At 34.7% G+C, this 72,089-nt stretch overlaps 3 protein-coding genes across 3 annotated transcripts in view; 2 read left to right on the top strand and 1 right to left on the bottom strand.

Moving 5' to 3' along the window:
- The window catches only part of LOC128236251 (toll-like receptor 4), a 2,664-nt gene extending 23 nt beyond the window's left edge, over window positions 1–2,641 (top strand). Inside the window, exon 1 of the mRNA XM_052951134.1 lies at window positions 1–2,641. This exon is cut by the window's left edge and continues 23 nt beyond it. Within this exon, the coding sequence (XP_052807094.1) occupies window positions 30–2,318 (2,289 nt within the window). The 5' untranslated portion in view covers window positions 1–29 and the 3' untranslated portion in view covers window positions 2,319–2,641.
- A 10,672-nt stretch (window positions 2,642–13,313) lies between these two features.
- LOC128236261 (uncharacterized) lies at window positions 13,314–16,893 on the top strand. The gene is made up of 5 exons (XM_052951146.1): window positions 13,314–13,560; window positions 14,549–14,626; window positions 14,907–15,275; window positions 15,659–15,799; window positions 16,362–16,893. Exons 2-5 carry the CDS (start codon window positions 14,596–14,598, stop codon window positions 16,481–16,483), a joined length of 663 nt encoding a protein of 220 aa, XP_052807106.1. The 5' UTR covers window positions 13,314–13,560; window positions 14,549–14,595; the 3' UTR covers window positions 16,484–16,893.
- A 26,510-nt stretch (window positions 16,894–43,403) lies between these two features.
- On the bottom strand, window positions 43,404–56,513 carry LOC128236252 (toll-like receptor 13). Its single transcript, XM_052951135.1, has 2 exons — window positions 44,270–56,513; window positions 43,404–44,050 (listed from the first exon to the last, which is right to left on the bottom strand). Exon 1 carries the CDS (start codon window positions 56,428–56,430, stop codon window positions 54,148–54,150), a length of 2,283 nt encoding a protein of 760 aa, XP_052807095.1. The 5' UTR covers window positions 56,431–56,513; the 3' UTR covers window positions 43,404–44,050; window positions 44,270–54,147.
- Between the last annotated feature and the right edge of the window lie 15,576 nt (window positions 56,514–72,089).

Below are 72,089 nucleotides of genomic sequence, written 5' to 3'. Positions count from 1 at the left end.
TTGTATTTTCGCGACATAAAATCTTTACAATGATCTTTACAACATTGGTAGGTTGCTTGATAGCAGTTGTGAGTTCTGAAGAGTGTTGGAGACAAAGGGATGTTTTGTTGTGCGATGATAACATGCCGAATGAGGTTCAGGCTGGAATCACTATTGTTAAGATCTTCAACGTGGATTTAAACGCTTACCTACAGACAGATATATTTCAACACAGGTCATGGAGAACTGTGGAACACCTCGTACTTAAACCTGATATGGACAGCAGTGGCGGTAACTCTTTAGATGTTGAAACTCGACCATCGTTTGTACTGCCCTCAACATTTTCCGACTATTTGTACAACTTAGTTGAACTCTCGGTGACGAGTGAAAACCTTATCGGACTTCATAAAGGGGCGTTCCATAATCTGACAAAGCTTGAAGTTCTTGACTTTGCTGGCAACGTTGGAATAACGCTGACAAATTTTACAGCAGCATTGCTTGGAAATAACATGGACAATTTGAAAATACTTAACATATCACAGATATCCGTACGGTCACCGTTAATCAGAACGTTTGGGGGTGAGTTTTTCGATTGCTTTCGCAGCAGCCACTTGGAGGAGCTAGATTTGAGCAAAACAGACAGTTTAATGATTCCGGGTGAAATTGCCGATGCGCTCCCGTTTCTGAAAAGTATAAATCTTGGAGACAGTGGATACCTTGCTGCCAATTTCATGGCGGCTATGTACTTAAATCCAAACGGACGTTCATTCAAATTTCTAAGAAAACTTAACATTAACAATGCATTATTCCCTGACTCATTAACAGACGCGAAGTTGCTACTTCCAGCAGACAGTGATATATCGGCGACCGCGCAACTCAATCTCACACACTTGTGGGCTCGTAACTGTGTGTTGGACGAATTTGAGTCCATTCCGTTTGCCGTTTCGTTGGAAAATAGAGCAATACTTTACATGAAGTATGAAGCTACAAACATCAGCCGACCTATAGTTGCCTTGCCTGTAGACAGTATGGGTGCTATACCTTTGAAGGTCCTAGATATTTCGCAAAACGGAATTATATCTATGGACTTGAACTTAACTGCAATGTCAAGGTACATGGAAGACATTGATCTTTCAAATAACAAGCTATATTTAATGGATACTAGCAAAATAAAACATATTTTCAAAAACACCCCCAACATTTACAGAATCAATCTTTCAAATAACCGTTTATCGAAACTACCTGATGACATATTCAGTACAAATACTAATTTGGAATATTTGGATTTATCTCACAATAGACTTTCTACATTAGATTTTAAATTTTCTCATCTTATAAAATTGAAAGTTTTGAATGTTAGTTTTAACGAAATCCATTACTTTGAACACAATATGCTTTCAAGATTATATTTTTATCGACAATCAGTTTTATTGTATAGTGAAGAATTTTCAATGCAGTTGAGTGGAAATCCTTTTGTATGTTCTTGCGAATCAAAAGAATTCCTCAGATGGATACTTGATCCAGGCTTTTCAAACTACATACAACCTCAAAACTTTAAATGCCTTCAAAGCCAATCTCAAACTTCCATTAGTATTGACGAAAATGCTTCAGCAGATGCGGAGTTTGAATGCAAATTGACATTGATCATTGGTGTATGTTCTGCAGTGTCAGGAACACTTATCATTATCTTAGGCATTGCAACATTACTGATGTGTAGACGGTACCGTTCAAAGCGAAAAGAAAGAAAGCTCGCTCTCTTTATTGCTAAAAGAAATGATAGGACAGCTGATGAACAAACTCCGATATTTCTATCATATTGCAGTGAAAATGATGATTTCGTTTCAAATGTAATATATCCAACTTTGAACAGTTCTCTACAGAAGATTCTTAAAACTGATAAAACATGTATTGCTACTGGAGATCTCGATTTTCGGCCCGGCATCCACGTAGCTGAGGAAATTGTTACGTGCATTTCAAATTGCTCTGTCCTAGTAGCATGTGTGTCAAAAGCCTTCTGTAAAAAGACATGGTGTAAAAATGAAGTGTTTACAGCTATTCACGAACAAAGACCTGTGGTACTCATTTTACTAGAGGAGGTAGAACTGTCATTGATGCCTAAGGTTTTGAGAAAGCATTTTTTGACCACAACACGTGTTACATGGACTAGACACGATATAACGCCAAAACCCGACGTACAAACCATTTGTCGAGGAATCGTACAATTGATGGCGAAAGAACAAGACGACAGCAACGTTATCGTGGGTAACAATGGATGTTTAATGTCAGAAGACGGACATCCGTCTGGATATCACAACGAGAATGCAGAGACAATTCTGTAAATTGTATTAACTTGCTCTTCAATCTCAAACTATGACCGTTGATATTGTTATAGCATTGGTGTTTTGAACTGTAAATACAATACATAAATAGTAAAACTATCATTCTTGTATATCATGTAATCTCCCACTTAATTCACTCAACGAATCTGGTCTGACACTTTAAACTTGTCACATGACACCGTAGGAAACAATTGGGAAACTTATACTTCAAAAACGGCTGTGTTTTAATGCTTTGATTTAAATACATGTAGTGTATTGTTTAAGTTTGTTTTCTATTAGCCTAGATTTGTATGATTATTGATTGTTGATAACAAAATGTTAAAATAAAAGCTAACATTGTTTAACATAAGGATTCATTCAATATCAAAACTTTTTTTCGTATTCTTCTGTAATGATTAAAACTCCGTTAGCTTGAATTTGGCAGTCAAGAACATTCTTTGGTTGTCACCTTTCTCAGCCCAAGTTTTCCTTTTTCATTTTTAGTATTATGTTCAAATTTCAAAAAGAAACCTCTCAACTGTGAAGTGCAAGGGTGATCATATTTATGATCAAATTATATGTACATTCAGTCATTACCTGTGGCTTTTTGCTTCTTACTAACATGCCTGCTCCAGCACCAGATTACTGTAAACATTGTATTTAATGAACTTATCCCCCCTAAACATAAAGTAAATGAAGGGAATTCTTAAGTTATTTGTTCAGAAGTTCATTATAGAGACTTCTATAGCATGCACAGTGACTACTACAGCATAACCATTGAATTCAGGAACGTAAACAGTGACTTCTACAACATAAAATTCTACATAAACATCATTATTGAATTTCACAACATAAAACAAGGACTTTGATAACATAAACAGTGACTTTGTCAACATTAACAGTGACTTCGTCAACAATAGCAGTGACTGCTACAACACAAGCAATGACAGTCACTTCTACAAACGTAACAGTGGGAAATATTAGGGTTATCTAAAAGCTGCATTTTGGATTAAACCGATATCTTTTAATGTCATTTAACAGTGATATTTCAGTATTACATTAACACATATTCCAACTTTTTTTAATGATAATAATTTATAAAGGAAACTGTGTAATGTGTTTTTATGAAGCAGGCAGGTTAGCACTTTAAACCTCCCCGAAACATTCATAACCTATAAAACAAATCATTGAAAACAACAGCAATAAAAAAACTACCATCCGTAAGTGTTAGGCCCATTGGTTTAGGATTTCATTAGCTTTGTTGGTGTTTGGGATATCATCCGTTAGTGGTAGACCAAGTTGTTAAGGCTTTCCTTGTGATCTTTCATTTAGAATTTTGGATATCATCCGTTGGTGGTAGGCTCATAGGTTTAGGTTTTCACTACCTTTGCGAAGGTTTTGCTTCTGTTGGAAGTAGGCCTACAAATTGAGGCTTTCAATTTCTAATTGAGGGGATTAGGATCACCCGTTTGTAGTAGACCGATGTGTTTAGGCTTGCATTATCTCCGTTATAATTTGGGATATCATAGGTAGGCTCATAGATCAGGGCTTTCATTATACATGTACTTGTTAGGGTTTGGAATACCACTAGTCGGTGGTAGGCTCAGAGGATTAAAGTTTTGCATATCATACGTCGGTAGTCGTCCCATATATTTAATTTTTCACTATGATGTGTGTTGAGGTGAAAGATACCACCCGTCTGTTGTAGGCCCATACTTTTAGGTTTCTACTATGATCTGTCCTTGGGATAGCATCATTCGATGGAAGGCCCTCAGGTTTAGGCTTTTACTCTCTTTTTTCTTTGTTGGGGTATGGGATATCATTTTTGTTAGAAGGCCAAGTTTTTAGTGCGAATGTCACACTTTAAACATGCACTGTTTTACCGTTAAGATTTAGTCGAATTTTAACAAAACTACTTATTGGATAAATGATTATTGATTATTAAGATATGGTTGAAAGTTGTCCGGTTCGATTAAGTTTGCTTCGCAGGTTTTGTCGTCCTTGGAGCCTCAGTGTTAATCTAGCCAGAGTCAAACTAGAGTGGTTGTGAACTACTACTACTTGTTGACGTAAAACGAGTACACATAATTTATATTACTGGTGAAATGATTTTGCTATAACTTCCTATCAGTTGATCGTTTTAATATGCCTTGTTCATCACCGTAATAATAAAATAAGTTATAACAATATACATGCATAAAGTACTTATTATGAGCTGGAGGCCTTACATTACAATTTAAGTATGTGTTATTTTATGATGAAATAAAATATTCAAACAAAAATTGGTTCAGATCCAACCAATTTTACATCGTGACATATATCAATAGTAATGAAATTAAATTCAGAGATTTCTAGCACTATATCGTAACGTCAAAAGGTCAGGCATATGTAAAGATAACATAATAAGGGTTGTTCAATGAATTATCGGAGGGGTCGTGGCCCTTATACCAGCTCGCTAATATTAGTTGATATGTCTTAATTATTTTATGTGAACGGTAAGTTTTAAAATGTATATGAACGTCAAAGTATGTTAGTTAACGAGTTTAGTACAGCCAATTATTTTCAGACATTGACGTTTTATATAAAATATGGTCACTGTATATTTCATTCTACGAGGGACCAATATTTGCCCAAACACTTCCCACTGCGAAAATACATGAACAGTCATGTTAATACACAGGAAGTTAGCTATTGCCCTTTGTCATTATAGATGTTGTAATAATAAATTACCAATTAAAAAGGAAAAGTTAATGCTATTCAATACAATCATAGAATGTGGTACATGTGTGTTTGAGTTGAAGCACTTTTGTGCTGATAGAAATAAATACCTTTCCCCCATTTTCTCAAATGTCAAATTACTCTGAACTTCCAATATTGAAATTGTCCATTTTTGTGAGCAACCTTATTCAGTTAAATAACTAGAAATCATTATCTTTAATTCAGTTGTGTCTATAGCTGTCTAATCTATAAAATACGTTGTTCTTGTTTGCTAGTTGTTTTATGTTTTTGTTTTTCATGTTTCAAGATGATGCTGTTTTTATGAAACTGAAAACTGAAAACTGAAACATGACTGGAGTGAATATCTGCCGTCAAGTACACACTTATGGAATGCTTTAACTGATCTCTTCAAACATTGTATCTACTGATGAGGTTTCAACTTACTATTTCCTTTCATTATTTCAGAAAAAACAAGCTCAGAAGCCAAAAGTTTATACATAAGCCTCCACAAATAACACAGTGCATATATACTATATAAAATTAGGTGTGCTTATCAAGAGTTGTTAGGTACCGCCTTGGAACGATTAGTAAAATACATTTACTGGAGTTTTAACCACTTTGCGTGCACTACATCACCCTTATCCCAACACTGCTGGAAAAGTAAAAGATACAGTACAAGATTTTTTTCCAAACTGTCCTCTTACAGACGTCAGAAGCCGACTCGCTAGGACGAACACCAATTTTACCCTCGGGCTTTGCCTCGGACAAAATTGGTGTTTGTCCTAGCGAAACGGTTTCTTACGTCTGTAAGAGAACACTTTCGAAGAAAAAACGAGTAACTGTATCTGACTTATACAAAGAAAAGTGCATTGCATATATTAGTGAGCCAATAAATGCATAAATAAATACATACAGATATATCAATAGATAAATAGAAATAGTTTTTCGAAAGATAAACATTAGATTATTATCATCGCCTTTCCAAATACAATGTATCGGCAGGTGGGATTAATAGAAATTCTCGTGCACGATCCGCTTACAACCGTAAGAAGACACTTTTTCAATAGCTCCGCTAGGGGTATAGTCGTAAAAAGTAAAACTGCAAAAGGTAAATCTTATGAAAGTATACATTAACTTCAGGAAATTTAATAATAAAACAAATGATAGTAAACTATTACGTGAACCCCAAGTACTTCAATGATTAGAGATTCCTACTCTATGCAGACGAAGAAATACAACTCAGAGTACCTAATGCAAACTTTTCAAAGATACGATGCAGTTATTGTTTGAAACTATGAGTGTCAAACACAGTCTGCCTTAGCAAATAAAAGGTTTAAAACTCTGTGATCATCGAGATTCATAAAAAAGAATCATTGTATGAAAACAAACAAAGAAAAAACATTATTGAATAAAAAGACCAGAAATGAACGTCACACACTGGGGCACCCCTAGCCAGCAGAAAAAAAGCGGTTTTAAAGAGAACGTGAATCTACAAAATTTTCATAAATCAAAGCCCTGAAAGTCTAGTTATGTAAGGACGCCATATTCAACCTTATATTTTGTAGGAGGAATTCATGATGAAAAAAAAATGAAAGCTAGTACTTTTTAAAGTATTGCCGTTAATTCAAGGAATTTATTGAGTCTATCTGCCAAACAAGCTGCTGAAAAAAAAATACGAATTTTCCTTAAAACATCACCATAAAAATCGGGATGAGCAATACAACATTGTATACACCGATGTCTACACATGATGTTCCTATTAAACATCCTGTGAAAATTAGGAGTATTGATAATGTTCGTCTTTTGGTAGTTTGTCTTTCCGTTTGCTTGATTTTAAAATCGGAGAGCACAGTAGGCCTGCCATGATATTCGAGATTTATATGTTACAAATACTAATCGACATAACGATAATTTCATGAGACGTGCGAACGATCAGCGGCTAAATCGACTGACGGAAAAGACAGTAAGAATATCAGGCCGATCATAAAAAAAAACACCCATACCGAGGACAGATAAGTATTAAGATATTTTAGTTAAGCGAAAATTTTAATACTGGACGAAGGTTTGTCAAACAGACGAACACAATTTTGAAGTTATATCACAGACAGACGCAGGCAGGTGTACGGGCGGGTAGATTGTCTGACGATTGCATATAGTTCTAATATTAACAAAGCTTTTGTACACTTACGAATATTTGCGTCGAAAAACACAGTAAAGTAAAATCCACTCCTGATGCCGAAATGTCTGAATTATAATATACATTTTATACAGAAAAACGTGAATGAAATACCTAGAAACTTCTCAACAGATGCGTTCGTATGACAACGTGTTCGACTGTGACACCGATTGTCTATGAGATATATAGTTTATTTACACGTATGATAAAAGAAATATGTCCATAATAGTAAAATTAACTCAGGACTGAAAATCAAAATCAATAAAATACAGATAACACCATATTGTCTGCTCGATATTTGCATGAGTTAAGAATATATGTAAAAAGGTGTACAAATGACAAAAGAAATACTTAATTTTCTATGTCAATCAATGGTGGGAACTTCTATTGAATATTATAAAGATTTGCCGAGCTTAATTTTGACATTGTGTGGAAGTTTAATGTCAATTGAATGGACGGTTTCTGACTAAATAAGCAAAAGACCAAACAAGCCGAAGACCCAAAATATCTAATTGAATCAGGGGCCAAAATAATATTGAGGATCACATGTAGATTTCTGTAATGACCCTAATCAACTATGTGAAGTAACAAGTCCATTGAATTAACACCAGCGTATTTTTAGTTTACTACCGCTTCGAAAATTACCTTGCTCTATGAAGTAAAGTCACAATGTATGGCATATACGTGTGACACACGAAAACATTAAGACGCCAACGAAAAAATATACGGACAAAAAAGGGATGCAATATGACAGCGGGCGGTTGCAGTCTGTGTGTCCTTCAATCTAAGTCGATAGTTTTTGATTTGGTTTGAACGGAAAGTGAAATTATTTATATGAATGTCTTCCTTTTGAAATGTCGAATTGTTTTGAGAGATTTTCTTTTGGCTATATTTGTGATTTGGAGAGTTATGACATTACATTTAGAAATATGCAGTATTGTTCTGAGCATGTTTCATAACAGTAGAATCAATTTTAGTCCGTTACATTACCATAAAATCACCCTAAGCCCTATACATGGCCATACAATCGTCATATGTCTATTTCATGGCCATACAATCGTCATATGTCTATAACATGGCCATTCAATCGTCATATGTCTATAACATGGCCATACAATCGTCATCTGTCTATAACATGGCCATACAATCGTCATATGTCTATTAGATGGCTATACAATCGTCCTAAGCCCTTTACATGGCCATACAATCGTCCTAAGCCCTTTACATGGTCATACAATCGTCCTAAGACTTTTACATGGCCATACAATCGTCCTAAGACTTTTACATGGACATACAATCGTCCTAAGACTTTAACATGGCCATACAATTGCCTATAGCCCTTTACATGGCCATACAAACGTCATATGTCGATTACATTGCCATACAATCGTCCAAAGCCTTTTACATTGCCATACAATTGCCCAACGCCCTTTACATGGCCATACAATCGTCCTAAGACTTTTACATGGCCATACAATTTCCCAAAGCCCTTTACATGGCCATACAAACGTCCTAAGACTTTTACATGGCCATACAATCGTCCTAAGACTTTTACATGGCCATACAATCGTCCTCAGACTTTTACATGGCCATACAATTGTCCTAAGCCCTTTACATGGCCATACAATCGTCCTAAGACTTTTACATGGCCATACAATTGCCTATAGCCCTTTACATGGCCATACAAACGTCATATGTCGATTACATTGCCATACAATCGTCCAAAGCCTTTTACATGGCCATACAATCGTCCTAAGACTTTTACATGGCCATACAATTGCCCAAAGCCCTTTACATGGCCATACAAACGTCCTAAGACTTTTACATGACCATACAATTGCCCAAAGCCCTTTACATGGCCATACAATCGTCCTAAGACTTTTACATGGCCATACAATTGCCCAAAGCCCTTTACATGGCCATACAAACGTCCTAAGACTTTTACATGGCCATACAATCGTCCTAAAACTTTTACATGGCCATACAATTGCCCAAAGCCCTTTACATGGCCATACAATCGTCTTAAGACTTTTACATGGCCATACAATCGTCCTCAGACTTTTACATGGCCATACAATTGTCCTAAGCCCTTTACATGGCCATACAATCGTCCTAAGACTTTTACATGGCCATACAATTACCCAAAGCCCTTTACATGGCCATACAATCGTCCTAAGACTTTTACATGGCCATACAATTTCCCAAAGCCCTTTACATGGCCATACAAACGTCATATGTCGATTACATTGCCATACAATCGTCCTAAGACTTTTACATGGCCATACAATCGTCCTAAGACTTTTACATCGCCATACAATTGTCCTAAGCCCTTTACATGGCCATACAATCGTCCTAAGACTTTTACATCGCCATACAATTGCCCAAAGCCCTTTACATGGCCATACAAACGTCATATGTCGATTACATTGCCATACAATCGTCCAAAGCCTTTTACATGGTCATACAGTCGTCATATGTCTATTACATGGCCATACAATTGTCCTAAGCCCTTTACATTGCCATACAATCGTCCAAAGCCTTTTACATGGACATACAATCGTCCAAAGCCTTTAACATGGTCGTACAATCGTCATATGTTTATTACATTGCCATACAATCGTCCTAAGCCTTTTACACGGCCATACAATCGTCATATGTTTATTTCATGGCCATACAATCGTCATATGTCTATAGCATGGCCAAACAATCGTCATATGTCTATTACATGGCCATACAATCGTCATATGTCTATTACATGGCCATACAATCCTCATATGTTTATTACATGGCCATAAAATCGCCATATGACTATTACATGGCCATTCAATCGTCCTAAGCCTTTGACATGGCCATACAATCGTCCTAAGCCTTTTACATGGCTATACAATCTTACTAAACCTTTTACATGGCCAAACAATCGCCCTAAGCCCTTTACATGGCCATGCGATCGTCCTAAGCCCTTTACATGGCCATACAATCGTTCTAAGCCTTTTACATGGCCATGCAATCGCCCTAAGCCTTTTACATGGCCATACAATCGTCCTAAGCCCTTGACATGGCCATACAATCGCCCTAAGCCTTTGACTTGGCCATACAATCGTCCTAAGCCCTTTACATGGCCATACAATCGTCCTAAGCCTTTGACATGGCCATACAATCGCCCTAAGCCCTTTACATGGCCATACCATCGTCCTAAGCCATTGACATGGCCATACAATCGTCCTTAGCCTTTGACATGGCCATACAATCGTCCTAAGCTTTTGACATGGCCATACAATCGTCCTAAGCCTTTTACATGGCCATACAATCGTCCTAAGCCTTTGACATGGCCATACAATCGTCCTTAGCCTTTTACATGGCCATACAATCGTCCTAAGCCTTTGACATGGCCATACAATCGTCCTTAGCCTTTGACATGGCCATACAATCGTCCTAAGCCTTTGACATGGCCATACAATCGTCCTAAGCCCTTTACATGGCCACAAAATCGTCCTTAGCCTTTGACATGGCCATACAATCGTCCTAAGCCTTTTACATGGCCATACAATCGTCCTAAGCCTTTGACATGGCCATACAATCGCCATATGTCTATTACATGGCCATACAGTCGTCCTAAGCCTTTTACATGGTCATACAATCGTCCTACGCATTTTGCATGGCCTTACAATCGTCATATGTCTATTACATGGCCATACAATCGCCCTAAGCCCTTTACATGGCCATACAATCGTCCTAAGCCTTTTACATGGCCATACAATCGTCCTAAGCTCTTTACATGGCCATACGATCGTCCTTAGCCTTTTATATGGCAATACAATCGCCCTAAGCCCACAAAATCACAAAATCGTCTTAAGTCTGTTTTATAACCATATAATCGTTCTAAGTCTGTAACATATCCGTCGAATCGTCCTTTGCTGTTACATAACCATACAATTGTCATAAGTCTGCTGCATAAACACATAATCGTCCTTAGCTGTCACATAAACATAAACTTGTCCTGCTATATAAACACATAATCGTCTTTAGTCTGATTCATAACCACATAATCGTCCTATGTATTTTACATAACCATACAATCAATCATCCGATGTGTATTATTTTACCACAGACATGTCCTAAGTGTGTCATATAACAATAGGTGCATCCTTATTCTGTTACATAACCGCAGATTCGTCCTAATTCTGCTACATAAACATAGAATCGGCGTTACTTACAACCTTATAGCAGTTAACCTTTGTCAATAAAGAAATACGCGCGACTTTAACTACGTAACTTACTAAACATTTTTTTTTCATTTATGTCACTGACTTGCAATCTATATCCTTTTGTCATGTCGCTCGAAATCATTAATGAAATATTTTGTTTCATGCTTTTCGATGGTTGATTGATATATTATTTTAGAATACATGTACATCCTTACTTCACTGTTGTTCGTTGTTGTTTTTTAGCCCGTATCAATGCGAACAATCGAGCGTGAATGGGATTGCATTATATTTCACATCGTGACCAGTTAATAGTTCACTTCGTGCTCACACAGGGAAATAAATTGCAATTATATGCCGACATAAGCAACTAAGTTCTATATACTGACGTCTGGTCACTTAAATTGTAATGACTGTAGATATTAACATACACGCTGCCGAAGATAATCATTGTGATAAACGTACTCAAGTCGATATGTTTACTGCTGACGATTTTTGCCGGTATCATTCTATGTTAGTAAAATAGCTCAGTGCAGCCATTTTTCAACTTCATATTTCAGAAATGGACTCTTCCCTCATTTATTTTATCTAAGTGTGACCACAATTTACCAAATAACAACCCAACGCACTAAAAGGTAGTGTCATTCTTTACCTTTGAAATAACAAAACATAAAACTGAAAGGCAGTGTAGTCTTAATACTATGAATTGTAACACTGAAGACAAGAATAGTTGCAAAACAAGTCATGTTAATACAATTTACAGAATTGTCTCACCATTATTAATATCTTATCCCGACTGATGTTCGTCTTCTAGTACAGCATATTGTTGCCTGCTGCTGCACTGTTTCCATCTTGCTCATTCGCCATCAGCTGTACAATTCCTCGACACATTGTTTCTACGTCAGGCTTTGGCACTGCGTCTTGATATACATGCAACAATTTCCTCAGACACGTGTATGACAGGCTGAAAGTCGTGGTCAGTTGCAATACAGATTCCATTAGTCTTAAGACTCTTCTGTAGAGAAGTGTTCAATGAGGCATATATTATATTTGAAACAAAACTATCATTTTTACTGCAATATGAAAGAAATATCGGCGTTTGTTTATCAGCTTTGTTCTCATTTCGTTTAGCAACAAAGAGTGCAAACTTTCTTTGCACTCGTCTTGCACGGTACCGACTACAAATCATTAATGTTGCGATGTCAAAGATAATGGCAAGGATTACTATCAACGCAGAACATACACAAATCATCAATGGCAAAGTTCGAAATCAAACAAAGCACTATTATTCAGTAAAATTGTCGTATTTCAATTTTGGCCCAAAACATGATCGAGTTTCTTTAAGCGAGATATAGTATCAAGCTCATTGAAAAAAAATAACTAGAGTAATAAAAGATGAAAAGTAAGACACGTGATATATCAACCAACAATTGGATCTCAACAGAATAAGATGGAAGCGCAGAAGTTGATACTATATCTCGCTTAAAGGGACTCGCTCATGTTATTGGACCAACATTGAGTTTTAAAGGTAATGCATCTGAAGAAACTTATTTAAGAATGAGTTTACTCCTTGATATCGAATTGCAGAAATCATACAATTAAATTATTAAAATAAATGTTCTGGTTTGTATTGTGGAGCGAACCCACGCCGGCACAGTCGAGAGAAAAAGAAAATCAACGCCTTAACCACTCGGTCACAAGAACATAAAGAAATCTGACGAATATGTTAACCTTTATCGAATATATTGGAAGCATCATGTGATAATGCACATCAACCAATCAAGCTACGCGTTATGTACATCAACCAATCACCCTACGCGTTATTAACGCATTCATAATTGTGGACATCAATGCCAATCCTTTTACAAATATCCCAGTTTTCAGTATTTTAGTTTTAACACATTTTAATACATTTTTTAATACATTCATGAAATAATCACTTTCAGGAGTCTGATGTAATTTTTATTATAAAGGAAATCGATGTAGCTGCCATGTATATTTTGATTCAGAACGAAAAATACAACAATTATGAACAGAAACCTGTAGTCATGCATCTTTATTGTATTTCTTCACTTTATTTTCCTCCAAGTCTCATACACCGTATTCAATCTTTACGAGGTGTAGTGGTGGAGGTAACGTTGGTTAGTGGTGGAAAACACGACATGAGGTAAGAAATTTCATTAAAATAATCGAGAAATTGATGTGAAAAGTATGATCATCGAGCTTTAAAGCTGCACACTCACAAATTTACAATTGTGACAAACCCTTTTAAATATTTTGTCTTGGAATGAGCCTAACTTTGCGTAAAAATCTGAAAACCAGTGATATAAGACTTCTGATAAAAGAACAGATCGCAGTTTTTCATACTTCCGTTCGAAAATTAATGTTTTATGGATAAAGCGTTACTAACGCTCTAAGAAAAATGCATAAAACTTCAATTTAAAACATAAATATGAAAACTTCCAATCTGAAATTTTGTCAGCAGTCTTACATTACTGTTTACCATGCATTTTCGCAAAAATTGGCTCGTTGTCAGACAAAAAAAGAACAAAAAGATGTCAAAACGTTCAATCTGTGAGAGTGTAGTTAAAAAACCATAGACCATAGAATGACAGCAACCATTTATAGATATAGTATTTTGATATTGTTTAGTATAATTAACGTGTTAAATTGTCATCGAAGGTGACTTTTTAGAACAGAATATTGTAAAGCTGTATGATGTGGTAGACCTGTCTTATATTGGTGGGAAACGTTGGTTGCACGGTGGTTTTAATTTCTGTTTTTTTTTGCAATTCTCCAAAATATTTCGTTTACTTTGACACTTAATCAGCACAATATTGATGTATTTAAATTATAACAGCTAATATATTCATCAAATGTCCCTGATGGACGCATATTAATGCATGTTTTTAACCTTTCTCTATTAAGCATTCCTACACGTATGTATGATAATTTATAAATAAAACCTTAAGAGTTGTTTAAATCTCAACGCATTTTCAGAAAACAAAGCAACTCTCATTTTCACACATCGCGATGAATCACTTGAAAGAAAGTCCGTGCAGCAGCATTGTCATAATTTATATTGCACCATCATTGTTCTCGACTGTTTTTCTTTACTTAATTTCCGCATGGTCATATAACAGTTTCTCTTTCAGTTGTGTCCATTTCATGCGTTAACCGAACCTAAAGTAAATCACTCAAGATGGAAATGTTAAAAGTGTTCATTCGTCTAGGTAAAATTGATCTATTACTGACTATTCTTTTACTTTTGTGTTTATGTAAGATTTCTACAAGAGTGTTTACAAGTTAAAATAAAATACTAAATATATGCTGAGACTCGGCCTCAGAACATTCGGTATCCTTTTAAAGTTTTCGTAAATAAACACGGGTATATAAAAAATGATAAAGAATATTTGACTAAGAAATGAAATCCTAGAACCTTTCATTCTGCTATCACGGACGCCAATCAGACTTAGATACCTATGACAAATCAATGCTTTTGCTTTCGTTTAGCATTTTCAGTGTATGCGACATGTGCAGACGAATCACCGACGTATGCAGCAATTGCAACAGAGGAAACAAACCTCTATGGCACTTTGTCAGTGTTGACCGACCAACACCTCCATGGGACTGTGCTATTGAGGATGACCCCAAATTTTGACATGAATATCAGCGTTGTTTGGAAATACGCCTTCAAACATGGTTCAATTGCAAGTGCAAGAACAGTTACACCAAACGACACAAACTTCCGGTTGAATGAAAATGGTGCTTTATACTTAATGCTTATAAAAGCAAGCATTGACTACAACGAAACTTACTTTTGGGTTGAGCAGTCAGACAGGAGAAAAGTTATGTCGCCATTTATTCAGCTGATTCTGAAAGGTATTTGATTAAGTGTTCCAATTGTAGCAAGGATGAAAAGTTTGAAAATTTGAACTATAACGAAGTGAACTCCCCTATCCTGCCTCTATACGCTCTCGTATTTTTTTCAAAAAGGATGAGAGTGGTCTTGTAGTCCGCCTCTGACAATAGAGGCTGTGTGGGTTCACCAGTAGTTTCCATTGCCTCTCAAAAAAGACACCAGTACTGGTTTCTACCCAGGAGATACACTCTAGATTGGTTCATATCAGTTTCTAGCTGTCTTCAAACCATCGACCAAAACAAAACAGTTTAAAATAAGTTATGTAAATTGAACGAAGTAATACGATGCCATGAGTTAAGCATCCACTTATATAGAATAATAAAGTTTAGTTATTTATTTTCAGAAACATGTAACACCAATACCAACAAAGATGCAGATCATACTTTGTTTCCTCTCGTTCTGTCAACGACCATTGGAATCAGTGTTGTGCTCTTGCTCTTTATTGGAAACTTGATATTCTTCATTCCTGCTATCAAGAAAACGGGTAAGATTCTTTATAGATGAAACTTGCATGTAAAGCTAAGAAGATCTTTTCCATAAAGATACGTGTCCGCCTCTCCGAAAGTGCTTTTATATGGGTTCGGTATGGATGCGTGGCTCGCAAAAGTGGTCATGTATCGGTATAGGTACGTGTATGTCACGCACGAAAGCTTCAATGTATAGGTTCGTAACGCACACAAGTTGCCATGTATGGGTTCGGTATTGAAACATGTCCGTAACGCACAAAAGTTTCCACGTACTGGCTCGGAATAGTAACATGTCCGCCTCGCACAAACGCGGTCATGTATGATATCGGTATAGTAACATGTCCGTCACGCACAAAAGTACTCATGTTTGGATTCGGTTCCAGCCAGGTTATTATGGCATTCCAAAAGGCCAACGTTTCTTGCTCCTACCTAACTTTAATTTAATAAGTAACAAACGATATTTGGTTTCCAGCAGTATTTCTGAAATGCACCCTTTTATAACTTCGTGTGACGCTTTTTTCGCCGGCAGTTTGCCTGGAAAGTCTTTGCATAATTCTATACTTATTTATGATTTGGCAGATTTATATCAAAGACTGGTGTTGAGAAGAAGGGGTACTAACGGGACACAAGAACAAAATTACAGCGCTTGCTATGAAGAAAAACCTTCGTCTAGAGCTTATTCGTACAGTTTGCCGATATAGCCCCAAAAGCACCTTATTGACGAAGTTGTTTTTAAGGAATGGACTGAAAAACTTAATTGAATTATTATTTTTCAAAATTGTATCCATGCAGGTTGTTTTTGACACCTGTCAAATGCATATCGGATCACGCTGTGCTTGTAGCTTATGAGATGACCAAGGTGTTACGGTTGTTTTCGGAGCTCATGGGAGTTGTCCGAGGCAATGGCGACTTCAAAATGCTACAATCAATTAATAAACAGAGGATTCCATTGCTATAGGTCCAGATGTTATAGACACAATAAACATGAGATTTATCAACGGAACTATGTTGTTTAACTGCATCAATGCTCATGAATAATGCTACATCAACACAAAACTTTCATTTGTTCTGGTTATATATGATTGGTTTGTTTGAATACCTAATAAAAAGCTGAGCTGTTTAAGTATGCAATGTTTTCCATATGGTAGATTAATTCAACCTCATACTTTAAACTTGGAATGAACCATTGTTAAGAATGCCTAGAATATGATTTCAAAAAAATCCAAACTTTATCAGTGCCTTCACCTCATAATGACGACACGCACCTAGTGAAAACTAGAACTCCGCAAGTCAGATGTGTCGCCTGAAGAATTATTTACTGTCGACATTATAGCTGTTGGATTGGTATTTTATTCATTTATAGACAATGAAGTTGTCATTTAACTTTCAAATGTAGGTGGCATTTGAACTGAAGGTTAAAACGTTAAGCCGGACAAAAATTAACAAAGAAAATTAATAAAAGGGCAATTACTCTAAAATATGAAAGCAAGAGTTACGATTCTTGTGCACTACACTTTCACTCAATGAGATCTATTATATCTATTAAGAATAATATATTAAGTTTCAGGTTGATACCTCTTATAGTTGACGATATTTGCCCCTGACAAAATTAAAGCTTGAAATTAACAAAAGGCAATAACACTAAACATATAGATGCAATAGTAACGGTTTTTGTGCACTGCACTTGCCCGCAATGAGATGTATCAACATATGAAATTTCAAGATAATACTACTAATAGTTTACGAGATAAGCCCCGGAGAAGTGAACACGGGACGAGGACGCCAACAAAGGGCAATAACTCTAAAAATACGGAAGCAAGAGTGACGGTTCTTGTGCACTGCACTTGCCTTAAATGAGATCTTTCTAGCTATGAAGTTTGAAGTTGATACCTCTTATATTCTTTAAGATATGCTCCGGACAAAACTTTAAGCATAAAAATTAACAAAGGACAATTACTCTAAAACTAAGAATCTAAAACTAAGACAGAAAGAGTTACTCTTATTAAGCACTGCATTTGCACTCCATGCGATCTATCTACATATGAAGTTTCAAAATGATAACTCTTATTTTCTACAAGATATGCCCCGGACAAAACTTAAAATTTACAAAGGGCTATAACTCTAAAAATATGGAAGCAAGAGTTACAGTTTTTGCGCTCTGCAATTGTCCTCAAGGAGAGCTTTCTACATATGAAATTGCAAGTTGATACCACTAATACTTTACGAGATATCCCCCGGACAAGTGAAAACGGGATGCGACCGCCACCGCTACCACAGCTGCCGACGCCGCCGACAAAAGTAACCCCTATATGTCGCCTATTCAGGCGACACAAAAATTAACTTAGGAAAAACATGTTGTTTTTTTATAAAGTTCAATTATAATAAAACAGTGCTTCTACACCCAAAATATAACAGAAAGTCCGGACACATTGTTTATCTTCCTTAAAGGCCATGTTCGGGAATTTCTACTATTAAACCGTTGGTAATATCGATTTTTAGCCATTGTTATGCATGCGTTTAACAAAATTACAATTTATAACCACAGGTGGCAGTATCAGTCTGAGATGGTGAACATTTTATACGTAATAAGAATGCATAATTCACTAAAAGAAAAGCAAAAGAAAATATTTCGCTCGTTGCTACGCCACTCCTGAATATAGCTTTCGGTATTAACTCAGTGAAATGTATATTGCGATCTTACACTGAAAATACACACAATTATGCTCTATGCATTACATGCTCTCCTGCGGTTTAAATAGATTTATAGTAAACTAAAAAGGATATTTCACTGTTTCTAGCAGTATTAATTTGATATTTTTCACTGTTTACAAACTTGACCCTGCCATCGCGCATAATCAGTTATCACAAGGCTTGGACACGATTTCAACGACGTCATTTCCGAAATTACGTTATATGCACAAATAATTTGGTGCTTTTCAGAAAAACTACAACTAACTGTCATTGTTTTTCATTTTATGGGTCATACTTTATAACACTATGTTTGCATGAACGAGCGTCTCTGGGTCGGTTTTAGCGGTGTCCGCAGTCCGTGCATGATGTATGGGAAGAAATGTTCACAGGTTTGGTTACTGTTAGTTTGTAACTAACTCACTTTCAAGTTAAATCGTCATTCAAAAGAATAAATTCCAGATTATTCCCTCATAATGTATAGTCTTTCTTTATCCCCGTCCAATTTACGCATACCACTAAAGTGTAAATACAAAACAAATACTATTGTTACAGTAGTTTTATCAACAATAATGTCTTTCGAACATATGTATTCATGACATGTTATCATTGAAGTAAATAACTTTATCTTTTTGGTGATTTACATCCATGTATTTTTCTAATTTGATCTCGCCGACTTGTTGCTATGCATCAATTCTTTTCTTGTTGCAGTACTGACTTAATCAGTTTAATAGACGCATGGGTTGAAGGTGTTGAAAGTGGAACGCTTGTTGGGGTCATATTTCTTAACTAAGATAAGCCTTTGATAAAGTAGACCACCAAATTATTTTGCATAAACTAAACATTATATTACTTTTCGAAAATATAGTTATAGTTACAGTTTTTGGACTAGGGCACTTGTGGCCTAGTTTATAGCCATACACGCGCAATCTGCATTCTCAAGCCGCATCTCTGGGTTCACTGACGTAATGTATTCATACGCTGTATTTTGATTGGAATGCCGTTAGCAAATTTGAATAATCAAAGTAGTACCAGAACTGATTACAATGAAAACATACAATAAAAATAGTTCTCCTAATAATTCAAGCTAACTGTATGTTATTTTATTGAAGCACAAGAAATTTATAAGTAGCGAGTGAGTTAATCGGGTTAACTACATGAATGTTCTTGCATACGGTCAGATTATATGCAATAAGAATATGAACATATTGGACAAGTACGCATCGAAATTTTTCAGTTCAATGCTGTGTATTGATAGACTGGTACTCTCTTTTTCTTTTATCCGAAAAGAAACCTGTATCAGCTAACCGCGGTGCCCGTCTCGCATTCGAAATGTCTTGTGAATTCTTACGTAAAGTGAATAAAGCGTGCGGTCTAAAACAACCAGGAAAGTTGGTTTAAAAAAGTATTGTTATCCTTTGTATACAATGTTGGTATTCCGAAGTCGGTCCCTGATCTTTGTTTTTTTGACATAATTTGCATGTTTCCGTGATATTTTTTGGTATGTATTGTTCAAATACTATTAATGTTAACTAAAAACCATATGCCGCGTACCTGTATAACTTTATATTTTTGAGGAAAAGTAAATCAGGGTACCAGTCTACTTATTCACCTCAAAATTTACTCTGATCAGAGTGGCTGAATGATTCAGACATGTACGTTATCACTACTTCCGGATGCTGATGATGTGAATTTCATAGTGTTTTATTGAGGAAATTTATCAATAAAGCCGCCATTGAATGATTACCACCATCAAACGGATTTATTTTCATCTTACCGTGGGTAGCATTTTTAATTTGACACGTAAATTTTCAAGCAATACAAGTTCGTTTGAAAATATCATGTGATTTCAATTTTGCAAAATGGAGATAAAAAAAATATCAAATATGCGCATACTTATTTATGAAGTTTCATTCTAAATGAAGCCAAATGTATGAATATGTGCACAGCATCTGTGAATAAGATGATTGTTTACCTATGTGCATAGAAAAATCTTGGAGCCACCTTCAGTGTAAGTACATGACATTGTGAAAAACTATCGCCATTGATAAAACAATCTTGCATGCACAATTTTGATTTCCTCTCTTATATAATGCACCAGTCAATTGTTACCACGGCCCCCTCGGGGATATATCAGGGAAATGGGCTGTGTTTTTACCTTTCAGGTGTCCTGGTAGCTAAAGAACTTCAGCGAACACATTATATAATACCTTTTTAGACGTGTTGTTAACATAAAAAAACCACATCAACATTAAAGTTATGGAAGCCAGAACTAGTGTCCTCGCAACGCCAGGTGATTGCGGTGGTTTTGTCTTCCCTCAAAATATATCAAGGAATTGCTCTTACCTTAGATCCCCGGGGTGCGGGGTTATTCACGGGATTTTACCACCAGTTCGTTCTCTCAGGGCAGGGATTTTACCGGGGATTGGCTGGATGGAAATTCGGGGGGGGGGGCGTGGTTACAATTGACTGGTGCATACTTTACAAGTTTTTTTTCTGAAGACGCTTTGTGCTCACTTTTTGTTTCTAGCCAAGAATGAAAATCAAAAATCAGTCAGAGATACAGTATGGTGATGCATTGTTGTTGATAGATCAATATAAACTTGTGAAATATTTGTGGGAAAGGTATTTGGTTAAATAATTTACAAGTGTAACTTTTGAGTTTTATTTAACAGTGCCGAATATTGTGGAGATAGAATTGAATTTGTATTAATTAATCAGTTGACTTGTGGCGTTTAGGGAACAAAATTAAAATCAAAATATTCAATAAAGTTCCCCTATCACCCAATGTTGTGGAATAGTAAAGTAATGAAGATTTAACCTCACAACAGTCTTTCTCAAATGCTGTCCAGGCTTTTTTATGCTTAAGAATATATAACCTCGCGATGTCAGACCAGAAATCATCTTGGCATGAGATTGGATCACTATGGATCATTATGCACCAGTCAATTGTAACCACGGCTCCCACATCCGGGGGTATACCGGGGATAGCCGGCGAAATGGGCCATGTTTTTACCTTTCAGGTGGTCCCGGAAAATAAAGTGTGGATGGGGCTTAACCTAATGTCCCTTGGGTGCGGGGCATTTGGTGGGGACTTTACCATCAGATTATCTCCGCATGGTGGGCATTTTAGCTGGGGTTGGCTGGACCGAAAGTAAAAGTCCCCGCTATTCCGGGACCGTGGGGCGTGGGGCATTGTTTCAATTGACTGATGCATTAGCTTGTGTATTCAGATAAAGTTAAGAATATATATTTATTTATATAAGTTATACTTTGTAATCTAAATCAAAAATTTGAAAAAGGTATCCTTTATCAATAAATGCAAGTATACATAAATGACTGTGCAAATCTTAATGTATCATCCATATATGAGTACCTTGCAGGGTGAATGTTATTAGTAAAAATTATACTAAGTGGGCTTTCAAGATTACCTTTCCAATCGCATACACAATGCAGTTTGAAACCTGGATAATTAAAACAAATCTTGGTTGTAGACCATTACTATTAAATATTTGATAAGTCACATACATTATAAGGTACAGTTTAAAGGGGCTGTACTCAGTTAATGATGAAAAAGCAAATATTGAAAGAAAATTGTAGAAAATTGACATAAACTTGGTATCGACGTGTACAATTAATGCATTGAAACTTACTAACTGATGATCCCCATAGTTTACAAATGATTTATTAATAGCAGTTATTTCGTGTTTTTCCATTAAAAAAGATTACTAGGTATGTCTACCGAGTAGAATTCATTCCTTATGCGTGATCTGCCGTTGATGTTATTACATGATATTAGCGAGTTAGGTATACATCTGGAAAATTCCACCCAGTAAAAGTAAATCTTCATAGCATAGTGGATACGACACTTCACTGCAATTTTTTTTTCATTTTGGTATTTTATTTACAATAACGATATCAAAGAGTAAAATATTTTATTAAAAAAGTGTCCTTAGAATCGTTACAAGAAAAAAACAACTTTTTGGTGCCAATCTGGTGTACAGTCCCTTTCATAAACAACAAGTGAAGCCAATGCTGTATTGATTTGAGACAAACAAAAAGAAGACAGCACAAAGTTCAAAAAGTGTGACCAATGTCAGAATACCTTACATAATTTATAAATTTTCATGCGATTCAGACAATTTTAATGCTAGAAATAAATAAAAATATTTCCCTTGAATTATTCCTGTCATAGTTTAAAGCGACACTCTCACAGATGTACCGTTTTTACAACTTTTTTTGTCTTGGAAAGAGCAAAATTTTGCGTAAACATCTTCAAACCAATGATATCAGATTGCTGACAATCAGCTCGTAGTTTGTCATATTTCCGTTCAAAAATTAATGTTTTATGGCTTAAACCGTTACTAACAGTTAAAGAATAATGCTTTAAACATCAATTTTTTAACTTTAATATAAAAATCTGCCATCTAAATTTTGGTCAGCAGTCTTATATAACTGGTTTCCATGGATTTTCGCAAAAATTGGCTCGTTCCAAGACAAAAAATAAAAAAAAGTTGTCAAAATGAGAGTGCAGCTTTAAACTCAAAATAAAATGTCAATGCACTTCATTTGACATAATTTTAAACAGATGAAAAATGTTATTTTTAAAAAGCACAATATATCCTTTATGTGACCTTACATTATAATGAATTTATTCAGTGACTTTTCTTGCACTTAAATGTGAACAAGAAAGCTTGGGATTGAACACTAAATGAAACAAGAATGAAATTAAATGAATCACAAAATATCATCAAAATTATACACACAAATGTTCTTTATACCAAAAAATGAAACTTTTTAGACTTTCAAAAATTTAACATTTACTAAATACGGTTATATAAAATGATGAATACATTGGTAGGATTTGATATCTTACTAGATGTAACTCGGCCTCGTTCATTTTTCTAAACTTTCTCTCAGTGATGATGAATACATTTTATTCACTGCAGTTGTTTTCTAAGTTTATGAAAATAAGAACAACTGAAACAATTCATTAACTACTGTTGATCAGTGCAGATTGTGGGAGGTCATGGTTGATTTCAATGAACCACCAATAAGCCCTACCAAATTTGGATACTGATTGGTCGGTCATGTGCTTTTGGTAGGCATGATTAGCATGAATGTTAATTTTAACCATCATTTATGAATGTTTACACAATCATTGAATATTGAAATAACAAGCGAAATGTTACTTTGAATGATGAAAGCCATGAAATATGTGAAGTATTCAAAAAGAGCCCATATTTTAAAAAATGAGAAAATTATTTATTGTTTATCAGGAAAATGTTGAAATCTCATGTTTAGGCCTATAGTGATCATACTTGATTGCTATGTTATTGGCACTTATTGCAATATGTTTTATTCATTGCAATATTTATGTAAAACATTAATTATTATGTTGACTTAAGTTTGTACATAAGAACTAATGGTATAGGTGATGTGAGAATGATCTCGTAAGTCTTTAAAACCCCATTTGGTGTTGTGAGTTTTTTGCTCAAGTCTTGTTCAGTTTAGCTTTTGAAGATTTTCAAAGTAACTGCAAAACAAGTCCAGCTGTCTAGAATGAATGAAGCCCTAGTCCATCAGTGCTTTCAGCACTTTGATTTCAATCGTATTGGTCCAACATAAGTTGGATATATACAATCTGACCTGCTTCTTATATCATCAGGCATGCCCCAGGGGTCAATACTGGATCCACTGTTGTTTCCAATATATATTAATGTTATAGCACTATGTAATAAAAAAAAAATATGGAACTGTTTGTTGATGATTCGACCTTGCAGTAATATTGTAGCAATTCATCTAGCATTGAATTTCAACTTCAAAGTTATCTAAACTACGTCGTTGATTGGTGCAAAATAAATAACATGTCTTTACATTCAACCAAATCAAAATGCATGGTGATAGGCACACATCAGACAAAGCAAACTGCTTATCTAAGTTTTACTTTCAATGAAATATCCTTAGAAAATGTAAATGTACAAAAACTGCTGGGAATCTACATAGATATTGACCTTTAATGGCATTCATAAATTAACTTTGTTTGCAAAACAATTAACTATTAGTCAGCTAACTGTATAGGCAAATTAGAACACTTACTTTATTATTTTAAATTTAAGTTAAATCTAAGATGCAAATTGAATACGGCCCAAACTTGTTTATAAAACAAGTAATGGTATGACTCTTTATGAAAAGACAGATATGCTTTTTTACAATGAACATTTTTCACTCAGTTCGTCTTCAAAACACGACTTAAGTTTAACGAAAATACCACAAACTAATTATTTAAAAAAATAATTTTCTTACTAGGTATGAAGGTATTGAATAACATCCCAGATGACATAAGATATGTACTTCCCGCAGTACTTCCGTTACATATATTTATATTCTTAACATATTATAATGTCCATAACAACAACTTACTGTATTTGATGTATTAAATGAAATAAACTGTTCTGTCATAATAAACATGCAGTTTGTACACCTAACATATTTAAATGTAATTTTATTATGCAAATGTTTTTAATCATTACTGATAGGTTACTGTTAAAAGAAGGCCACATTGCAAATATGATAAAAAAAATTGATGTAATTATGTGTAACCAACATCAACATTTTTTTATCTTTATTTAATTATTATTATTAGTATTGATAATAGTAGTAGTAGTAGAAGTAGTAGTAGTAGTAGTAGTAGTAGTAGTAGTAGTAGTAGTAGTAGTAGTAGTAGTAGTAGTAGTAGTAGTAGTAGTAGTAGTAGAAGTAGTAGTAGTAGTAGTAGTAGTAGTAGTAGTAGTAGAAGTAGAAGTAGTAGTAGTAGTAGTAGTAGTAGTAGTAGTAGTAGTAGTAGGTAGTAGTAGTAGTAGTAGTAGTAGTAGTAGTAGTAGTAGTAGTAGTAGTAGTAGGTAGTAGTAGTAGTAGTAGTAGTAGTAGTAGTAGTAGTAGTAGTAGTAGAAGTAGTAGTAGTAGTAGTAGTAGTAGTAGTAGTAGTAGTAGTAGTAGTAGTAGTAGCAGCAGCAGCAGCAGCAGCAGCAGCAGCAGCAGCAGCAGCAGTAGTAGTAGTCTCTTTTGGTATAATATATTTTATTATAAGGGCAAACTTCTTCTTTTGGGTTAATAAATTCTTTATAAAACTTTCCCAGTGATAGAGCATTCTGGATTTCATGTAACTATTATGTGAGAATTACAGTTCAAGACAATACTAAGATATATAACAACCAAGCATTGACATTTATAAGGCAACATTTAATTGATGAAAATAGATTAAACAAACTCAAGATACAACGAAAAGAAGAAAGATATCCCAGTATACCATACGTTTACGTACAAACAACGAAACAAGATAATACATATATACTAAATAATACAGAATAATACATTCTAAAACCATATCATTATTGTTTGGCTGTGTGTGTTTTAAGTCGCTACCATTTTAATTTACAAACTGTAAAGCAAGCACTGCTTAAAAAAAGCCTTGGTTGTTTGAAAGCCAATTTTAAGTGCCCCGACTAGGTACTGTTATGTACATAAAGGACACAAAAGCCCCTCCCATGGAATCATTGCCGAATCCGAGCCATCATATGGACCCTTCTCTTGGGCCGACATTGAATATCGTAATCGGAAATTTTTGAAAGAGATAGCCACTGTCCTCGACATAACTGGAATGTTAGCTTATCTCAAGTTAATTTGTAAAAACGTTTTAAACGACATGACTTAATATTAATACGCTGTCTGTTATACATTATGTTATGTTCCCTCATGTGACTTGCCTATGTTAAATTCTCAAATATCAATCATGGTCATTTTCATACTGCCATACACTGACAGTACGGTTATGACCAGTTGACATGATACTGTCACATAGCACGCTTTTTCGATTGCTTCCGCAGCAGCCAACTTGAGGAGCTGGACTTGAGCAAAACTGACTGTGTGCTGATTCCGAATGAATTTGCTGACGCGTTGCCGTTCCAGCAAAGTAACAGTCCAGAGGACAGTGGCTTCCTAGTCGCGAACTTCATGGCGGCTTTGTATTTAAAACCAAATGGCCGTTCATTCATATTTCTAAGAAACATTAACAACGCATTATTCCTTTACTCATTAACGCACGCAAAATTACTTCTTTCATGATACACTGATATTTCAGCGACGCCTCAACTAAACCTCATGTACATGTTGGACGGGTTTGGACGAGTCTATCCCGGTTGCCGTTTTGTTGCAAAATAGAGCTGTACTGTACATGGAGTATCTATCCACAAACAGCAGGCGACCTATAGTTGCCTTGAGACAATATGGGTGCTCAACCTTTGCAGGCCCTAGATATTTCGCAAAATGGAATAATATCAATGGTCTTGGACTTAACTGAAATGTCAAGGTACATGGAAGATCGATCTTTCAAATAACAGGATATATTTGATGGAAAATGGCAAAATAAAACATTTATATTAGTTCCTATATTCCGAGGAATGAATTACGGGTTATCTGTTTTAGTTAAGCCCTACGTGCATCGCTACCGTAAAATGTCTCATGCACCGGGTGTTTTCGTAGGCGGCTGTCATTCCTAAGAAGGATATATGATCAAATCTTTTCCACCGTTAGTAAAAATTAAGAGGCGCAATTAAGTCGCAGAGTTATTTTGTAATTATGTGTTATTGTTGACGCCTGGTAGTCTACTGGTTTGATCAGGGCATGTGTCGGATGGCCCGGCAGAATTTAGACCGACTGGACTAGTTTGTTCAAACACAGTGTTGTTAAAGTATTTATGTAGAGTATTTGCTTTTTGTTTGTATGCGTTTGTGTGTGCCACACTGCACCAACATGTGCCAAAACAAATTTAAGTCTTGCCCCATGCAAACATGTGTTTGTCTTTTGTTCGGAGGGACGTTAAGACTAGCACGTGGGTGTCAAGTCATTGAGTACATACATTAACACAAATAAGTTCATTCTATGTTTATAATGAAATTCACGATTGAATAAATACCTCTTCCTCTTACACCTGTTTAACAAACATCCGGCCTTTGATGAATAAATTGTTAACCACAAAATGTTATTTACATAAGCATCCTAAATTTTCCTTTTATTGCAAAATATTTCATAACTACTATTCAACAAGCATTCATCTTGTGTTCACATTTTTTATTATGCTTCTCGCTAAATTTTACCTGTTGTTGTTGTTGTTGTTGTTGTTGTTGTTGTTGTTGTTGTACATAATTTTCGAATACTTTTCGAAATAATAAATTAATATTGTTGATATTGATGCAGTTCCATGTTTCTAACCCAATGAGATTGGTTTTCACGCCATACATATTTGCTTAAAAACTATGAATTTTAAACAACTTAAAATCTAATTTCGTTCCATATTTTTTTAATTCTATTTATACAACACCAAACGTTACAGATAAGGAGAAAATAGCAACACACTCTATACAACAACAACGTTTATTGACTAACAGCTGTACAAAAGAATTTTCAATGGATAATTCTAAAAGAAATACCTAGAATAAAGAATAATGTTCCAATTTCTAACGTAAATATTGAACACAATAAATGAGTATTATTTATACCCCACACCACTTTCAGAATATTTCATACAAAATGTTGAAATGAAATCCTCACATAACAATTTAACTAATTTGAAGATATTAAAATATTCTAAAACTAATAAAACCTTTATAAAAAGTTTTAAAAATTTTACCCTAAAGACCAATGATCAGAGAAGTTTGGCTTATGTATGTTTTCTAAAAATATCATTGGGGAAACATGGTTTACTTTAATGAATCTAGGTCACCTAACAATGAAACCAAATAATTCAACAATTGAATATTTAATTCAAAATACACATGCATGCTACAGTATCAATATTAAAGATATAAAATCAAAACAATCCTAGCACTATGCCCGTACGTCAAAATGTACACATTAGCATCAGTTAAAGGATGTTTATGGCGCCAACCGAAATATTACTTGTTAGACAAGTACAAAGTATAATTAATCGAATAATGGTAACCATAGAGAAATGCCGGTTTCAGTATTTTTTGCTTGCCCGTCAATCAAAGAGAATAATCTTGATTTGTAATGAACATCAAAATATTGAAGTTAAAGCCAATATTGTTTTGTAAACTTTTAGACAAAGGAAGTTTATTTTTTTATAAATCCATATTTAAAAAAAACTAGTACTTGTTCTGAATATCTCAACAGGTAGTTTCGATGAACGATTGTTTGAAAGATAAATTCTATTAATTTATCTAAACACAACCAAATGCCAAAAAACAAAACACAGTCTTACAATGCTAAATACTTAAAATGTAATTATACTTATAATTGGGCTTCACGGGAATGGCAACATGGATAAGCATAAGTATTGTTTTGTAATAGTCCCATAAGTATTGTTTTGTAATAGTCCCACTCTTTTGCTTTGACGTTCGGGACATAAAACTGAAAGGCACTGTAACCTAACTAATACTTTGAAACAAGAATAGGGCTCCGAAAAAGGTTTACCTAGGAATACATCCTTTTCAAAAACAGGGTAGGAAGGTCTTTTTGTAAAATAGTGAATGGTGTTAAAGTAATCTGTGTAAAGCTTTATAGTTACATATTAAAACACACACAATTTCATTTATTTTTTTACCAAGTGACGAACGGCAGGGTTGGCGCCTATTTCGTAGATAGGGTCGGGTATCCCGAACCAAATGTATTTGTTAGGCATAGTCTGCAAGTACGATTTACAAAATTGTCTGTATATAATCCATAGCTATCCCGGCTGATAGGTCTTCTGATGCAGCGCCTCCATTATTGGGCGTTTCAACAACGCGTTCGCCTTGTTCTTTCGCCATCAACTGTACAATTCCTCGACAAATTGTTTCTACGTCGGGCTTTGGCATTTCGTCTTGATTACACCACGTAACACGGGTGGTGGCTAGAAAATGTTTTCGCATCACCTTTGGCATCAAAGAAGGTTCTACCTCCTCTAGAAAAATGAGAATCACAGGTCTATTTTCGTGGATAGCTGTGAGTACTTCACTTTTACACCAGGCTTTTCTACAGAAAGCATTGGAAACGCATGCTACAAAGACGGAGCAAGTTTCAATACAACTGACAATTTCCTCATTGACGTGTATGCCTGGCCTAAAGTCGAGGTCTCCAGTTGCAATACATCTTTTATCAGATTTAAGAATCTTCTGCAGAGTACTGTTTAACTTGGGGTATATCACATTTACAACGAAATCATAATTTTCACTGCAATATGATAAAAATATCGGAGTTTGTTCAGCTTGTTTGGTATCTCTCCTTTTCATAATAAAAAGTGCGAGCTGTTTTTCTCGTTTTCTTGCACGGTACCGTCTACATATTATAAAGACAAAGATGCCTAACATAATGACAACTATTGCTGACGATACAGAACTTACACCAATGATCATTGTGAGTTTGCATTCAAACTCCGCATCTGCCAAAGCACTTTTGTCAATAATAACGGATGTTTGCGATTTGCTTTTCAGGCATTCAACAACTTTAGGATGTATGTAATTTGAAAAGCCTGGATCAATCATCCATCTCAGAAATTCTTTGGATTCGCAAGAACATACATATGGATTTCCCCCCAACTTCATTGTAAATTTCTCACTATACACTAAAACGGACTGTCGAAAATCGTATAATCTGGTTAACGCACTGTCTTCAAAAAAATGGATTTCATTAAAACTGACATCCAATACTTTCAATTTTAGAAGATGGGAAATTTTAAAACTTAAAGTAGACAGTTTATTGTATGATAAATCTATATATTCCAAAATAGAATTAGTACTGAATAGTTCAACAGGTAGTTTCGATAAACGGTTATTTGAAAGATTAATTCTGTAAATTTTTGGAGTGCCTTTAAAAATATATTTGAGTTTACTGCCTTCCATCAAATAAAGCTTGTTGTTTGAAAGATCAATGTCTACCATGTACTTTGACATTTCAGTTAATGTCAAGTCTATTGATATGATGCCATTTTTCGAAATATCCAGGACTTGCAAAGGTATGGCACCGATATTGTCTACAGGCAAGGCAATTAAAGGTCGCCTGATGTTTGTAGATGGAAACTCTATATACAGTACTGCTCTATTTTCCAACAGAACTACATTCGGAACGCATTCAAAGTCGTCCAACACAAATTTACGAGCCCGAAAATGTGTGAGATTTAATTGAGGGGTCGTCGATAAATCAATTTCTCCTGGAAGTTTAAATGCTGCCTCAAGTAAAGAGTCGGGGAATAATGCGTTGTTTATGTTAAGTTTTCTAAGAAATTTAAACGAACGGCCATTTGGTTTAAAAAACAAAGCTGCCATGAAATTGACAGCCAGATAGCCACTGTTCTCGAGATTTAAACTTTGCAGAAACGGCAACGCGTCGGCGAAATCATACGGAATCAATACACTATCAGATTGGCTCAAGTCAAGCTCCTCCAGATGGCTATTACGAAAACAATCGAAAAACTCGCTTCCAAACGTTCGTATTGACTTTGACCAGACAGATATTTCTGATATGTTAAGTCTCTTCAAATTGTTCATGTTGTTTCCACGCAATGCTGCTGTAAAGTTAGTCAACTTTACCTGACCGTTCCCAGCAAAGTCAAGACTCTCAAGCTTCGTCAGATTATGAAATGCCCCTTCATGAAGTCCGATAAGCCTTTTACTTGTCACCGATAGTTCAACCAAGCTGTTCAAGTGGTCGGAAAATGTTGAAGGCAGTACAAACGAAGGTCGAGTTTCAACATTTAAAGCGTTACCACCGCTGCTGTCAGTATCGGGCTTAAGTACAAGGTGTTCTACATTTCTCCATGACTCATGTTGAAATCTATCTGTCTGAAGGTAAACGCTTAAATCCAGGTTGAAGATCTTAACTGTAGTGACTCCAATCTCAACCTCTTTCGGCATACTATCTTCGCACAACAAAACAGCATTATTTATCCAACACGTTCCATTAGTTACAGTTATAAGCAAACAGCCTACCAATGTTATTTTTAAGATCATTTTATAATGTGTGTGTGTCACATTTAAATGTGCTAACGAACACACCCATGTTAGTCTAAGCAATGAAATATCAATAACAGGTCTGATGACGCATACCTTTATAAGTTTAATGTAGCATGACACATGATTCGTTTATAAACCAGGAGTATATATTTTATTGTCTGAGTGAGCACTTTGTGTTGCTTGAGCTCCATGGATAGGAGTTTTCAATTAGTAATTCATTTTATTTAACATCTGCACGGTAAACTAGCTTCATTAAAGTAAATAACCCCACCCACCCCACCTAAAAAAATATGAAAGTTTAGCCTGTATTGGTGAAGATTATTTACAGTGTTCTAGAGTTCCTCACATTGTATTCTAAATATGTTGAGTCTCACCTGTTTTGTTTTGTTTTGTAAAAGACATGAATTTTGATGGAATTTGGTTGATCTTGAGAATTGAACGTAGCTTCTTATTTTTTTCACAGACAATAAATGGATAATGCCTTCAATATATCAAACACGTTTTTGTCACACATTTTGTAGAGTAGGGGGATGAGGTTGGGGATATTTATTTTATTTTTGGAATTTGCAAATTTTAGCTAGTTTTTTTAAGTTTTGTGCTCGGGTTACTTACAAGCAAACTATTAAAGCTCTCGCTTTCAAACTTTTGAATACCTTTTCAAGTTGATTGAAGGTATATTGACCTAAGTGGCCTTTTGTTTTGTAGCATGACAAAATATTCGTTTACAAACCAGGAAGTTCGAGTATATATTTTAATGTATGTGTGTTACTTGTGTGTCATGGATAGGAGTTTAAAATTTAGTAATTTATTTTTATTCTACATCTGCACGGTAAGCTAGATTCATGAAGGTAAATACCCCCGCCACCCCCACCCCCCCTAAAAAATAAAAATAAAAAAAATAAATAGAAAAAAACATTATGAAAGTTTAGCCGGTATTTGTGAAGTTTTATTTACAGTTTTCTAGAGTTGTGTATTGATAACATTTATAGGATTTTTGCAATAAACAAGAACTTACAGAATTTGGGAGAAAGTATCCTTGAGGATGTTTGTAAAATGTACTGTAACATATTCATTTTGGTTATAAGGGAAAATTTGATTTAAATAATTATGTCATGATTAAATTTCAACCTTTTATGGGAACAATTCTTAGAGTGGTATTGTATTTAATTAGTGATCACATAATGTGTTCAATATCTCATGAAGACATTCAAAACTACTAGCATCAGTGACGATATTTTGTGAACTTTTGACGTTGTTCTCTTTTCCCGGTTTTAAAATTTTGAAATTAATTATTTGAAATTACTCTTATAAAAGTGTTAGTTTATAAATGTTGTTGATGTGACATTGAAAGAAAATTTATTATAAATATTAATGACATAGATAACATTTTAAATGCAATTGTTAAGACTGTGAGCTGAGCAACAATTATGATCATTTGTTCATTGGATATACATTTTTGTCACGGCTGCTCTGTGATTGGCTATTTGTTGTCGAGGGAGCGTAATTTTCACAGATTCAAGATGTTACTATAGAATCATTCAAAGAATGAAGTGATCATGCTCCGTTACATATTTCATAACTTTGTAAATGTGGGTGAGTAAGGCGAAATGAAAGAATTGGAAGAAATGTATTGACACTATTGCAAAAACATTAACTGAGAGTAACAACATTGACATGAACAGCCGTATACAAATACAAATGTGAGTTATGCTGTCGAGCCAGCGGCCTAGCCCGTGAACAGCATACAGGCCCTTCAGACCCCTCAGCACCTATCTTCGCACATGTCGCAGTACGGACTACCTCCACCCAAGGACCCCTCCCCATCATGCGGTTTACCACCATGGGTCTCCGAACTTTTAGAAGATAACAAACTCTAGTCCGTCCATCCTAGTATTAACAAAATAGAACAGACACTTTCTCTTATAAATGCGAAAATGTCTGATTTAGAGGGAAAACGTATAAAACATAGACACTAAGGTCACAGAGGTGGAAAATTCCAGCAAATTTATAAGCCAATGCTTTAAAAAAACTCTCAAAGGAACTGAAAACGGCCAGTGATACAGTAAAGAAAGTGGACAAACAATGTCATTCCATTAATGCCACTATACAGAAAGTTAAGAAGGAGAAGGAGATAATAAAAAGCAATGTGTTTGAGCTTGAAGCCCGTTCAATGAGAAATAAGTTGAAGTTTTCAGGAAACCAAATCATGGAAGCCCGGAATACTGTGACAATATAGTTCATATCCAACGAGCTTGAAGTCAATACAACATTAATGACATTTGAACGTGCCTTAGGATACCGGCGACACTAAGTCTATACACCCAGGCCAATGGTTGTAAACTTTATCTACTTTTATGATGGAGAAAGGCTCATGGCAGGGTCTGCAAAGAGTGGAAAAGCACTGCGAGGAAAAGGTTATGGTGTCGGGCCCCAGCGTCCAAAGGAAAAACAGGATGCACGGAGAGCACTTCGTGACGTCATGAATAACGCTCGCGCCCGTGGTCAGCACGTGGGAATGTATAGCGACAAGCTATTAATTGACAACAAGCTTTTTTCAACCACCAATAAAAGGAGAGACCGCGGCAGCCCCTTCCAGGAACTAGGGATGTCAAGAGAAGCAACTTAATATTTTTAGCTGGAATGTGAACGGCTTAGTGCGCAAATTAGCAGATCCTTATTCCTTAAGTTACATTAAAAACTATAATTTCATATCTGAGTGAGACCAGGTTATCGAAAAACACGACTTTTAGTTTAGATCGTGAATGTTATAATTGTAAAGATTTATATGAAAAAAACAACAACAGAAATGCACGTACGTGTAAGGACGTACGAGTGGTGGAGAGACCATTCAGTACAGACAATAACTCAAAACAACGATGTCGATTGAAGAACTAAATCAAAGTGGTATTATTTAGCTCAAAATTACTAAAACTTTGCTTGAAATAGAAACACAGATGTTTACATTTGTGCTATAAATATTCCGCACAAAAACTATATTGGTGTTTTACTTTTAACAGGAGTCATTAATAGTAGAACATCGAACAGTAAAGATTTCATTTCATTAAATAGATACCTAGATGTTGATAGTAGTACTTTCTTGGAAACAACAGAAATCCCAAAACGTAAAGATTTAACAGTTTAAAAGTAATAAAGACAAAATTATAATGGCAAAAAGTTATTAGCATTATGTAATTCAACAAGTTTTTGATTGGCAAACGGTAGCTTTGGCAACGACACAAACATTGGCATTACACTTCCAATGGTCTAAACGGATTTAACACTGTAGATTAATTGTTGCTAAACAGGAATGATCTTGATTCGATATATGACTTACAAATGAATTTTCAGATCACTGTGCACTCATATTCACGCTGAAAAGCAACATAAATTTTAACGAAAATATAAACGATCATTCCCTACATACATACATAACACACATAATATACGATGTAAATCATACAGAACATAAAAACAAAATAAACGCAATTACACAAGTAAGATCAAACTTAGATTATAGTTTATAATTGAGGAAATTATACGTGGCCTTTTTGTACTGGGAGAAAATGTTCGACAAAATTGATAAAACCGACTTTGGGCTAAACTTATTGACAGAGAATATTAAAATTAATTAAGGCACTGAAATCAATGTATTCATCAATACTATCAATAAGTTCAACTATAGGGTGGAAACAAGGGATCCTGCAAGTAGCAGTCTGTGTTAATTTGTTCCCTTAATGACATAACAAATCGAATTAATGTGGAAAATGAAAAAAAAAATCATAACATAAGACCCAACACAACTATTTATGTTTTTTCTTGCAGACGATCAGTGGTATTCGCCTACTATCCACAATCGTAACAGAACATACTTACACAAATACAAGATTTCTGTGATATGTGGGGATTTAAACTAATAACAAGGAAAACTATAGAAATGATTTTTGAACAAGGAAGACACACCATATATAATTTTGTCATAAACAACCAACCCATAGAGAGTTGTACAGTCCTTTAAATCTCTTGGAGTTCACATATTCAAAAATAATAATTGGTTCAGAACACAGAAACGAATAGCACCACACTCGTCGCACTAATTGCACATTCTTTGTTTAATATATAGTCAAACAGATTTACAAATCTCAGACAAAATCAAATTGTTCAACACATTAGCTACACCAATACTAAAACTATGGCGCTGAGATAATTGGAATGTAAAGACATCAAACTAATCAATAACAAATACTGCAGAAAACAGACGCACTCAATGGAGAACTTGGGATACTTCCAATGCAATTACAAAGTAAAATCATTCCTATAAAGGACTGGTCTAAATAAGTAAAAAGTAGCTAAAACTCATTATTATTCAAATCATAGCATATGCTCAAAAATACAGTGGACGATGGATCAATAACGCCAACTAGGCATGTCATAAAAACAAAATCTATAAGAATGCGAAATGAATACATCAAGGCTAACTCAAGAAAGAATTCAAATTAACACTGTGATAATTATTCAAAGAATTACAGACATCTATAAGCCATCTTGGTATTCAAGAATAAACAACTCAAGTAAACTTGAAACAAACTGTCTATTTAAATACGAACTTGTAATCGAAGACTTTTTAGATCGAATTACATATCAGTGTAAAACATAATAACTAGCACTATATAATTAGAACCTGTTCTCACATACTACAACTAAAAACTTGGAAATATAACAATATACCAAGAACACGGCATACCATTGTACTTTAGTATGTCCGAAATTCTGGGATATACGTAAACAAGTCTTCAAATCATATTATAGCCACTGGGTAACCAGTTACACAACCATACATATGCCAATATATATATACCATGCAATAACCTCAGAACTTAACATACATGACATCATAATTCAATTTCACCAGATGGACAGTATACACATTAATTATATAATACAAATTATTACAACTTACAATAAGTATAGTGCTGCAACTACGTAATTCGCTATATATCCAGGATTAAAATGTCATTCACGATTTCAAAGTAGGTGTCATTCATAGCAAGTCGGTTGTTGTAATTGATTGCTCTGGCCATTACCAAGTATAGGGCAGAACGAATGTCTAAATGTGTTATGAGCGCAAACGCGCGGGTCATTTGAGCGTGAAGATGACGAGGTATTCGAGATAGGGTAGTCGGTTATATTGGCTGGCAAATCACTTCTAGGCTAGAATTTTAACAGTGAACGTCGATTTCATTCAAATTCGAAAACATATTTATATACATATTTGATATGTGGTTTTACATGCATGCATGTCCGCATGTATTCCGTAGTTCCTTTATTCTGAGGTTAATTTATTAATTAATTAGGGGTTATCTGTTTTAGTTAAGCCCTACGTGCATCGCTACGTTAAAACGTTTCATGCACCGGATGATTTTTGTGGGCGGCTGTCATTCCAATGAAGGATATATGATCAAATCTGTTCAACCGTTAGTAAGAATTAAGAGGCGCAATTTAGACGCAGAGTAACTTCGTAATTATGTGTTATTGTTGACGCCTGGTAGTCTACTGGTTTGATCAGGGCATGTGCCGGATGGCCCGGCAGACTTCAGACAGATTTGAATAGTTTGTTCAAACACAGTGTTGTGTATTTTTGTAGAGTTTTTGCTTTTTGTTTGTATGCGTTTGTGTGTGCCACACTGCTCCAACATGTGCCAAAACAAATCGAAGTCTTGCCCCATGCAAACATGTGTTTGTCTTTTGTTCGGAGGGACGTTAAGACTAGCACGTGGGTGTCAAGTCATTGAGTACATACATTAACACAAATAAGTTCATTCTATGTTTATAATGATATTTACGATTGGATAAATACCTCTTCCTTTTACACCTGTTTAACAAACATCCGGCCTTTGATGAATAAATTGTTAACCACAAAATGTTATTAACATAAGCATCCTAAATTAACCTTTAATTGCAAAATATTTCACTACTAGTATTCAACAAGCATTTACATAGTGTTCACATTTGTATTATGCTCTTCGCTAAATTTTACCTGTTGTTGTTGTTGTTGTACATCGTTTTCGAATACTTTTCGAAATAATAAACTAATATTGTTGATATTGATGCAGTTCCATGTTTCCCAATGAGATTGATTTTCACGCCATACATATTTGCTTAAAAACTATGAACTTTAAACAACTTAAAATCTAATTCCGTTACGTATTTTTTAAACCTATGAATACAACACCTTAAACGACAACCAAACGTTCCAGATAAGGAGAACATAGCAACATACTCTATACAACAACAACATTTATTGACTAACAACTGTACAAAAGAATTTTCAATGGATAATTCTAAAAGAAATACATAGAATAAAGAATAATGTTCCAATTTCTAACGTAAATATTGAACACAATAAATGAGTACTATTTATAACCCACAATACTTTCAGAATATTTCATACAAAATGTTGAAATGAAATCCTTACATAACAATTTAATTAATTTGAAGATATTAAAATATTCTAAAACTGGTAAAACCTTTATCATTTTTTTTAAAAATTTTACCCTAAAGACCAATGATTAGAGAAGTTTGGCCTTATGTATGTTTTCTAAAAATATCATTGGGGAAACATGGTTTACTTTAATGAATCTAGGTCACCTAACAATGAAACCAAATAATTCAACAATTGAATATTTAATTCAAAATACACATGCATGCTACAGTATCAATATTAAAGATACAAAATCAAAACAATCCTAGCACTATGCCCGTACGTCAAAATGTACACAGCATTAGCATCAGTTAAAGGATGTTTATGGCGCCAACCGAAATATTACTTGTTAGACAAGTAAAAGTAAAATTAATCGAATAATGGTAACCATAGAGAAATGCCGGTTTGAGTATTTTTTGCTTGCTCCTCAATCAAAAAGAATAATCTTGAGTTGTAATGAACATCAAAATATTGAAGTTAAAGCCAACATTTTTTTTGTAAACTTTTAGACAAAGGAAGTTTATTTTTTTATAAATCCATATTTAAAAAAAACTAGTACTTGTACTGAATATCTCAACAAGAAGTTTCGATGAACGATTGTTTGAAAGATAAATTCTATTAATTTATCTAAACACAACCAAATGCCAAAAAACAAAACACAGTCTTACAATGTTAAATACTAAAAAAGTAATTATACTTATAATTGGGCGTCACGGGAATGGCAACATGGATAAGCATAAGTATTGTTTTGTAATAGTCCCATAAGTATTGTTTTGTAATAGTCCCATAAGTATTGTTTTGTAATAGTCCCATAAGTATTGTTTTGTAATAGTCCCACTCTTTTGCTTTGACGTTCGGGACATAAAACTGAAAGGCACTGTAACCTAACTAATACTTTGAAACAAGAATAGGGCTCCGAAAAAGGTTTACTTAGGGTTACATCCTTTTCAAAAACAGATAGGGTAGGAAGGTCTTTTTGTAAAATGGTGAATGGTGTTAAAGTAATCTTCTTTATAAAGCTTTATAGTTACATATTAAAACACACACACTTTCATTTATTTTTTTACCAAGTGACGAACGATAGGGTTGGCGCCTATTTCGTAGATAGGGTCGGGTATCCCGAACCAAATGTATTTGTTAGGCCTAGTCTGCATGGACGATTTACAACATTGTCTGTATGTAATCCATAGATATCCCGGCTGATAGGTCTTCTGATGCAGCACCTCCATTATTGGGCGTTTCAACAACGCGTTCGTCTTGTTCTTTCGCCATTAACTGTACAATTCCTCGACAAATTGTTTCTACGTCGGGCTTTGGCATTTCGTCTTGATTACACCACGTAACACGGGTGGTGGCTAGAAAATGCTTTCGCATCACCTTTGGCATCAAAGAAGGTTCTACCTCCTCTAGAAAAATGAGTATTACAGGTCTATGCTCATTAATAGCTGTGAGTACTTCACTTTTACACCAGGCTTTTCTACAGAAATCTTTGGAAACGCAAGCTACAAAGACGGAGCAAGTTTCAATACAACTGACAATTTCCTCATTGACGTGTATGCCTGGCCGAAAGTCGAGGTCTCCAGTTGCAATACATCTTTTATCAGAGTTAAGAATCTTCTGCAGAGTACTGTTTAACGTGGGGTATATCACATTTATAACGAAATCATAATTTTCACTGCAATATGATAAAAATATCGGAGTTTGTTCAGCTTGTTTGGTATCTCTCCTTTTCATAATAAAGAGTGCGAGCTGTTTTTCTTGTTTTCTTGCACGGTGCCGTCTACACATAATTAAGACAAGGATGCCTAACATAATGACAAATATTGCTGACAATGCAGAACTTACACCAATGATCATTGTGAGTTTACATTCAAACTCCGCATCTGCCAAAGCACTTTTGTCAATAATAACGGAAGTTTGCGATTTGCTTTTCAGGCATTCAACAACTTTAGGATGTATGTAATTTGAAAAGCCTGGATCAATCATCCATCTCAGAAATTCTCTAGATTCGCAAGAACATACATATGGATTTCCCCCCAACTTCATTGTAAATTTCTCACTATACACTAAAACGGACTGTCGAAAATCGTATAATCTGGTTAACGCACTGTCTTCAAAAAAATGGATTTCATTAAAACTGACATCCAATACTTTCAATTTTAGAAGATGGGAAATTTTAAAACTTAAAGTAGACAGTTTATTGTATGATAAATCTATATATTCCAAAATAGAATTTGTACTGAATATTTCAACAGGGAGTTTCGATAAACGGTTATTTGAAAGATTGATTTTGTAAATTTTTGGAGTGCCTTTAAAAAGGTATTTGAGTTTACTGCCTTCCATCAAATAAAGCTTGTTGTTTGAAAGATCAATGTCTACCATGTACTTTGACATATTTGTTAATGCCAAGTCTATTGAAATGATGCCATTTTGTGAAATATCCAGGACTTGCAAAGGTATAGCACCTATATTGTCTACAGGCAAGGCAATTAAAGGTCGCCTGATGTTTGTAGATGGAAACGCTATATACAGTACTGCTCTATTTTCCAACAGAATTACATTCGGGACGGATTCAAAGTCGTCAAACACGAATTTACGAACCCGCAAATGTGTGAGATTCAGTTGAGGCGTCGCCGATAAATCAATTTGTCCCGGAAGTTGAAATGCTGTCTCCAGTAAAGAGTCGGGGAAGAATGCGTTGTTTATGTTAAGTTTTCTAAGAAACTTGAATGAACGGCCACTTGGTTTTAAATACAAAGCTGCCATGAAATTGACAGCCAGAAAGCCACTGTTCTCGAGATTTAGACTTTGCAGAAACGGCAACGCGTCGGCGAAATCATCCGGAATGAACACACTATCAATTTGGCTCAAGTCAAGCTCCTGCAGATGACTATTGCGAAAACAATCGAAAAACTTGCGTCCAAACGTTCTGACGAACGGTGACCTGACAGATATTTCTGATATGTTTAGTCTCTTCAAGTTGTTCATGTTGTTTCCAGTCAATGCTGCTGTAAAATTAGTCAACGTTAACTCAACGTTGCCAGCAAGGTCAAGAACTTCAAGCTTCGTCAGCTTATGAAATGTACCTTTATGAATTCCGATTAGCCTTTTACTCGTCACCGATAGTTCAACCAAGCTGTTCAAGTGGTCGGAAAATGTTGAAGGCAGTGCAAACGATGGTCGAGTTTCAACATTTAAAGAGTTACCGCCACTGCTGTCAACATCAGGTTTAAGTACGAGGTGTTCTACATTTCTCCACGACTCATGTTGAAATATATCTTTCTGAAGGTAAACGCTTAAATCCAGGTTGAAGATCTTAACTGTAGTAATTCCAGTCTGAACCTCATTCGGCATACTATCTTCGCACAACAAAACAGCATTATGTATCCAACACTTTCCATTAGTTACAGTTATAAGCAAACAACCTACCAATGTTATTGTTAAGATCATTTTATAATGTTTGTGTCACATTTAGATGTGCTTACGAACACACCCATGGTAGTCTACTCAATGAAATCTCAAAAATAGGGTTGATGAAGCATACCTTTAACAGTCAAATGTAGCGTGACAAGCGATTCGTTAATAAACCAGGAAGTTTATATTTTAATGTATTAGTGACAACGTTTAGTTTCTTGAGTTACATGGATAGGAAATGTAATTCTTTTTTATTTTGTATCCGCATGTTAAACTATATTCATAAAAGAAAATGAAGATACCCCCCCCCCCCTGAAAAAATATAAGAGGGTTTAGCCTGTAGTATTTGTCAAGAATTGTTTACAATGCTCTAGAGTTGTGTAGTGATTCCATTTTAAACAAGATTTTAATATAATTTGGGAGAAAGTGTTCTTGGGGATGTTTGTAGAATGTACTGAAACATTTTGTTTTGTTTATTAGGGCAAATTTGATTTGAATAGTTATGTGATGATAACATTTCAAATTTTAGTGGGAACTATTCTAAAACTCAATGAAAACAGCTAAAACAGTGATATGGAATAACAAAAATTCAAAACAGGAAACACTCTGTTTTTCAAACAATGATATGAAAAAGATATTTAGTTTCATGAACATATTTTTGACTATATAACAAACATTTTCGAAATTGATCAAATAGAATACCTATACCGCATAAGTAATACAGATTTTATAAATTATCAAACACTTATTCGATCAATTCCATTACATAATAAGACACAGCTGACTGCAAAAGGGATTATTAAAACTAATATTCAACAATTTAAAGAAACAGTTGAAACATGAATACAAACAAATAAACTTTTGTAGTCAATTGTGTTGTAAAATAGCCTTCAACCGTCTTCTAAATCAAAATGGACAGAAACTCTGGAAAAATGTCAAAATCTGGAATTGAAAACTATAATATGGTAACATTTACAAATCAACGATATATACAACACTGCGCATCTTTAACTTCAAATTCCTTATGAGAATACTACCGACCAACCAATTTATGTTTAAACTCAAATTAGTCGACTGCAGTCTATGAACATTTTGCAATTCAAATGTAGAATCAATTGAACATTTATATTGGGAGTGTCAAAAAACACAACAGTTATGGAATAAATTAAACAACTTTGTTGCATTGATGTCAATGAATATAACAATTTACAAACATGAAACCCTATTGGGAATAATATTCACCGGGTAAACGCCAAAGACAAAAAATCACAAACAAGAAACAAGTGATGAAACGATAATCAATAACAATCGATAAATCGTCGATGACAATGCTTTGTCGGCGACAATCGATAGTGGTTGTCCAAAATCGATGTCGCTAATGTTACTTCCGGTAACTACGTATTTTTTGTTGCGGTAAAAGTCGAGTAAATGTCAATATTTGTTTCCGGTAAATTCTCGTTGAAGTCATTTTAACATGGAAGATCACTCTCTTACACAAATGCTGTGAATGTAAACACTTTTGCTTAAAAATCAATAAACGCTCCCAAAATTACTTTTTTTTATTTGTTTATATATTTCATAAAACCTTCTTCAATAACCTGTTTCTATGGTATAGTGGGTCCGGTCTTACCTGCAAATACCGGTGATCCCGGCTCGATGCATTCTGTTTTTAAAACCTGTGTTGGTATCGTTTGTAATTAATTAATTTACTTTTTTGTGAAAGTTATCAATTATGAAATTATGAAATTAAGAGTTTCTTATGAAATGTTCAATATAACAGTGTATAACAGTTTACAGGGGCGTAGCCAGGCTTGATGGAATGTTACGCACGAAAGTAGGAGGGTGTGGGCTTGGGTTACCAACTCCCGCCGGTGTATGTTCGGGGGACCTTCCCCAATAATACAATGGTAAGTAGAACTCGCATGCATATGTATTCGACGGGATTGAAGGCACAAAATACAATTGATTTGAAACATTCATTTTATTTCAAAGTACGTTATTAACGTTTATCATACATATTTTTGTATTTGGATCAGCTATTGTGCAGTTTGTCGTATATTACTTTATTTATTGAGGTCAAAACGTGTAAATTAAACACTATCAAATAAATCACAAAACAACAACAATTACTGCAAAGTTAATGAAATATATAACGCACAATCGAATAAATGCAAGTAAATAAATTAATAATTGGTTGAAACAAATCACAAAATGAATCTGCCTACAAACATGTACACAAGAAGTCACACGGAAAGCCGACGAATTTCGCCTTGAGCCCCCTGCGATAAAATGCCACGTCATTCGAACTTCTTCACTGGCGCACCCTCAATGAAGATCATCAGAAGCTAGTTTATGATGTCGTTGTCTGGTCCACTGCGATGACACATTTTCATTCTTTTAACGTGGAGAAGCCCGGTTGCTTACAGTCTGATGTAGAAGCCGGGATCAGCAGGCTTGACTGACACAATGACGACAAGATTCTCTATGCCCGCCTTGAATTGGTCAACGACATGTTCAAGAAAACCACTGATTTTCAGCTTCCATGGGGTCATAAGCAATAATGTTATTGAGGAGTGTACTGGTCCAACACTGCTTCCGGACGTCGGTTGGCCTCGCGACTGGTTAATGAGAAGTCCCATCTGCTGTCGCCCGTACTCCAACATCAGCGCCTCGTGCAGAGCCTTTATTTTAAAATGGTTACAAGAAATTCAAATCTTGCTTATAGGCAGTGTTGTTCAAAATAATTTTCATTATTTTACATTAGTGCCACTTCTAAAATTAATATCTGGTTGTTAGGTTGGTACCAAAAACTCGAATTGATCATCATCGGGCAGTTATGTGATCAGAGTCTGTAGGCCACGGGTGTGGTCGCTGCCCGTGAGGCTCTTTAGGTTACTAACCGTGGAAATGAAGAAGCCCGTCATCAACACGTCTTCACTCGGCTTTACATTCCATGGCGGGTCTGCAGGTTCATGGACAGGTTCTTCAGGTATTACAGAATGCCACACATCATCATAAGCGTAGCGACGAAATCGTACAGCTGGATGAAGGTGGACAGAGCGCAACGGCTTCACTCCGGTCGTCGGCCTCTCGTCTGTCTCTGGCCAGTGACGATGAAATGCAAAGTAAACCTAGCGTTTATTACGATTTATAACTGCCAGGAAACATCTGCTGTCCATTTGCAGACGTTGGGGCCGACACCCGCTTGACGACGCGGAATTCTTTGATAAATACGAGTATAACAGACACGACTCTACAGCTTTTCGTAAAGGAATGTCCCGTCTTTGTTGCACATTTCCTTATTAATAATAAGGTGGGAAAAGGTCAATCGACCAACTCATTAAATCTCCATTTTTGATTTGAATGAAAATCATAAAACAGCAAAGGTATTATTTTTCACAATTAACAAATATCTAATAGTATTTTTGTTTGCGCTAATTAACACGGCCACCGGATATATTTGTAATCATGGGCCTATTTTTTTTAAATAAAACTGAAACAGAAACTACATTGATGACATTGAGTTTTTCCTGACAATTAAGTCTAAACCCTTAGCTTTCTATTTCGATGTCATTTCTGGCTATATTTTGTTTTCACTTTTTAATTGATGTTACGCACGTGCGTAAGTGCGTAACGCTAGCTACGCCCTGGTTTATTAAATGTTAAGCTGGTTCACAATTATTTAATATGTTTAACATGGATAACATGTAGATAACTTACTTGGTGCGGTGTGCATCATTTTGCAATTAATGTGCGATTATTAAGCATGTGTTTAGTTGTTATGTTTTTTCGTTAAATTATTAAAGACAGAAAAGGTAATGGACATTTACTTACTGTTGCAAATCACACTTACTGATTCCAGGTTTAACCATTTAATAATATGTATAAAGATCTGGAAGGGAATATCCGCCAGGACATGCATGCTGCTAAATGACAATCGCAAATTACCTTGTGTTATTTGATGTATGTGAATCACATATTCTTGCGTGTAAATGGCAAATGCATCCATTCTGTGCCATCTTAAAATGTTTTTGCGAACAAGTTCTTATTGCTTTGTACGTTTTACTTTGTAAAACTGATAAAATCGTTCCTCCATTATTTAATAGTGACACATGCATGTTAACATATAGTTGTTGCCCGTTGTGGTTGTTTTGTATATAGGTCCCTGTTGTGGGTTTCATTCATAAATCTGACAAATGGATTCTTACTTTTGCTATCTTCACTTGCGTAGCTGTGCTATCTCATATGCTGGATGTTAATATACGTATATTTATTAAACATCAAGTAAAAGTAGTTTAGGCATTAAATGATTGAAAGTTATGCAAGGCAAAAACAATACTAAGTAAGCACTAATCAACATGAAGTTAATCAAAGTCTTTACCATTTGTAATATGTAATTCATATAACGCTGGGAACCAGAATTTCCGGCAGTTTCCGTAAAATCGATGAACCATGCACGGTGTCTTAGAAAAAAAATACCAGACGGATTCGACCACAACCAAACAACAAACCGAAAACACCAAACCGAAAACAATCAAGATACAGTATTTATACAGCTCATTTGGAAAAAAGCATGCAATTCAATTGCGACAAAAATGTTAAAACCTCGCCAGGAAGAGAAATATGTTCACTACCAATAACACTATCATAAAACACTATGAACATTTCGGAATAGGACCCCAATTCGGACAGTTGAGAGTTTTCGAAAAAAACTAGATACAGTGTGGATATAAGTAGGGTGAGGACTTTGCCCGAGCTTGGCTGGACCGAAAGTCAAAGTTCCCGCTATTCCCCGGACCTGATGGGGGGCGTGGTTACAATTGACTGGTGCATAATCAAAACACATATCCGCCAATTTTCAAGAACCAGTTGACCAAACAGCATATGAGATGACTAGTGTACGAACTGACTAAGTTTAAGGTAAGAGTATATATGATCTTTATTTTCTCTGATCGAGATACATATATTAATTAACATATAAATATATAAATGCATGTGTTAACAAAATAAACGAAAAGAAATATGTCATGATAAGTACATGTGAAGATATACTAATGATACGATCAGATAAACATTTGCAAGTAGAAAGATAACACGAATATGACAAAATGTGCATTGGTAAAGAATATGTTTATATCAAAAAAGAGAGAAAAATGCAAAAAATGTTACATTATCACGATAAACTGTTGTGCAAGCAGGGACTCGAAACAGGTTTACAGACATTATTACAATGAAATGAGGTTAAAAAGGAACATTTACGATATCTACTTATTGTAACATTTGTATTGGTATTATCATACAGCAAACAAATTCTTGCATAAATATGCAATCAATAAAATATCACTTACGATCAAAAAAAAATCATAAGAGTCATCATCGAAATCTGGCTAACTTATGTTTACATGCTAATTGTAATTGAAATGTATATTAAATCTGGCTAACTTATGTTTACATGCTAATTGTAATTGAAATGTATTTTCAAGATAGTTAAACATTTGTAGACAAAGTGAATTGCTATTCTCAAGAAATGTTTGTGTACGTTCTTATCTATGAAAGCTAAATGTTTTTTTTCCAATCAAATATTGCAACTTTGCCTCCTCATTACCAAACGAAATCAACGAACATATGTCGTGGGGAAAGTATTCTGAAAGCGTATTTTTAAAATTATTTCAAATATCAGACGATAAATTTCATGAAAATAGAACATGCTTTACGGCATTTTTTATAATAACGCCACACGCGTGACATAACATAACTGACTTATTTTCGTATATGCTAGGTTCAATCCAAAGTTTACTAACTTCAAGAGCATGTCGCCTTGATTGAAAATCGTTTGCACAAGTCCATATAATGGCCGGTTTGATTCTTGTATGTAGGAGCATGAAGCGACAAAAAGTTGCGTCACTTTGAACTCTTAGTTTCCAATCGTCTAATTCCGTATTATACACCAACATTTTGCATTTACGTTTCCACATTGGCTTTTTAGGAAACATTCCTGTTTGTATATATCTAATATTAAAATCAGATAACTTGTATTTTGACAAAATTCTTATAATGTCTGGAACAAATCTTTTTTTGAATAAACTTATCAGTCCTGCAAGAAAATATGGCTAGTCTTTTATTGAAGATCTGTTTTGTAAGCACCGATGTCGGCATATTGCATAGCCGTTCGAGGAACATAAGCTTCTTTAAATTTATTTCGATTTCTATACGTTTCCAGCCTAACATCGCTAAACAGATGTCGGTTCGTGTACGAATGGAAATCGTTGAATAGTTTTTGCCGCCATTCGTATAAAACGTTCTAATTGCATGCAGTTTGATTTTGTTAGATTGTTTCAGAGTTCTGAAAACAAGTTTTGGTATACAAATTATTGACACTAACGATGCTGATGTAAGGGGATTGATGTGATTGATAGTAGGGAATAGAACGATGATTCCGCTTTCTTGCACGCTACCGATATTTTATCATTGTCTGTCATTTTGTCGTTTAGTTGTATACCTACATGTCTTATTTTATCGGTGCGTTCAATTTTGTTTGGCCCTAGATAGAAATTAATGTTTGGTGAAATTGCCGCTAACGCGATGTCATCAGCCAACGTAGTGTTACTTGTTATTACGTTTATAACATTTAAAACTTGTCCACTTCGCTCGAGTGAATCTAAAAGTCCATTTATGAATAGATTATATATCCAAGTTGGAATAATTCCCCCTTGGCGTATACCTTGCAACACGGGAAAGAACTTGGAGGTTAAACCGTTTGCAATGATACAACTATACATATTACTGTGCGCGTCAACTATAAGGGACCAAATTTTGCCTTGAATTCCAAGTCCTGCAATCTTGTAAAATATTGCATCTAACCATACAGTGTCAAAGGCCATTATTATGTCGAGCATAGCGACGTTTACTTTGTTGTGGAGCTCAATATTGTGATAGATGGATTCTTGCGAATTAAAAGACGCAGTTATTGCCCCTGTATTCTTTTGGTATGCATTTTGCTGTCGATTTGGAAATTCAATGTTGGTTTCTTTTACCCATTTTGTAATTACGTCATGTAAGACTGTTTCAAATAGTTTATATATATTTGGTAATAACGTTATAGGTCTATAGTTTCCGGGGTTCTTGGTTTACCATTATCTTTGTAGGCAGGAATAATTAATCCCTTTTTAGACATTTTTGGAAGTTTGCCTGAGATTATTATTGTATTGAATAACGTTGCCAGGGCCTTATGCAATGCATCGCCTCCATATATTAAGTGTTCATTAAATCGTATGATGAGGCCTTCCCCCTTTTCAACGTTTTAATATACGTTTTAATTGTTTCTCTAGTGATAGATGGATTTATTTCTGAAATGCTATTTGCGGTACTGTTTCATATTTTTAGTTATTTAACTTTTTCTTCTACAAGCTTTTTAAAATCGTTATCAAAGTGTTCACATTGAAGAGGTGAGTACACATCGCGAAAGTAGTTTGTAAATACCTTTAAAATATCGCCTGCTTCTCTAACAGAGGTGTTTTTGTAGCATAGATGGGTACAGGCAGATGGTCTTTTGTTTTTCCTAGATTTAATTAAGCTCCAAAACAATCTGCTATCGCATTCAGCTGCTTCGATAAGCTGACTATTGAAGTAATTTTCAACGTTTTCAATTGCTATTTTTTGTGTCGTTACAAAATTTTGCTTGCAGCGTTTATATTTCGCGTATGATTCGTTATGGCATCCTCTTGGCTGTCCTTCTAGAACCCATACTCGTCGTGCTTCGCGTTGTAAACTATATGATTTTTTCACTTCGGGCGTCCAGTAAGGTTTCGCATGGCGATTAAATTTAGATTGTGGAAGACATTGGTTAGACGATAATATTATTGCTTTAACGATAAATTCGTACATTTCATCAACGTGAATTGTATTTCTTATTTGTAAATTTATACCTAGTTTTGCTTGATATTCTGATATGTGTGTCTGATTTATTTTTTGCCATGCTATATGTGGCGATTTACATTTTCATTGATTATCCGTATGACTGGTACTTTCACAATTGCAAAAACAGGCAAGTGATCAGAAACATTAAACATGACATCGTCTAATATATTTACACATTCAATAAGATTTTTATCTCTATTTGAAATAATAATATGGTCTAACATAGATTCCATAGTAGTATAGGTATATCTTGGACCTTTACACAGTGGAAGATGTACTAAGGTTAGTAAGTCATTTGTACGTAAAAAATTCGTTTTCGAAAATTACTTTGATTATTTCCTACAACAATATCACCGTGCATGTCTCCTAGAAACATTACTATTCCATATTCTGAAAAAGTATCATATATAGCATATAAAGAATTCATGTAATTATCGAAAACATCATTAGCGTAATTTCCCGAAGGCATGTAAACACAGAAAGCAAAAATCTTTAGAGTTCTACAATCTATTTCTATTCCACAAATTCTATCGGTTATGGATTCGTTAATATGTTTAACGCTAAAGTCTAGGTTGGATTTATACATTATAGACACGCCCCCTTTTCCACAACAAAGGTTATTATATGTATTAAAGTTTTGGTCACATATTGTTATATTTCGATAACCGTTCTGAATTCTACTCTAAAACGTCACACATTGAGTTCTATCATTTTTTTTTTATTTTCTATAATGTGTTTCGTATGCAAACAGAAAATTTCAATCGAACGATCTATTCGTTTGTTGATAATAACTCATTTGAAGACAAAACTTCCCGCATCATCATTTCCAACGAAAACAAAACAAATACGGAAGTAGACGGAGAAGTTTGGACTCTCTCACCGTTTAACCCACGGAAACTGCCGAACACCTGAATTTGCTGTCTAGAGTGGTACCCGTATATAGTAATTTGCGCTAGAATTTGACATTTTTATTGGTTCCCTGTACTGTTATAATGCACTAACCAGAATTAAATTTTGTTGTACTGCAAATTTACATATTTATAACTGCCGTGTGTGTTGGTTTATTATTTTTGCAGGGAAACTGTGCTATAAAAAAGAACCAAGTGGCTGCAAACATGATAAATGTTAAATCCAAAAGGCAGTAACAATCAAGTTAAGAAATACGAAAGATCCACAAGGTAGTTTATTGCTCGTTACATTTAGTAGGCGCGAAGGAAAACATAGAATGCAGTTATAAATAGTATAAATAAACATTTCAATATTGCAGTAAGCAAACAAAAAGGTTGAACCCACTTGTCAATCACATGCAAGAATGAATGATTTTCATGAAAGGATTGTTTCCTTAACAATAAGAAGCAAGAAATATGAATTGCTTGTACATCAAATGTTAGAAACTAAAATGCAGTTGCCATGTTGCCGAACGCATATGAAAGTTAATAACATCACATTGTCATTTAGCAGTATGAATGTCCTGGCGGATATTCCCTTCCATATAAAGAATGTATTGCTTACTTATATTATGAACTTTCGATTATTGTCCCATAGTAAATCGAAATGCTTTGTCCGATTCGATTCGATTATCGATAGCAAATGGAGTCCGATTTTCAAACACTACAAGAAACAAGGAACAACAGCAGAAAACTCCACAAACAGCACAGTGCATATAAACTATATAAAAATCTAGGTATGTTTTTCAAGGATTGTTAGGTACCGCCTTGAAACGGTCAGTAAAATGTAAATTTACTGGGGGCTTAAACCAGTTTACGTGCACAAATCTCACTCTTATCCCAACACTCCGGAAAAAAGAAAAAAACCGTAAAAGGTAAATCTTATCAAAGTATGCATTAACTTGAGGAAACTTAATTATAAAACAAATAATAATAAACTAATAGGCAAACCCCAAGTACTTCAATGATTAGAGATCCCAATTCTATCTGCAGACGGAGGAATACAATTCAGATTATCTAATGCAAAAACATTTATAAGGCAACATTTAATTAATGAAAATAGTTAAACAAACTAACTCAAAATACAATGAAAACAAGAAATATATCCCAGTATACCATACGTTTACGTACAAACAACGAAAAAAGATAATACATACAATTTATATACTAAATAATACAGAATATTTCATTCTAAAACCATAACATCATTGTTTGGTTGTTGCTGTTTTTTAAATCGCTACCATTTTAATTTACAAACTGTAAAGCAAGCACTGCTTATAAATATATTAGTTTCAGTTAATAATTCCAATTTTTGTTAATAAAAAAGCCTTGGTTGTTTGTAAGCCAATTTTAAGACAGGATACGGTAATGTCCATAAAGGACACAAAAGCCCCTCCCATGGAATCATTGCCGAATCCGAGCCATCATATGGACCCCTCTCTTGGACCGACATTGAAAATTGTAATCGAATTTTTTTGAAAGAGATGGCCACTGTCCTCGACATAACTTTAATGTTAGCTTATCTCAAGTTAGTTTGTTAAACGTTTAAACGGCGTGACTTAATATTAATACGCTAAAGTTATTTCTGTAATACATTATGTTCCCTCATGTGACTTGCCTATGTTAAATTTTCAAATATCAAGCATGGTCATGTTCATACTGCCACACACTGACAGTACGGGTATGACCAGCTGACATGATACTGTCACATAACACGCATTACAAGCATAGCAGGAGGTTTGGACGCGAGTTTTTCGATTGCTTCCGCAGCAGCCAACTTGAGGAGCTGGACTTGAGCAAAACTGACAGTGTGCTGATTCCGAATGAATTTGCTGACGCGTTGCCGTTTCTGCAAAGTATCAGTCCAGAGGACAGTGGCTTCCTAGCCGCGAACTTCATGGCGGCTTTGTATTTAAAACCAAATGACCGTTCATTCATATTTCTAAGAAACATTAACAACGCATTATTCCAGGACTCATTAACGCACGCAAAATTACTTCTTCCGGGATACACTGATATTTCAGCGACGCCTCAACTAAACCTCATATACATGTTGGACGGGTTTGGACGCGTCCATCCCGGCTGCCGTTTTGTTGCAAAATAGAGCTGTACTGTACATGGAGTATCTATCCACAAACAGCAGGCGACCTATAGTTGCCTTGCATGTAGACAATATGGGTGCTAAACCTTTGCAGGTCCTAGATATTTCGCAAAATGGAATAATATCAATGGACTTGGACTTAACTGAAATGTCAAGGTACATAGAAGACATCGATCTTTCAAATAACAGGATATATTTGATGGAAGATGACAAAATAAAACACTTATATTAGTTCCTATATTCCGAGGAATGAATTACGGGTTATCTGTTTTAGTTAAGCCCTACGTGCATCGCTACGGTAAAATGTTTCATGCATCGGGTGTTTTTCGTGGGCGGCTGTCATTCCTAAGAAGGATATATGATCAAATCTTTTCCACCGTTAGTAAAAATTAAGAGGCGCAATTAAGTCGCAGAGTTATTTTGTAATTATGTGTTATTGTTGACGCCTGGTAGTCTACTGGTTTGATCAGGGCATGTGTCGGATGGCCCGGCAGAATTTAGACTTTTAGAATTTAGACCTTTAGAATTTTGTTCAAACACAGTTTCGTACAAAAGGATTTTCAATGGATAATTCTAAAAGAAATGCCTAGAATAAAGAATAATGTTCCAATTTCTAACGTAAATATTGAACACAATAAATGAGTACTATTTATACCCCACAATACTTTCAGAATATTTCATACAAAATGTTGAAATGAAATCCTCACATAACAATTTAATTAATTTGAAGATATTAAAATATTCTAAAACTAATAAAACCTTTATAAAAAGTTTTAAAAAATTTACCCTAAAGACCAATGATCAGAGAAGTTTGGCCTTATGTATGTTTTCTAAAAATATCATTGGGGAAACATGGTTTACTTTAATGAATCTAGGTCACCTAACAATGAAACCAAATAATTCAACAATTGAATATTTAATTCAAAATACACATACATGCTACAGTATCAATATTAAAGATATAAAATCAAAAATACTAGCACTATGCCGTAACATCAAAATGTACACATTAGCATCAGTTAAAGGATGTTTAGGACGCCAACCGAAATATTACTTGTTAGACAAGTACAAAGGATAATTAATCGAATAATGGTAACCATAGAGAAATGCCTGTTTCAGTATTTTTTGCTTGCCCGTCAATCTAAGGGAATAATCTTGATTTGTAATGAACATCAAAATATAAAGCTAAAGCCAATATTGTTTTGTAAACTTTTAGACAAAGGAAGTTTATTTTTTTATAAATCCATATTTAAAAAAAATAGTACTTGTTCTGAATATCTCAACAGGTAGTTTCGATGAACGATTGTTTGAAAGATAAATTCTATTAATTTATCTAAACACAACCAAATGCCAAAAAACAAAACACAGTCTTACAATGCTAAATACTTAAAATGTAATTATACTTATAATTGGGCTTCACGGGAATGGCAACATGGATAAGCATAAGTATTGTTTTGTAATAGTCCCATAAGTATTGTTTTGTAATAGTCCCACTCTTTTGCTTTGACGTTCGGGACATAAAACTGAAAGGCACTGTAACCTAACTAATACTTTGAAACAAGAATAGGGCTCCGAAAAAGGTTTACTTAGGGTTACATCCTTTTCAAAAACAGGGTAGGAAGGTCTTTTTGTAAAATGGTGAATGGTGTTAAAGTAATCTTCTGTGTAAAGCTTTATAGTTACATATTAAAACACACACAATTTCATTTATTTTTTTACCAAGTGACGAACGGCAGGGTTGGCGCCTATTTCGTAGATAGGGTCGGGTATCCCGAACCAAATGTATTTGTTAGGCATAGTCTGCAAGTACGATTTACAAAATTGTCTGTATATAATCCATAGCTATCCCGGCTGATAGGTCTTCTGATGCAGCGCCTCCATTATTGGGCGTTTCAACAACGCGTTCGCCTTGTTCTTTCGCCATCAACTGTACAATTCCTCGACAAATTGTTTCTACGTCGGGCTTTGGCATTTCGTCTTGATTACACCACGTAACACGGGTGGTGGCTAGAAAATGTTTTCGCATCACCTTTGGCATCAAAGAAGGTTCTACCTCCTCTAGAAAAATGAGAATCACAGGTCTATTTTCGTGGATAGCTGTGAGTACTTCACTTTTACACCAGGCTTTTCTACAGAAAGCATTGGAAACGCATGCTACAAAGACGGAGCAAGTTTCAATACAACTGACAATTTCCTCATTGACGTGTATGCCTGGCCTAAAGTCGAGGTCTCCAGTTGCAATACATCTTTTATCAGATTTAAGAATCTTCTGCAGAGTACTGTTTAACTTGGGGTATATCACATTTACAACGAAATCATAATTTTCACTGCAATATGATAAAAATATCGGAGTTTGTTCAGCTTGTTTGGTATCTCTCCTTTTCATAATAAAAAGTGCGAGCTGTTTTTCTCGTTTTCTTGCACGGTACCGTCTACACATTATAAAGACAAGGATGCCTAACATAATGACAACTATTGCTGACAATGCAGAACTTACACCAATGATCATTGTGAGTTTACATTCAAACTCCGCATCTGCCAAAGCACTTTTGTCAATAATAACGGAAGTTTGCGATTTGCTTTTCAGGCATTCAACAACTTTAGGATGTATGTAATTTGAAAAGCCTGGATCAATCATCCATCTCAGAAATTCTTTGGATTCGCAAGAACATACATATGGATTTCCCCCCAACTTCATTGTAAATTTCTCACTATACACTAAAACGGACTGTCGAAAATCGTATAATCTGGTTAACGCACTGTCTTCGAAAAAATGGATTTCATTAAAACTGACATCCAATACTTTCAATTTTAGAAGATGGGAAATTTTAAAACTTAAAGTAGAAAGTTTATTGTATGATAAATCTATATATTCCAAAATATGATTTGTACTGAATAGTTCAACTGGTAGTTTCGCTAAACGGTTATTTGAAAGATTAATTCTGTAAATTTTTGGAGTGCCTTTAAAACAATATTTGAGTTTCCTGCCTTCCATCAAATAAAGCTTGTTGTTTGAAAGATCAATGTCTACCATGTACTTTGCCATTCCAATTAATGCCAAGTCTATTGATATGATGCTATTGTGCGAAATATCCAGGACTTGCAAAGGTATAGCACCGAAATTGTCTACAGGCAAGGCAATTAAAGGTCGCCTGATGTTTGTAGATGGAAACTCTATATACAGTACTGCTCTATTTTCCAACAGAACTACACTCGGGACGCATTCAAAGTCGTCCAACACTATTTTACGAGCCCGAAAATGTGTGAGATTCAGTTGTGGCGTTGCCGATAAATCAAATTCTCCCGGAAGTTTAAATGCTGTCTCCAGTAAAGAGTCGGGGAATAATGCGTTGTTTATGTTAAGTTTTCTAAGAAATTTGAATGAACTGCCATTTGGTTTAAAAAACAATGCTGCCATAAAATTGACTGCGAGATAGCCACTGTTCTCGAGATTTAGACTTTGCAGGAACGGCAACGCGTCGGCGAAATCATACGGAATCAATACACTATCAGATTGGCTCAAGTCGAGCTCCTCCAGATGGCGAAAACAATCGAAAAACTCGCTTCCAAACGTTCGTATTGACTTTGACCAGACAGATATTTCTGATATGTTTAGTCTCTTCAAATTTCTCATGTTGTTTCCCCGTAGTGCTGCTGTAAAATTAGTCAACTTTACCTGACCGTTCCCAGCAAAGTCAAGACTCTCAAGCTTCGTCAGATTATGAAATGCACCTTTATGAATTCCGATAAGCCTTTTACTTGTCACCGATAGTTCAACCAAGCTGTTCAAGTGGTCGGAAAATGTTGAAGGCAGAACAAACGATGGTCGAGTTTCAATATTCAAAGATTTACCGCCACTGCTGTCAACATCAGGTTGAAGTAGGAGGTGTTCTACATTTCTCCATGACCTATGTTGAAATATATCTTTCTGTAGGTAAACACTTAAATCCAGGTTGAAGATCTTAACAGTAGTAACTCCATCCTGAACCTCATTCGGCATACTATCTTCGCACAACACAACAGCATTATGTATCCAACACTTTCCATTAGTTACAGTTATAAGAAAACAGCCTACCACTGTTATTGTTAAGATCATTTTACAATGTATGTGTCACATTTAAATGTGCTAACGAACACAATCATGGTTGTATAGTCAATGAAATCGCAATAACAGGTCTGATGACGCATACTTTCATAAGTTTTATGTAGCATGACACATATGATTCGTTTATAAACCAGGAAGTTCGAGTATATTTTTTAATGTATGAGTGAGCACTTTGTGTTACTTGTGTGTCATGGATAGGAGTTTTAAATTTAGTAATTCCTTTTTTATTTTACATCTGCACGGTGAACTAGATTCATTAAAGTAAATACCCCTCCCCCCCCACACACACACACACACCTAAAAAATATAAAAAATATGAAAGTTAAGCCAGTATTTGTGAAGATTTATTCACAGTGTTCTACAGTTGTGTATTGATTCCATGTATAGGATTTTTGCAATAAACAAGAACCTGCAGGATTAGGGAGAAAGTATCCTTGAGGATGTTTGTAAAATGTACTGTAACATTTTCATTTTGGTTATAAGGGAAAATTTGATTTAAATAATTATGTCATGATGACATTTCAACCTTTTGTGGGAACAATTCTTAGAATGGTATTGGATTATGTTAGTGATCACATAGTGTGTTCAATATTTCATGTGGACATTCAAAACTTATAGGATCAGTGAAGATATTTTGTGAACTTTTGACGTTGTTCTCTTTCCAGGTTTTTAAATTAGGAAAGTACTTATTTGATATTACCTTTGTATAAATGTTAGTTTATAAAAAAATGTTGATGTGACAATGAAAGAAAATTTTATCCTACATATTTCTAACATAGATGACATGTATATGCAATTGTTAAGACTGTGAGCTGAGCAACAAATATGATCATTGAATATATATATAACATTTTAAAAAACGATCTGTTACTATAGTCTTTGTTAGGTTTTTGTATGTAATGATTTGAACATTAGGGTTGAACATAAAAAATACTATGTTATTCAGAATAAAGATAATTGTTACACTGATAGTCATGAGTACGAATTTGAGTGCACCCCTAACAGGGCCTTAATGGACAGTTCACATAATAACTACAGGAGAAAACAATTAGGTATTAGTAAGGGTCAAGTTTTCGTTTGTTATAACTAATCAACACACATTTTTGACACATAACGGCTGTTCTGTGATTGACAAATTTGACGTCAGTCCATTTCCTTAAATGTTCATGACGGTCAAATTAAGAAAAATAAATCAGTTTTTTAACATAAAATTATGTGTTCTACATAAAATCAATAAAAAATAAGTATTTGAGATAATTTAAGATATTATGTCATATGATACTAAACCTAAGAAAATGACTTCAGTTAAGAAATGATTTAAGATGAATAACAGCTCAGGAGATACGAAAAATGGAATTCAAGGTAAGTATAGTAAGTTCATTGGTAACCTTTATCAAAAATTAGCATTTATGACATTTAAGATTAAATTTACACGATTGTATACTCAACAATTTGCAAGAATACAGTGGTTCTGAATAAACCTGTAGTGGATTGAGAGGAAAAGGCATCTTTAGTAAATATTAATTATTTTTAATTAAAAATAAAAAATGAAGATATATTTCCAAAATGATATTAGAACTTCAATTTGTTTTAAACTGCTTTAGCATACAAATAATAGTAATATTCATTTTTTATTTGAATTTTACCAAAACGTTTTATATGTTTAAAGTCAAAGGCCCAGTAGTGTTTTGTTATGTTAACTGCTCGAAATGTTTGAATACCCAAAAGATCCAAATAATGCATTAATAGCAATTACGTGTACACCGTCACATCGAAATGTGCACATTGCGTGACTTTTTATGCAATGGATACCATATTGAACCAACACCAGTACTGATTTCAATCCAGCAAAAGGACTCAAAGGTGATTCATATCGGCTTATATCCGTATTCACAGTCTAACTCAAATAATTGATCACTCCACTAACACTATTGTATGTATCATGCCTGGCTCTGTTATGACTCTCATATGCCTAGCTACTAAGTATCAACAAACGACAAGAATATGTTTGTAAATGGGAATTAATTTAATTCCGGAACATCTTCATACTTCACTTGTATAAACATGGTATAGGTTGATGGCATATCTGGCGGCCAAAACCGCCGGGCAAATAAAATACAACTGTATGTAGAAATGCGCAGTATGGGAACGGTATGGATGACAATTTTAAACATAAATACATAATGAGAGAAAAACAAAATTGATCAAACATATAATTGCTATTTGACACAAGCTCGAACAGTAAGTACTTTTGTAACTTATTTAAAGTATTGGAATAGGATGAGGTGGAGGCGATAATAATTTTTAGCGCTTGACGCAATGCTTATTTGTTGATGAAAGGCAGTGTGTGTGTAAGCTTATTTATACTCGCACTAGGGCCTTGCCCATTCAGCGAGTGCTCCGTTAAGAATGTTAGTCATTTTAGGTTTTTGGAGCATAGTTCACAGACAGAATGTAACCCTGGTTAGAGCTACCCTGGTTCTTTAACGTGCACCAGTGTATAGCACTGTCACACGGGACCTCCATTTAACGTCCCTCACGGAAGACGTTTAATATTTTTTAGTAATGCGACGGGGAATGGAACCTGCGACCCTTGGATTGATAGTCCAGTGTGTTACCACTAGACCACGGATCCGCCACTGATGAAAGGCATAATGGCGATTGCGAATTTGTTGGTTTGTGAGAAGCATGTGATGTCAACCATACAATTTGTTTGGTTCGTGAACTACGCGCAATAAAATTTTCAGTCAGACCGCGAAACAAATAATTTATATGTGTATCGTAATAACGAAACAGTTTACATCACCAAAGCGATGAATGAACTTTTCTAGCAAGCTTCATGAATGCTTTTATGTATTTTTTTTATTTATAATCCACCAGACGTGCTGTCCATATCGTAAAAAAAGTATTTACTTACATAGAACGTTAAGTTGTTTGTATACTGAAGTCATATTGAAATATGCATTTCCATATCGGCACCTCAAATATTTCCCATTCCACGCCCGAGGCACGGAATTAATTGATTCAACGCCAATAGTATGTTATACTATATTTAAAAAATAAAGCTTATTTATCTTACTATTTTTACGTAGCACATTGTCACGTAATGATCTACCTTAACGATCAGAGCAGATCACTGCCGCCACCACGAACAAGCTGGATTTTAGCTACATGTGTGATGTTCCTGGAATAATTGCGGCCGGAGCCCGGAAAGTAAACATTTCTAGATAGTAGTACAGTTGGGTGTGGGTTTTTATCATACGTAGAAAGTACGTAGTAGTGTCCTCTGAAAAGTAAGTTGCGCTTTTTATACTTTGATTGAGATTTAAATAATAGTATAATCAATTAAACGTCTATTTTACATATTTTAAGAATGAAACAAATACATTTCTTATGTCTCATTAAAAGTTGTAAAGTATTTGACTATTTACGAGTCTCGCCGTTATCGCTATTACTTCTTTAGGATGAGTTCGTATATTTATTATTAATGTTATGGTTTTAGTATAAAATGTCTAAACTTAGCTAGTAAATCATAAATTGATACGCAATAAGTTATTTTCTTAATGGTTTTCTACTTTTTTCTAAAGATTAATGAACTTGTTTTAACCCATAGGGTTTGATGAAATGGATCATTCTGTTTTGGTCACGTGATGTTAGGCTATAAAATCAGCGAAAAGCATAGAAATGGTTTGTTCGTGTCTTGACCCCGATGAAAGACACCACATTTATATATAGGGAAGCTTTGTTGTTGTTTTTTTGGCCTCTGAGTAAGCCTGGATCATTGCGATACAGACGGATCAGGGTCAATGGTTTGATTCCCCGTACAAGCTACACAATTAGGACTGCAGGTTTTACTGATATATTGTGAGATTGGTTTATAAGCGTTTTGTATGTAGGTGTTGTAGTTTTCCTGTTGGTACGGTCTCTGGTTTTGGATAAGGCCACAACAAATTGATCATTTGTTCTATGGATTTTGCCAAAAAAAGTAAGAGCGAGCGAGCGAAAAAAAAATATATAAAAATACTTCTTTTTAAATTTAAGGCAAATCAGAGGCGAGCGCAAGGAGAAAAATTAAAAAAAAAGTATATTTGTTACCAAATTTATCATACAATTATGTCAAGAAATGCTTTTTAATTGCAAACATATGTTCAGTTATTAATGAAAAGGTTTTGATTGTATCACAGTGACATGCATATCTGTCTCAATATTTAACAAATGGCAATAAGGTCCAGTGCTTTACTATTAACTTCAATTTAAACGTGGATTTATTGTAAAGACAACATTCCTCATAGTAACATACAATTATTCGAAGACCAAAAAGAAAACTATTGTATTCATTCCGTAACTTACTATTACAAAAAACACATTTTAGACTTGTAAGAGTAATTCATGATTTGAGCATTTCTAAATATTGGGTTAGGTCTAAATTTGAACCTCTTGAAGCACATGATTAAATTGTAGTGACTTTGACATTGCAGAAGATCGAAAATGTAAATAACACAGAGAACATATCTAAAAAAGACACTGTGGATTAAATTGCGGGACAACATAAATGAAGCAGTATCAAACAAATCTGCAAATGTGGCACCAGTCATTATATTAGAGCAGGTGGTGGAATAAAGATATTTCCCTTTAAAGAACCCACCTATACCCCAAACCTATGGTTTATAGGTCCGTGCCTTGAAAAAGAATATCATGTCGGCCTCCATAGCTTCAATGCCCATAAGAAACAGGCCACTTTAAATACAGGCCATTTTATAAAAATCGATCAAAGAAAACAAGTGGATAAAAACGAAGAATTGAGAAAATTAAAACAGTCATTTTACTTATAAAAGGTTTTATTTTCTGATTTTACTGATGTTTTTTTATACTGTCCATGTGTATGTAATGCACTTGTCAATTGTAACCACGCCCCAAGGTCCGGGGAATAGCGGGGACTTTGACTTTCGGTCCAGCCAACCCCGGGTAAATCCACTGCATTCACCCGGCACTGTGGGGCCACCTGGAAGGTAAAAACTTGGCCCATTTCCCCGACTATCCCTGGTATACCCCAGGACCTGGGGGAGGGGGCGTGGTTACCGTGGATTGACTGGTTCATAAATACAATGTACAGGCTGTTTCTAAAACATTTACAAATCCTACTATTTTCTGTTTATAACGATTATGATTATATGAAAACTGAGAAATGCATTTTAGAAAATTTAAAAAATAACTCACGAAAACATGTTCAATTGTTGTAAGTCGTGTGTCCGTGTATTTTGATATAAGTTTTGCACTCAAAATCCGATTTAGTTATTATTTAACACAAACTTTTGAGTACAAAACAATGAATTACTTAAAACACACATAAAATTATTATTGCCTTCGACTCTGTGAAACTGTTGTTGTTTACTGAAGACTGTAATCCATTGACTTTGACACTGATTTTCATTTAAAACGTGTATTTTACATTACGAAAACTGAAAGTAACCCGAAAATTAATACCGGAAATAAATAACAACGGTGCGTCCTGCAAAATATTCCCGATAAAAAAGACTGTCAACAAATATCGGCTGTTTTGCGGTTACCCGGACCTGATTTTGTTCTGACACGAGGAAATTTTGCTCGCGAAGAATGTAAAGCATTGAAATACCTTCAAAAAGGCGAAGTCGACGTTGAAGGAATAAATTCTTAGTAAAAAAACTTCAGAAAATAGAGGAAATTCAGAAGTAAACAAAAAAAATAATATGCGCGGCCAAATAGTAAGTGCGGGCGCAAAAAAAGTTTGTTTTTATTTTATTTTTTTTTTCGTTTTTCGAATTTTAGGTCCGTGTTCATATAGATAAAGACAAACATTTTGTATCGGTACCTAGTTGTTTACCATATTATATCATAATTATTTTTGAAATTACACGATATGCAAGTGACAAAAAAAACAATGAATTATATTATAATTGTGTGTAATTATGAAGCAATACAAAAGACATTTTTAAGCAATGTTATAATTTTAACATACATGATGTTTAAGTTCACAAACTTATATAATGAGAATAATACCATGAACTTATCATTATAAAACATGTTTTTGTTGACAAAAAGCATAACTGAACGTATATTTGTAATTGAAGTTGTAAAAAGTTTAATACAGGACAAATTTTCCAACAAGTCATTACTAAATAAGTGATTTATGTATGGGTAGATTCTTCAACGCATGTGTGAAAACAACTAGCTTTCACTTTAACTGTTTGTGTATTTGCAGGTAACAGTACATTGCCACTTCCATCCCTTTTTCCAGGATTTTATTCCGACACACTAATAAAGAAATAGTTTTTACACCGTTTATTTTCACAACCGGCGGTATAATCAATATATTCTGGCCATATATAAACATATATCGGTTGCATTTCAGTTCTTCTTTTTATCCATGAATGCATTTACCAGTGTTTTAATTGTTTTCATGTTATTTAATAATCAAATATTCAGAGCACTCTCGTTACGTCAAAATGTCAAGCACACGATTAACACATACATTACGTTTATGACGCCAACGGAAAAAGTACTGATTGGGTGCAGTACTAAATATAGTGAATCGAAATATGGAAATCATTGATATATAAGATATGATGGGGGTCGGTTGCAGTCTTTTTCCTCGACTATCTAAGTTTATATATTTTGATAAAATTATATGAACGTCTTTGTTTTGAGGTTTGAATGAAATGTTAGAATTGTGTTTGGATATAACGAGGTAACAATTTGTAATTGCATTGATATTTGCAAATAAATGTAATCAATGACCTATTGAACAAGGTCCAAACGAAACGCTCATAAATCAATAATGCAACGACAGAATGTTAACAAAGAGGTGCTGCTATAATGTATAAGCTTATGCAAATTTCTTTTAAACATTTGTTTTAACGATCAGAAAGAAAATTAAAAAGATAGCAGTATCTAGGTACTACGGATTCGTAACACTGGTAACAACAATAGTTGGTAACAAAATGCATACAATACAATTTACAAAATTGTCTCTTCATTATCAAAAGTATATCCATTCTGACTTTCGTCTTCTGGTACAGCACATTCATTGTTTCCCCGGTCAATGTTGCTTTCGTCTTGCTCGTTCGGCATTAGCTGTACCATTCCTCGACAGATTGTTTCTACGTCGGGCCTGGGTATTGCGTCTTTCTTACTCCACGTAACACGCGTGGTGGCAAGGAGATGCTTTCGCATTACCTTTGGCATCAATGATGGTTCTACCTCCTCTAGGAAAATGAGTATCACAGGTCTATGTTCGTGGATAGCGGTAAGCACTTCAGTTTTACACCAGGCTTTTTTACAGAAAGATTTGGAAATACAGGCCACAAAGACGGAGCAAGTTTCAATACACGTGACAAATCCCTCAATCATATGGATGCCAGGCTGAAAGTCGAGGTCTCCAGTAGCAATACACCTTATATTAGTTTGAAGAATCTTCTGTAGAGAAGTGTTCAAGGACGGATATATCACATTTGAAACAAAATCCTCATTTTCACTGCAATATGATAAAAATATCGGAGTTTGTTCATCAGCTATTCTATCATTTCGTTTAGCAATAAAGAGAGCGAGCTTTCTTTCTTTTCGTTTTGAACGGTACCGTCTACACATCAGTAATGTTGCAATGCCTAAGATAATGACAAGTGCTGCTGACAATGCAAAACTTACACTAATGATCATTGTGAATTTACATTTAAACTCCGCATCTGCCAAAGCATTCGTGTCAATCATAATAGAAGTCTGAAATTCGCTTTTAACACAATATACAGTTTGACGTTTTATGAATATTGAAAATCCTGGATCAAGTATCCATTTCATGAATTCTTTAGATTCACAAGAACACACGAAAGGATTTCCATCCAACTTTATTGTAAATTCTTCACGAAACGTTAAAACTGACTCTCGTAAATTGTATATCTTGGATATCACACTGTCTTCGATGTAATGAATTTCATTAAAACTGATGTCCAATACTTTCAATTTTAAAAGATGAGAAAATTCAAAACTTAAGGTAAAAGTTTATTGTGTGATATATCTATATATTTCAAATTCGTATTTGTACTAAATATGTCTACAGGTAGTTTCAATAAAATATTATTTGAGAGATTAATTATGTACAGATTTGACGCGCCTTTAAACAGATAGTTGAATTTATTACATTCCATCAGATATAGTCTGTTGTTTGAAAGATCAACATATTCCAAGTGTTGTAACATTAACGCAGCAGTTAATGGCATGTGTATATATTTAATTTTACTTTGTGAAATATCCAGAACCTGCAGAGGCATAGCACCCATCTTGTTACTGGCAAGGCAATTATTGACCGTGTGATGTTTAGCTTTGGATAACTCAAACCAATCACTACTCTATTTCCCAAATTAGCGAGATATGGAACAGATTCAAGTACGTCAATCACGTTCTTGGCCCACAAATGTGTGAGATTTAGTTGAGGCGTCTGCGTTTCAACAGTTTCTCCAGGAATTCGATAATACTCATCCTTCCGTCTTAGTTGAGGCCTCTGCATTTCAACAGTTTCTCCAGGAATTCGATAATAGCCGTCCTTCAATGAGTCAGGGATGAATGCGTTGTTAAAATTAAGTTTTTTTAAGAAATTTGAACGAACTTCCATAAGGTTTTAAATACAAAGCTACCAACACACTGGAAAAAAGACTGTCACTGTCTTCAAGATTTAGACTTTGCAGAAACGGAAACACGTCGAAGAACAATTCCGGACTCCTTATTGCACTTCTAACTTTGCTCAGGTCAAGCTCCTCTAGTTTGCTGTTGCGGAAGCAGTCGAAAAACTCGCGTTCAAACGTTCTATGTTCTGTTGACCTTTCAGCCATCTGTGATATGTTAAGTCTCTTCATATTGTTCATGTTGTTTCATAGCAATGCTGCTGTAAAATTAGTCAACGTTAAATTAACGTTCCCAGCGAAGCCAAGAACGTCAAGTTTCGTCAGATTATGCAAAGCCCCTTTATGAAGTCCAATAAGCTTTTCACTCGTCAGCGATAGCTCCACTAAGTTGTATAAATGGGCGGACAATGTTGAAGGCAGTACAAACGATGGTCGAGTTTCAATATTCAAAGAGTTACCGCCACTGCTGTCAACATCAGGTTGAAGTAGGAGGTGTTCTACATTTCTCCATGACCTATGTTGAAATATATCTGTCTGAAGGTAAACGTCCAAGTCCACGTTGAAGATCTTAACAGTAGTAACTCCAGCCTGATTTGGCATGCTGTCCTCGCAGCACATAACATTTTTTTCTCAAACACTCTTCAGCACCTACAATTGTTATCAAACAGCCTACCAACGATATTGTTAAGATCATTTTATTATGTATGTGTCACATTTAATTGTGCTTACGAACACACTCGTGGTAGTCTAGTCAATGAAATCTCAATAACAGGTCTGATAAAGCATACTTTTGTAAGTGTAATGTAGCATGACACAAGATTTGAGAGTGAGATTGAGATTTCACTTGAGTATTTTCGTGATATTGGGGCCAGAAAGTTCGAGTTTATATTTAAATGTATGAGCGAGAACTTTGTGTTATTTGTGTGCCATGGATAGGAGTTTTTTTTTAAATTTAGTAATTTCTTTTTCTATTTTACACCTGCACTATAAACTAGAATCATTAAAGTAAATACCCAGAGAGTACCCAGATGTCAGCAGCCGCCAGTATCACCGATGAACATGTGAAATAAATAACGTTATATTTATCACCGCAGATCACTGTTACTCCTTTACAGAGAGGCACAGGAAATTCCCATTCTGTGCAAGCTAGTAAAGGAACGGAAGCTGTGCCTCTACCAGCGCAAGGCTTCGACCTTGACACAAGGCCGGCTCATGAAGCTTTGGGCAGAGTATTCTACAAAATAACTGTCCACTAGCAGTCTTCTGAAAGCATGTGCGAGACTTTATGGGATAGTATAAATACAAATGGTGCCATTGGTGACATTCCTGTATGTGCTATTCGTTATTTTCGTTGTATTACAATCGTGAATCATGTGTATATTTATATGTTCTTATATGTGCTCGATTGATTTTGGGTTATTAACTGTTTTGGAAATTATTTCTTTTGTTTCTTTTAACTGATTAAACTGCCATTTTAAGTATTTATTAACGAATTAAAGACGATGGAGTGAATAAATAAAAATAATAATAATAATGTTAATAACATTATAAATCATGGTCCGTCAGTTTCTCAAGATTGTTCGTAATGTCCCTTAATATGGTCCGTTATGTCCCCAAATCTGGTCCGTTATGTCTGGACTGTGAGCTGAGCAACAAATATGATCATTGGATATATATAACATTTTAAAAAACGATCTGTTTTTGTGTGTTATGATTTTAATATTAGTGTTGAACATAAAAAAAACTATGTTATTCGAGATAAAGATAATTGTTACACTGATAGTCATGAGTACGAATTTGTGTGAACCCCTAACAGGGCCTTAATGGACAGCTCACATAACTACAGGATACAATACTTAGATATAAGTAAGGGTCAAGTTTTCTTATTTTTAACGGCTGTATTGTTATAACTACTTATCAACGTACATTTTTGTAGCATAATTGCTGTTCTGTGATTGACTATTTGTTGTCGAGGGAGCGTAATTTTCACAGATTAAAGGTGTTACTATAGACTCATTCAAAGAATGAAGAGAAAATGCTCCTTTACATTTTTCATAACTTTGTAATTGTATTGTACCTGATACTTCAAACTACTCAGAAAATAAACGAAATGAAATGTCTCTTTGGGAGCAGTTTCGCTCCGGAATTATTTCTTATTAACAGCTTTTATCACCATTGTCAACAGTGCAGATTGTTCGAGCAAAGATTACGTTAATATTATGTTATTTATGTTTACAAACATAACACGTAGTGTAGCTGACCAATAGTTTTCTATCAGCATCTGATGTTAAAAATGACAGAGGAATTACTTAAGTTATTGTTATCTAATTATTTACTATTGTTATAAATAAGTGTAACGATTCTTTTCTAGATACCTCGGCCACGCTACCTTAAATCAAGTTGTAAACCTAATCTCGATCTGCCTTGTCCCAGACATTAAGTATGAAATGAGTAAAAAATACACGCGATTAACAATAATTCTGGCAAAACCAAATCATAAGAAATAATTATTATGGTTTAAGAATCAATATTTAATTATCCAAAACGAGAAAACTACAACACCTATGCGCATCTCCAAACAGGACCAATATACAGATATTCATAAACCTATTGTACAATACATGAGTGAAACCCACAGGCCCTTTTGCATGCTTGCATACTGGATATCAAACCATTGACCCTGTTTCGTCTGTATCGCAATGACCCAGGCTTACTAAGAGGCCAAAAAGAAACCCCACGGGTGTTTGAACCTGAAGACTACAAGCAGAAGCGAAATGCTTCTCTTAAATTCTCCTAGTCTCTAATAGTTCAGAATCCGCTATAAACAAAAGAAAAAGGTACTTCAAAGGGTCCATATATATTGACGTGATTTTCTTTCATTGACGTCGAGGCAGGAACTAACTATTCCTATGCCTTTCGCTGCTTTTATATTAACTAAAATCACGCGACCAAAACGGAATGTTCCATTTTAACAATGCTCTTGGATGAACCTATTATATATAAATGACATTTAAAGAGTATGGGTGTCAGGTTCATTAATCGTAGAAAAGTAGAAAACCATAAGAATATTTATTTTTCGCATAAATTTATGATTTACCAGCAGGTAAAAGCCGTAAATAATCCAATACTTTATAACTATCACTAAGACAAAAGAAGTTGATTTGTTTCATTTTATAACTATGTAAAAGAGACGTTTAATGAATTATCCCATGATTTAAACCTCAAAAGAAATATAAAAACGCAACTAGCTTTTCAAACGACAATATTTCGTATTTTGTACGTAAAACATAAAAACCTACGCCCAGCTGTACTATCCAGAAATGTTTTTGTCCGGGCTCCGGCCTTAATGATTCCCGGAACATAACATAAGCGTGTTGAAAAGTTATATAAAGAACATGATATTATTTCGGCTGACCAATTCGGATTTCGAAAGGGGTGTTCTACACATGCCATATATAAACCGTTAGCTCCGATATAGAATGATTTGTTTGAAAATGAATTTCTATGTATATTATTTTTGTCGATGTGATGAAATGTTTAGATATTATTTATAGAAATGCATTATGGCTAAAATGTATAAATGTGGAATACACGGAAATTACTTAGAATTGTTCGGGATATGTTTTAAAAAGCTTGATCATGTGTAAAACCATTGTCATCATATTCTGATTAAATAAGTCATGTTTTTGATTTTTGGCAATGGGAAGTTATAGCCATAACTATATAGCCATCCTGCGGGGCATAAACATCCTAGGTGCTGCAATACTAGTTATAAACATAAGGTTAAACGTTTTTAGTTATGAGTTAAGTGAGACGCCAACAGATTTTTATGAAATAAGGGAAATTCTATATTCTTCCATAAGGAGTAAGATCATAAAAAATGAGCTGGTATTCATAAAACATCTTAAGTTATTTCTTTACTTAAGTCCATTTCCTTAAATGTTCATGATGTTCAAATTAAGAAAAAAAACTAATTGGCTAACGTAAAAGCACTTAAGGAACAAAGTTAATAATATGAAAAAATATGCTAAACAAACGTTTTACTGTAGCCTTGAAACATCTTTAAATGACAAGAGATACAAAGTACAAGAATCTTTATTTAAAGTCGGGTATGTGTAAACAAGAAACATTAGCTCAATGAGCTATTTTCCGACATGAATAACAAACATACATAACACATCAAATAACAGTAACAATGAGCTTGTGACCTAGAAATAAAAGTACATATGTTAAAATGATCACATATTGGAGCATGCATACAAATACAAATGGGAAAAAAGGATTAGAGCATTGTGAACAGTGATAACACCAACAAGTTTTCCCGGCTGTACGGCCAGTCCACACGCGCACGGTTCCACTTGATATACCAATGTAAAATGGTTAGTTGTTTCAACAGTATAGCTAAGGGTAATCATATACATTGAAGAAGCAAAATTGTAAGTAGCAAAATATACAAGGGAATAGCAGCTATGTACATCGACGTGTAGTTTGTAAAAAACAAAAACAAAAACTTATAGTAAATCAAGCATGATAGGAAAAATACTTTGCAAGTATTGCTTAGAGGAGGTAGGATATGTATCATGTTATTTTGAGGTAAAGACATATGGATAGTGATAGTGACAAGACGTGATTTTATGGCTCTTATTAAAACAGTGTTTTTAGAAGTAAATACTGACTTTTGAGAGATAATAATTATATCTGCAAATAGATAATTACAAGAGCTTTACATTGGATACAGTGTTAATACTAACTATTGTTTTAGTTCATTGCAATTATTGAGGAAATGATAATTGTTTTTTTTTTCCAAAATATAAAGGTTCAACAAAGGATTTATTGAAGTGTAACATATTAGTGTAGCCTGAGATTTACCTGTTTGCTATCAACGTTTAACAAAGGATATAGTGTGTAATGGGTATTGTATTGGAGTTAGTTTGTACTGATTGACTGACTGCAGTGATCAAAACACCATGGCATTTGACTCTGTTAACCGTTCATTATTGTATGATGTTTTACGTAAAAACAATATCTCAGGGTGTTTGTATAGAACTATTAAGTCAATATGTGCCTCTGTTAAAGGTGTTGTTAAGACCAAAACAGGACTCTCCAATGTTTTTGACTGTCCAATAGGATTACGTCAAGGTTGTAGTTTAAGTCCAACATTGTTTGCCTTGTTTATAAATGAACTGCATAGCTTGTTTTTAAACAACAATGTAAGAGGTTTACAACATTTTCCTGATATAACTGAACTATTTCTAATTATGTTTGCAGATGATATTGCATGTGTATCTGACACCGTTGTAGGCCTACAAAGGCAGTTAAATATTTTACAGGATTTTTGCAATGAATGAATATACGTAATTTAGCAATGTTTATTTATTATGCATTTGAAGAAAGAAAATATTTTATGGACATTTGAGTTTGATATCATAATATGTCATTATCACTATATATCATGAGTGTTTGATATATGTATGCTATTGTGTTTGTGTATGGGCCGGAGGCCTTTTGGACAATAAACTTTGATATTATACCTATCAATGTAAAGAATGTTAATTGAAAAAAATGAAAAAGTAAAGTCGTAACACCTCAACAAAAAACTTGCCGAAGAAAAACACAAGTAGTTGTATGTGTTTGACAGATGTTATATAAATTTGAACAACCATAATTAGATATTAGCCCATGTAATTTAATTTAATAAGATGCTTTTCTAGTCAAATAAGTTCCCTGAAATATTTTCTGGTATTTGAATCCCATATCTTGTCCAGTGGGTGTAAGCCATCCCACTGAAAACAAATCTCCTTTTCCGTTAAGACAAAGGATAAAAGATATTCAGTGCAACATCTAATAGTTCTCAATTTCTTCTATTTTCAAAGCAAAAAGGTATTATTTACAAGAGGGACCTGTCCAGGTGCGGACCAGCCTTCTAAATTCCAGGTAGTTTTGGGAGACCCTTATTTCCTTGTGGAGGTTTTTTCCATATTTATTAGTTCTTACTGATGGAATTTCTACACAGTTTTCGTATCTCAGATTAAAATTACATGTCTTAAAAGTTACAAAGTTTTGAACATATTCTGGTGAGTTACCATACAGACATTTGTAAGTTTCAATAGCAATGTATCTTACCCTACTCAAATGTTATGTTGGCAATTGAACTCTATGAAGAAGATTTTCGTAAGTTGAGGTGTAATCATTAAAACAATTTTTAAAGCTCTGTATTGAATCTTTTTCTCTGACTTAAGCACAACATATCCTAAGAAGTACTGGAAAACTGTAAAACTTTTAGTTAAAAATAACTCGCAACAAAACAGCGAATGTTTATTTTGCTACTACTAACGAAGAAAAGGCAAATTCGCTTAATGATTTCTTCGTGTCAATATCTAACGTTGACGATTCAAATGTTACTCTCCCCTTGTTTACTTATAAATCACACTCACGATTATCTAACTACGTAATTACAGAACGGGATGTAACTGATGTTTTAGAATACCTTAATGTTAACAAAGCTATAGGCCCAGACGGAATTAGTCCCAAAATGATGAAAGCTACATCAAAAACGCTATGCCTTCCCCTGTGTTTATTAATTAACAAGTCTTTGATAGAAAGAAAATATCCCGAGTATTGGAAAACTGCTAATGGAATGCCTCTTTTTTAAAAAGGGTGCACCGGACGAACCTTCTAACTATAGACCGATCTCTTTAATAAGCTGTGTTGGTAAAGTCATGGAAAGAATTATGTTTAGAAATATTTATAACCATCTTAATGGTAATTACTTAATATAATTGACGTGGAAAATTATGACCACTTCTGTCTGGACCGTTTTCAAGCCCGCCTCACTATGTAATGATTTCTGCCGACTTATTGTAAAATATAAGTCGGGAGAACATTTTTGAGAATGCTGACGATTGAACTACGAAAACTAGCTATTATTCCCCGAATAATATACGAATAACACCAATATATGTACGACGATTTAAAGGGACTATAAACTAGATTGGCACC

The sequence above is a fragment of the Mya arenaria genome, chromosome 5 (assembly GCF_026914265.1).
Source record: "Mya arenaria isolate MELC-2E11 chromosome 5, ASM2691426v1".
NCBI lineage: Eukaryota > Metazoa > Mollusca > Bivalvia > Myida > Myidae > Mya > Mya arenaria.
This window is presented reverse-complemented; position numbering and strand designations above follow the sequence as displayed.

What these genes read in the sequence shown, in the direction of transcription:
- LOC128236252 (XM_052951135.1), bottom strand. Translation starts at nt 56,430, where the DNA reads ATGATCTTAACAATAACAGTGGTAGGCTGTTTTCTTATAACTGTAACT.
- LOC128236261 (XM_052951146.1), top strand. Translation starts at nt 14,596, where the DNA reads ATGGAAATGTTAAAAGTGTTCATTCGTCTAG. An exon ending in TATTCAGCTGATTCTGAAAG is followed by an intron (nt 15,276 to 15,658) that starts GTATTTGATTAA and finishes ATTTATTTTCAG; the next exon opens with AAACATGTAACACCAATACC. An exon ending in TCCTGCTATCAAGAAAACGG is followed by an intron (nt 15,800 to 16,361) that starts GTAAGATTCTTT and finishes ATGATTTGGCAG; the next exon opens with ATTTATATCAAAGACTGGTG.